Below are 72089 nucleotides of genomic sequence, written 5' to 3'. Positions count from 1 at the left end.
AAAAAGATTCCTGGACAAACAAAAACTAAAAGGAATGGCAAACACCAAACCAGCCCTATAATAAATATTGAAAGAAGTCCTCCAAGCAAGGAGAGAGCCTAAGTAACAGACCAGAATGGAAGAGAAACAATATAAAGTAACAGTCACCATACAGGCAATACAATGGTACTAAACTCATATCTTTCCATAGTTACCCTAAATGTAAATGGGCTAAGTGCCCCAATCAAAAGACTCATGGTATCAGAATGAATTAAAAAATAATAGACCTAATGATATGCTGTCTGCAAGAAACTCGTTTTAGACCAAAGACAACTCCAGATTTAAGGTAAGGAGGTGGAAAACAATTTGCCATGCTAATGGGCATCAAAAGAAGGCTGGGGTGGCGATCCTTAAAACAGATAAATCCGATTCTAAGCCAAAGACTATAGTAAGAGATGTAGAAGAGCACCGTATCATACTTAAAGGGTCCCTCCAACAAGAAGATCTAAAAATTTTAAATATCTATGTCCCTGACATGGGAGCAACCAATTATATAAGTCAATTAGTAACAAAATCAAAGTTGACAATAATACAAAAATAGTAGGGGTCTTCAACACACCCCTCACTGAAATAGAGAGACCATCCAAGCAAAAGATTGAAAACAAAATAAAGCTTTAAAATGACATACTGGACCAGATGGACATCACAGATGTACTCAGAACAATCCTTCCCAAAGCAACAGAGTACACATTCTTCTCTGGTATGCATGCAACATTCTCAGAATAGATCACATTCTGGGTCACAAGTCAGCTCTCAGCCAGTACCAAAAGACTGGGATCATTTCCTGCATATTTTCAGACCACAATACTTTGAAACTAGAACTCAACCAGAAGAGCAAAGCTGGAAACATCTCAAATACATGGAGGTTAAGGGGCATCGAACTAAAGAATGAATGGGCCAACCAGGAAATTAAAGAAGAATCGAAAAAAATCATGGAAACAAATAAAAATGAAAACACAACTGTTCAAATCTTTAGATGTAACAAAGAAGGTCCTGAGAAGAAAGTATATACCAATACAAGCCTTTCTCAAGAAACAAGAAAGGTCTCAAGTACACAACCTAACCCTACACCTAAAAGAGCAGGGGAAAGAATAGAAAATAAGGCCAATACCCAGCAGGAGAAGAGGAATAATAAAGCTCAGAGCAGAAATCAATGAAATAGAAACCAAAAGAACAGTAAAACAAATTAATGAAACTAGGAGCTGGCTCTTTGAAATAATTAATAAGATTGGTAAGGCCTTGGCCAGAATTATCCAAAAGAAAAGAGAAAGGACCCAAATCAATGAACTCATGAATGAAAGAGGAGAGATCACAACCAACACCAAAGAAATACAAACAGCTATAAGATCATATTATGAACAACTATACTCTGGCAAATTTGAACATCTGGAAAAAATGGAGTCTTTCCTTGAGACATAAAGTACTACCAAAACTGAACCAGAAAGAAATAGAAAACCTAAATATAACCATAACCAGTAAGGAGACTTAAGCAGTCACCAAAAATCTCCCAAAGAACAAGAGCCCAAGGCTAGATGGCTTCCCAGGAGAATTCTACCAAACATTTAAAGAAGAATTAATACCTATTCTCCTGAAACTCTTCCAAATAATAGCAATGGAAGGAAAAATTCCAATCTCATATTTTGAGGCCAGCATAAGTTTGACCCCAAAACCAGACAAAGAGCTCATCAAAAAGGAGAATTATAGACCAATATCCTTGATAAACACTGATGCAAAAATTCTCACTAAAATACTAGTCAGTAGGATTCAACAGTACATTAAAAGGATTTTTTTTTTCACCACGACCAAGTGGGATTTATTCCTGGACTGCAAGGTTGGTTCAACATCTACAAATCAGTGTGATACAATACATTAATAAATTGAAAAAGAAACATACGATACTCTCAATAGATGCAAAAAAAAAAAAAAAAAACAAAAACAAAAAGGACTTGAGAAAGTACAGCATCCCTTCTTGACCAAAACTCTTCACAGTGTAGGGATAAAGGGTACATAGCTCAATATCATAAAAGCCATCTGTGAAAAACCCAAAGCAAACCTCATTCTCAATGGGGAAAAACTGTGAGCTTTTCTCCTAAGGTCAAGAACACGGCAGGGATGTCCCTTATCACCACTGCTATTCAACATAGTACTAAAAGTCTCAGTCTCAGCAAGCAGACAACAACAACAACAAAAAAAAATTAAAGGCATCCGGATTGGCAAAGAAGAAGTGAAATTATTACTGTTTGCAGATGATATGATGCTTTATGTGGAAAACCCAAAAGACTCCACTCCAAAACTGCTAGAACTCATACAAAATTTCAGTAATGTGTCAGGATATAAAATCCATGCTTTGGGAGAGTGCCCAAGGAAAGACAAATTTTGAGTGTGGGCCCCTCTCCAAGGCTGGAGTTCACACCTCACTGAAGAAGGTATAAGAGAGCCTACTGGATGACAAAGAAGTTTGCTGGTTTGTGGCTGCCAGAGGTGGTTTACACAACCATATCTGGTCTACAGTTGCAGGGTAAGCAAGAAACAACACTCTGAAACACATCAGTGTGAACAAGCCACAGGTAATGGCCAGTATGTGGTAGTATAGTAAGAATAGCGGTGCTTATGGAGCTGGAGGCCTGGAGCTAAAAATGCCCTGTGCATAGAATCAGCAGGGCCTTTATTTTGGGAGGTTGCAGCACTGGGAGAACTGCAAAAGAGTAAGTTTTTTTGGAGGGGGGCAGAGGATCAGGAAATCAGATGGAATTAAGGGCGCAAGTAGTTTGGGTGATACCAAACCTGGTATGATGTACCAATGGATGTACCTATGAAGAGGGCCACAGAAAGCTGATCCCCAGGCCACATTAGTATTGCACATTTGATGTAGACAATTGTTCTTGGCTGACGTCTGGAGCCAAGAACTGAGGATAGTTTCATAGCCACACCCCTAAGAACCAGAAATCACAGGCACTACTTCCTTCAATGCCCCTCCAGTGTCTTCTACTGAGAGAGTATAAAATTGTGTTCACTTTGAAGGAGAGATACTTAAAAATATTCATCTATTATCAGAGAGTATGCTTTGAGGGGCTAACTTAGAGAAGAGAGGCAATACATTAATAATTGGCTTCTTGTCCTTTATCAGTTTACGGGGTTCACTTCTATTCATAGTATGCATTGATAGTAGGCACCCCAACTGCCAGTGTTATTGTTAACTCACCTAGGGAATAGTATCATCCTGTTATTTCTTTGGTAAATTAATGATTAAAGCATCAGGACTGGCCTTTGCAGGAGCTTTAACATACTGCTTAGGAATCCTTGGTGGACCTAGGATTCTCTGACCAGAACTGAGTTGTTTATTATTGTTGTTGTTGTTGTTATTCTTTTCAGTTAGCCACTGTGTAGTACATTAGTTTTTGATGTAGTGTTCAATGATTCATTAGTTGTCTATAACACCCAGGGCTGAGTTTTGCTGCAAAACCCAGACTCTGACACAAGGGGTTGTCTTAGGGCTAGGGCAGAGACACTGTGTATCCTGCATTCTAGTCCTATCCTGGGTTTATCTCCTCTACCTTTAAGGAAAACCTTGGCGTATGGTGAGGTTGCCTCTCACACCATTGTGTTGTTCTTGAGAATAGAGTACTTTATACCTTAAATGCTGCTCTACATTCCTGGTAGCTGCACCTAAACTAAACAGAGAAAGAAGTTGCTTAGATTTCATTTAAAACCATGCCCAACAGAGCCCTGCCCATGAAGAAACGGGGCTGAAAAGTCCTGTGTTAGTCTAACAAAGTGTACATGTGCACTATTGTTGTCAGTTTGAGTGATTTAATTGTACTTTCCTCAACTGTACTTCTCTCTTTGTTTTTAGGCTCCAAAATGGACAAAAATTGATGGGAGAAATGGCATATATATATATATATATTCCATTCTTAAGGGGCAAGCAATCCATTCTTTAGTGATTAAACTTGTAACTTATATTAAGAAAGAGAGGCATTTTAATTAAGAAAAAAAAATTTCTTTTTCAGTGTGCCCATATTCAATAGATAGACTAAGATACCACTTAATTAGACAAAAAATACTTGAATAGTTGCTCATCCTTGCACTGCTATACTCTCTTTTTGGTACTACCAATGTATAAAGCATATTCACCTCTTGTGTTCAGAAACCACAGAAAAAAAATAGCCTGCAGCCTTTCATTCTCACATAGGACTAGATGGGTTTCTTATCCCAGGCATCCTGAGAGCTTATTCATGAGGACCTGTGTATGAATGGGGAGATTGTCCTTTAAATGCTGGTTGGAGTTGCTTCCTGGTCCACCTGTCTTCGCTACCACCCTGGCAATGGTGAGATACAAATGTGAAATCTGAAACTTGTTCACTAACAGGAGGAAAAACTTTCTAGGCTTGCCACTTGGGAAGCTGTAACCACTGGACAACCAAGCAGGCACTGTGACTTGCTAGATATCATGGAGAATCAGTTTTTGTGGAAATAGACACCTCCAATCTGTCTTTTTGAGGGTAGTATTTTGAAGGTAGGCTGTGTAGCTGTGGTGTCTCTCCCTGCAGGAAGGAGAATTTTGGGATCCCCCATGAGGCATGGGCTGGGAGGGTCCCACCAAGGGTTTCATCCTCCTAGTGACAACAGGAGTGACCCCATGTCCTGTCGCTCCTCAATTCAAGCAAAAAATCAGAAGTGGAGAAAGTAGGAAACATAAAGAGCACAAACATGAAATCTTATTTGTGCCCCTCATCTCAACCTGTCATGCTCTGGCAGAAGATACAGAGCAAGTTTAGGAGTTACTGAAAATTCAAGTAGTTGTTTCTCACTGGTCCAAATGAGGAAAAAGGGGATGGGGAATGGGGTAAAATCTGTTCTTATACGTGGCTACCATTTGCACTTTGGGCAAACCTGACAACTACTGCACCACAGAAACCTTCCCCATACCTTTCACCTACATTCAGTCAGAATGTAATACAGTTTCTGAGGATACCTGAGCTCCATCACATTAAGCTCCAGTTTTCCCTCAAAAATTTCACAAGAGTGAGGTTTTTCTTTCCCTTTCTGTTTCTCTTTTCTACAAATACCCCGAACCACACTCAGGGATATCATGGCCACCGTAAGACTTCACCCAGGCCCTGTTTTGCTGCCATCCACAAACTTGGCACCTTCTGACTAGCTCAGGGGAATGGAATTTCAAAAGAGGAACTGGCTGGGACAATCCTCTCCCTAGAGAGTGCTCTAAACAGTATTTCTCTGAGACCATAAATTAAACAAGGGACTAATGAACTAAGCCATCCTCTGGAAGGGTGTACTGTATGCCAGCAAAACCTGTTGCAGGGAATACTTTCCCTGTTATTAGTTCAGCAGGGAAATTTGCAGGACCTGTTCCCCTGCCCTTCTGGTCTGATGGAGATCAAACCTCTTCATGTCCTAAAGACAGTTCAACTTTTCAGAAAGATATATGCTACATTTCACTTGTTTGTTTGTTTGTTTGTTTGTTTGTTTGTTTTATCAGTGTGATCTGGTGAAAATAGAAACCACTACCTATCCACATTTTTTTTTTATTTACATATCTTTTTTTCATTTCAGTGTTGCCCTCACCCACTTCCTATCTCCTATAGAAGTGTGGTCTTCAGGGCACTCACTTGGACCTGGGCTTTGGCCCTGATATATCTGTACTTTTAACTCTGAACTCAGACTCATTACAGAACACAGAGCCTGGAGTAAAAAGAGGTTCACAAGGCAGATGGCTACTATAGTCAGAAGAAAGCCTTTATACTGCAGTTTTCACATTATTTATCCCGCATAGGCAAATACAAGGTTCTTGTTTCAAAGCCCAGTGGACTCATATGGTCATTTTTCTTCTGCAGCATTTCCCAAAGTCTCTAGTCCCCAGCTCGGGAGACCACTAAAGTTCCCAGGTATCTGCTGCATTTGGCCTCAACCCATCTTGCCTAAGACTCATTTTTCCAAGAAAACGTATTTTCTCCAAGGTCTACTAAGGGCTGTTATACAAACTTGGAGTGGAACCTTGAAGGATAAAGAAGTATTAAGTAAAAGAAGAATGGTGGACAGGAATTCTTTGGGATTTTTTGGTAATGGAACAGTCTAAACCACTTAGCATATTTGAGTACTTGACTCATCAAGTGGTATTTGCAATCCTCATTGCTTTTTCATTTTACCAACAATAAGTAACTAGTCCAGACCCTTCCTTAAATATTACAATTCTGACACATAATTATGCTCACAAGTGGTTCACATCAGAAACAGACAAGTTCCTGGTCTATCAAAATGAAAATCAGGGCCTTGCTTGAGATGCATATTATTAATTTCAAAAAAAGTACATTTATATCATATGAAGAAGAAGTTGGAAAATATGACAAAGAATACAGAAAACAATAACACGTTAAAATAAAGAAATAGAAAAAATGTATTGAAGATTTTGATTTATTATTAACTTAAAATAAAAGCTAATTGGTTAAAAAATTGTTAAAAACCTTGCAGGCCTTATTGCTTAAGGATTCTTTGACTCCAAACATATTTTTCCTACTTAATTTAAAAAAAAAAAAATCTGTATGTAAAGGTTCCTGGGTGGTTCAGTTGGTTAAGTGTTTGCTTTCAGCCCAGGTCATGATCCCAGAGTCCTGGGACAGAGCCTGGCATCCTGCTCCTTGTTCTGCAGGAAGTCTATTTCTCCCTCTCCCTCTGCCCCTCCCCTGCTCATGTTTTCCCTATCACTCTCTCACATGCCCTCTCTTTCTCAAATAAATAAATAAAGCTTTTAAATAAAATTTAAAAGTCCATATGTATATACTCATGAAGGCACATATCACCTCAGAATAGTGACCATATTCACCACTTCTAAAAGTTTGTTCCCTTGTGTATTGCTTTCCTACCGATCTCTATCCCTACCTCTGGACAACCACCAATCTTCTCTCTCTCATTATAGATTAGTTTGCATTTTATTGAATTTGTTTAAATGGAATGATACACTATATTTTCTTTTTTTGTCTTTTTAAATTCAGCATAATTATTTGAGATTTATTCATGTTGTTATCTGATGTAATAGTATATTTATTGTGTTATTGTATTGTGTTTCATCATGTGGTTATTTTTTTCCAGTTTTTCCCTATTACACATAAAGATGCTATTAATATTCATGTGCAAGTCATTGTGCAGACATAATGCATTTTATTTTTCTTAGATAAAAACTTAAGAGCAGCAGTATGATAACTGTGTATTTAACATTTTAAGAAACTGTCGAACTGGAGGGGCATGGAAAGATGGCAGAGGAGTAGGGGACCCTATTTCAACCAGTCCCTTGAATTGAGCTGCATATCTACCAGACCACTCTGAACACTCACAAAATCAGCATGAAATGTAAGAAGATATATCAAGATGTATATCTATTTCTGGCAGCTTGTTTTGAGGTATGAAGCAGGGAGCTGTGATTCTGTGGGCAGATATTGGAAGATAAATAGAAAGACAAAGGGATCCACCATAAGCACTGGTGCCAGGAAAGTGAAATAACATAGGAGTACAAAAGCAAACCCCGGTGGGGACGAGGCACAGACTCGCAGGTCAGTAGCAGCAAGGAAAAGATTTCAGGGTAGCACCCCACCAACTGAAACCTGGAGATCTAGGGGCACACGTGTGAATAGGGGCTGGTTGGCAGTTTTAGAAGCACAAGGGGAAGAGACATTCCTAGACCTGGAGCCAAGGGCTGGGAGGGCTGCTGTGAGGTATACCAACCAGGACACTGTGGTTTTTAGTAGCATAGACAAAAACGAAGTCAGTGTGGCCTGGAGGGCTTTCTGGAGAACAGATTGTGTTCTCTCTGTTCTGAGAAAGAAGTTTGGATAAGGTCACATCTGCTCTGACTCTCAAAAGAAACTCGGAAAGCCACCAGAGAAAGCCACCAGAGAACAAAAGCCCTCCAAAACCGGTTTTCACTGAGCGCATCCCCCACCACAGCTGGCATGGCAACTCTACCCAAACAGGGTTGCCTGAGTAACAGTGTAGCAGGCTCCTCCTCCAGAAGAGAGACTGAAAGGACAAGAGTCCAACAACCCTAAGGTCCCTATAAAACAGGTGCATCTCGCTTGGATTGTGGTCCATAATTTGGACTCTGTACATTTCCTCAACCACCGCTCAAGAGAATGACTAGAAAGTTGAACAACCAACACAAGAAAAATTAAGAGACTGACCTCCACCACAGAATTAATGGATATAGATATAGCAAGATGTTGGAAATAGACTTCAGGGTAACTGTCATACAGACAATAGCTAAATTGGAGAAAACCATTAGTGGCAACATGGATTCTCTAAGGGCAGAAGTGAGGGCCGATCTGGAAGAATGTAAAAATGCTATCAATAAGATCCAATCTAATCTAGATACTCTAACAGCTAGCATAAATGAGGCAGAAGATTGAATTAGCGATCTAGAAGACAAACCAATAGAAATGAAGGATCAGGAGGACACCTAGACTAAACAGCTTAGAATCCGTAAAAACAGAATTAGAGAAATAAAGGATGCCATGAAACATTCCAATGTGAGAATTATTGGGATCCCTGAAAGAGCAGAGAGAGAGAGTGAGAGAAAGGACTAGAAGACACATTTAAGCAAATTGTAGCTGAGAACTCCCCTAATCTGGCGAATGAAATAAATATCCGAGTCCTAGAGGAAGAGAGGACACCCCCCCAAGATCAAGGAGAACAGATTGACACCCAGACTTGTAATAGTGAAAGTTGCAAATTTTAAAACCAGGGAAACTATCCAAAGGGCATCTAGGGGGGAAGAGATTCCTTCTGTACAGAGGGAGGAACATCCAAATAATTTCAGAATTGTAAACAGAAACCTGGCAAGTCAGAAAGGGCTGGGAAGACAGATTCAGTGTACTAAATGAGAAGAACATGTGTACCAATATATTTTATCTGGCATAGCTGTCATTTAAAATGGATGGAGAGGTAAAGAGCTTCCAAGACCAGCAAAAACTGAAAGAATATGTGACCACTAAGCCATCCCTATCTTTCAATAGTTACTCTAAACAAGAGCAGCCTAAATGCTCCCATAAAACAGCACAGGGATGCATACAGTATCCATTCTTGTGCTGTCTACAAGAGAATCATTTTGAACCTGAAGATACATCCAGACTGAAAGTGAAGGGATGGAGAAATATCATTCATGCCAATGGAATTCAAAAGAAAGCTGGGGTAGCGATTCTCATATCAGACAAATTAGATTTTAAGCTAAAGACTGTGGTCAGAGATACAGAAGGACACTACATCATTCTCAAAGGGCCTATCCAACAAGAAGATCTAACAGTTGTAAAAATTTATCTCCCAACATGGGAGCAGCCAACCACATAAGCCAACTGTTAATCCAAATAAAGAGACATATTGATAAGAATATGTTATGAGTAGGGGATCTCAGCATGCCCCTCTCAGCAATAGACAGATTATCTCAGCAGAAAATCAACAAAGAAACAAGAGCTTTGAATGACCCCCATGGATATATATAGAACATTTCACCCTAAAACAACAAATACTCATTCTTCTTGAGTGCATATGGAATCCTCTCTAGAACAGACCACATACTGGGTCATAAATCAGGTATCAGCCCATACCAAAAGACTGAGATTATTTCCTCCATATTCTCAGACTACAGTGCTTTGAAACTGGACCTCAACCACAAGAAAAAGTTTGGAAGGAATTCAAACACTCGGAAGTTAAAGTCCACCCTGCTCAAGAATGTTTGGGTCAACCAGGAAATCAAAGAAGAACTTAAACAATGCATGAAAACCAATGAGAATAAATACACCTCTGTCCAAAATCTATGGGATGTGACAAAGGCAGCCCTAGGGGGAAAATATATAGCCATCAAAACCTCACTTAAAAAAAAAACCTAGAAAACTCCCAAATACACAAACTCTCTTTATACCTTAAAGTCCTGGGCAATGAACAACAAATTAAGCCTAACTCACGCATGAGAAGGGAAATAATTATGATTAGAGATCAAAGAATTCGAAACCAAAAGTACAGTAGAACACCTCAATGAAACTAGAAGCTAGTTCATTGAACGAATTAATAAGATCAATAAATCACTGGCCAGACTTATCCAACAGGAAATAGAAAGGACCCAAATTAACAAAATTATGAATGAAAGGAGAGATAACAAATAACACCAAGGAAATAGAAACAATTATCAGAAATTATTATCAACTAATGTATGCCAGTAAATTAAGCAACCTGGAAGAAATGGATGTCTTCTCAGAAACTTTTATAAACTGGGGAAGGAGGGACAAGAAAGCATAGAAATAGGAGACCCTGTTTCAACTGGTCCCCTATAGTGAGCTAAATCTCTACCAGAACACTCTAAGCACCCATGAAATCAACCTTAGATGTAAGACTATACACTTCTGGATCTCTTTGGGGGCAGAAGACATCAGTGGAGAGGTAAAGCAGAGTGGGGATGCTGGGACTGATATTGGAAGATGAGCAGAAGGGAGAGGGAGCTACCAGAAGTGACCCATTGCAAAGTAATATCCCAATACAAAAGTGCCCTGTGGGTGGGGATCCGAATTAACTTGAAGTCTGGTTGAAGACACTCAACTCAAAAAGAGCAAATGAGCTTAAGGGGTAATTGGTGGAATCAGGCAGTCATGGGCATGGGCCTAAACCCATGCATGAGAGCTTCTGCTGTGGTTGCCAGCCACCACTCTCTAGGTCCACGGCCTTCTGTGCTCTGCACACCCTTCACAACCAAGGCTGTGAGTGCACTCCCCCCAATGCCTGAGAGAGGTTGGTATGGATGCCGGTGGTGCTCTTTAGGACCTCGGCTTTCTGCCACTGGCCGAGGGTCTGGATGCTCCTAGCCCATGCCTGGGAGGACATGGCACTATCTCTGGTTGGGATCCATTGGTGGCAGCAGCCTTCTGCTACCTGCACAACCGCGAGGTCAGAGCATACCCTGCTTGGGCCTGGACCCCAGACAGCAGTCCTGGCAAAGACGACGAATGGAAGCGGGCTCCCTAGGCCAATATCAGTCACAGTTTTAGTGGCACGGAGGTGCAGAGATGAACAGGTGCCTTGGGGGACCACTGAGACAGTGGCTGGGAGTGCACCACCTGTGGGAGTTTCTGCTGTTCAGTGGAGTTTGTAGAGGGGGAGTCTGTGGGTTCTGTACCATCCAGAAGGGAGCAGACTGAGGATTCTCTCTAAGGCAGAGGTCAAGGTGCAGTTTGATTTCAACTAAACCTCTGAAAAGCACCTCAAAGCCCCAAGAACAAAGGCCTCCAAAGAACAAAAGTCTGAAAAACCAACTTCCACAGAACCCAGCCCCTCAGTAGGGGGAAGGACTACTCAACCCAAGCAAGACTGGTGGGAAAAAAATGCAGCAGGCCCCTCCCCTAGAGAGCAATCCAAAAGAATAAGAAAGCAACCACCACAGGGTCCCCATAAAACTGTAAAACCCAATAACAAAGGAAAACAATATATTAAGCTCCCAGTATTGTGCTAAATCATGTATATTTCGTAGATACAACTTTTTTTTCTATACCACGAATATTTATTTATTTATTTATTTATTTTTATTATGATTTTTTATTTTTTATAAACATATATTTTTACCCCCAGGGGTACAGGTCTGTGAATTACCAGGTTTACACACTTCACAGCACTCACCAAAGCATATACCCTCCCCAATGTCCATAACCCCACCCCCTTCTCGCAAACCCCCTCCCCCAGGAACCCTCAGTTTGTTTTGTGAGATCAAGAGTCACTTATGGTTTGTCTCCCTCCCAATCCCATCTTGTTTCATTTCTTCTTCTCCTACCCACTTAAGCCCCCATGTTGCATCACTACTTCCTCATATCAGGGAGATCATATGATAGTTGTCTTTCTCTGCTTGCCTTATTTCGCTAAGCAGGATATGTTCTAGTTCCATCCATGTTGTCGCAAAAGGCAAGATTTCATTTCTTTTGATGGCTGCATAGTATTCCATTGTGTATATATACCACCTCTTCTTTATCCATTCATCTATTGATGGACATCTAGGTTCTTTCCATAGTTTGGCTATCGTGGACATTGCTGCTATAAAATTCGGGTGCATATGCCCCTTCGGATCACGACGTTTGTATCTTTAGGGTAAATACCCCGTAGTGCAATTGCTGGGTCATAGGGTAGTTCTATTTTCAACATTTTGAGGAACTTCCATGCTGTTTTCCAGAGTGGCTGCACCAGCTTGCATTCCCACCAACAGTGTAGGAGGGTTCCCCTTTCTCCGCATCTTTGCCAGCATCTGTCATTTCCTGACATATTGATTTTAGCCATTCTGACTGGTGTGAGGTGATATCACATTGTGGTTTTGATTTGTATTTCCCTGATGCCGAGTGATATGGAGCACTACTTCATGTGTCTGTTGGCCATCTGGATGTCTTCTTTGCAGAAATGTCTGTTCATGTCCTCTGCCCATTTCTTGATTGGATTATTTGTTCTTTGGGTATTGAGTTTGCTAAGTTCTTTATAGATTCTGGACACTAGTCCTTTATCTGATATGTCGTTTGCAAATATCTTCTCCCAATCTGTCAGTTGTCTCTTGATTTTGTTAACTGTTTCCTTTGCTGTGCAAAAGCTTTTGATCTTGATGAAATCCCAATAGCTCGTTTTTTTTTAAATTTTTTATTTATTTATTTGACAGAGAGAGATCACAAGTAGGCAGAGAGGCAGGCAGAGAGAGAGAGAGAGGAGGAAGCAGGCTCCCTGCTGAGCAGAGAGCCTGATGCGGGACTCGATCCCAGGACCCTGAGATCATGACCTGAGCCGAAGGCAGTGGCTTAACCCACTGAGCCACCCAGGCGCCCGCCAATAGCTCATTTTTGCCCTTGCGTCCCTTGCCTTTGGCATTGTTCCTGGGAAGATGTTGCTATGGCTGAGGTCGAAGAGGTTTCTGCCTGTGTTCTCCTCAAGAATTTTGACGGATTCCTTTCTCACATTGAGGTCCTTCATCCATTTTCAGTCTATTTTTGTGTGTGGTTGTAAGGAAATGGTCCAATTTCATTTTTCTGCATGTGGCTGTCCAATTTTCCCAGCACCATTTATTGAAGAGGCTGTCTTTTTTCCATTGGACATTCTTTCCTGCTTTGTCGAAGATTAGTTGACTATAGAGTTGAGGGTCTATTTCTGGGCTCTCTATTCTGTTCCATTGATCTATGTGTCTGTTTTTGTGCCAGTACCATGCTGTGTCGATGATGACAGCTTTGTAATAGAGCTTGAAGTCCAGAATTGTGATGCCACCAACGTTGGCTTTCTTTTTCAATATCCCTTTGGCTATTCGAGGTCTTTTCTGGTTCCATATAAATTTTAGAATTATTTGTTCCATTTCCTTGAAAAAGATGGATGGTACTTTGATAGGAATTGCATTAAATTTGTAGATTGCTTTAGGTAGCATAGACATTTTCACAATATTTATTCTTCCTATCCAGGAGCATGGAATAGTTTTCAATTTCTTTGTGTCTTCCTCCATTTCTTGCATGAGTACTTTATAGTTTTCTGAGTATAGATTCTGTGCCTCTTTGGTTAGGTTTATTCTAGGTATCTTATGGTTTGGGGTGCAATTGTAAATGGGATTGACCCCTTAATTTCTCTTTCTTCTGTCTTGCTGTTGGTGTAGAGAAATAAAACTGATTTCTGTGCATTGATTTTATATCCTGACACTTTACTGAATTCCTGTATAAGTTCTAGCAGTTTTGGAGTCGAGTCTTTTGGGTTTTCCACATATAGTATCATATCATCTGCAAAGAGTGATAATTGGACTTCTTCTTTGCCGATTTGGATGCCTTTAATTTCCTTTTGTTTTCTGATTGCTGAGGCTAGGACCTCTAGTACTATGTTGAATAGCAGTGGTGATAATGGACATCCCTGCCGTGTTCCTGACATTAGCGGAAAAGCTTTCAGTTTTTCTCCATTGAGATGATATTTGCAGTGGGTTTTTCATAGATGGCTTTGATGATATTGAGGTATGTGCCCTCTATCCCTACACTTTGAAGAGTTTTGATCAGGGAGGAATGCTGTACTTTGTCAAATGCTTTTTCAGCATCTATTGAGAGTATCATATGGTTCTTGTTCTTTCTTTTATTGATGTGTTGTGTCACATTGACTGATTTGCAGATGTTGATCCAACCTTGCAGCCCTGGAATAAATCCTATAGGGTCGTGGTGAATAATCCTTTTAATGTACTGTTGAATCCTATTGGCTAGTATTTTGGTGAGAATGTTCGCATCTGTGTTCATCAAGGATATTGGTCTATAGCTCTCTTTTTTGATGGGCTCCTTGTCTGGTTTTGGGATCAAGGTGATGCTGGCCTCATAAAATGAGTTTGGAAGTTTTCCTTCCATTTCTATTTTTTGGAACAGTTTCAGGAGAATAGGAATTAGTTCTTCTTTAAATGTTTGGTAGAATTCCCCCGGGAAGCCGTCTGGCCCTGGGCTTTGGTTTGTTTGGAGATTTTTAATGACTGTTTCAATCTCCTTACTGGTTATGGGTCTGTTCAGGCTTTCTATTTCTTCCTGGTTCAGTTGTGGTAGTTTATATGTTTCTAGGAATGCATTCATTTCTTCCAGATTGTCAAATTTGTTGGCGTAGAGTTGCTCATAGTATGTTCTTATAATAGTTTGTATTTCCTTGGTGTTAGTTGTGATCTCTCCTCTTTCATTCATGATTTTATTTATTTGGGTCCTTTCTCTTTTCTTTTTGTTAAGTCTGGCCAGAGGTTTATCAATTTTATTAGTTCTTTCAAAGAACCAGCTCCTAGTTTCGTTGTATTGCTCTATTGTCCTTTTGCTTTCTATTTCATTGATTTCTGCTCTGATCTTTATGATTTCTCTTCTGCTTCTGGGCTTAGGGTTTCTTTCTTGTTCTTTCTCTAGCTCCTTTAGGTGTAGGGTTAGGTTGTGTAACTGAGACATTTCTTGTTTCTTGAGAAAGGCTTGTACCGCTATATATTTTCCTCTCAGGACTGCCTTTGTTGTGTCCCACAGATTTTGAACCGTTGTATTTTCATTATCATTTGTTTCCATGATTTTTTTCAATTCTTCTTTACTTTCCCGGGTGACCCATTCGTTCTTTAGAAGGATGCTGTTTAGTCTCCATATATTTGGGATGTCTCCAAACTTCCTTTTGTGGTTGAGTTCTAGCTTTAGAGCATTGTGGTCTGAAAATATGCAGGGAATGATGCCAATCTTTTGATACCGGTTGAGTCCTGATTTAGGACCAAGGATGTGATCTATTCTGGAGAATGTTCCATGTGCACTAGAGAAAAATGTGTATTCTGTTGCTTTGGGATGAAATGTTCTGAATATATCTGTGATGTCCATCTGGTCCAGGGTGTCGTTTAAGGCCTTTATTTCCTTGCTGATCTTTTGCTTGGATGACCTGTCCATATCAGTGAGGGGAGTGTTAACGTCCCCAACTATTATTGTATTATTGTTGATGTGTTTCTTTGATTTTGTTATTAATTGGTTTATATAGTTGGCTGCTCCCACGTTGGGGGCATAGATATGTAAAATTGTTAGATCTTCTTGTTGGACAGACCCTTTGAGTATGATATAGTGTCCTTCCTCATTTCTTATTATAGTCTTTGGCTTAAAATCTAATTGATCTGATATAAGGATTGCCACTCCTGCTTTCTTCTGATGTCCATTAGCATGGTAAATTCTTTTCCACCCCCTCACTTTAAATCTGGAGGTCTCTTCGGGCTTAAAATGAGTTTCTTGGACGCAACATATAGATGGGTTTTGTCTTTTTATCCATTCTGATACGCAGTGTCTTTTGACAGGGTCATTTAGCCCATTCACATTCAGGGTAGCTACTGGACCACGAGGGGAGAATTCAAGAGATAAGTGACACCATAAGACGAAACATTAGAAACATTAGGTCCCTAGCCTGTAAGGTGACTGTTACTGTATATGGTCTCTGTTTCTTTCTGATCTACCACTTGTAGGCTCTCTCTTTGCTTAGAGGACCCCTTTCAAGATTTCCTGTAGAGCTGGTTTTGTGTTTGCAAATTCTTTCAGTTTTTGTTTGTCCTGGAAACTTTTAATCTCTCCTGCTATTTTCAATGATAGCCTAGCTGGATATAGTATTCTTGGCTGCATGTTTTTCTCGTTTAGTGCTCTGAAAATATCATGCCAGCTCTTTCTGGCCTGCCAGGTCTCTGTGGATAAGTCAGCTGCCAATCTAATATTTTTACCATTGTATGTTACAGACTTCTTTTCCCGGGCTGCTTTCAGGATTTTCTCTTTGTCACTGAGACTTGTAAATTTTACTATTAGGTGACGGGGTGTGGGCCTATTCTTATTGATTTTGAGCGGCATTCTCTGAACCTCCTAAATTTTGATGCTCGTTCCCTTTGCCATGTTGGGGAAATTCTCCCCAATAATTCTCTCCAGTATAACTTCTCCTCCCCTCTCTCTTTCTTCTCCTTCTGCAATCCCAATTATTCTAATGTTTCATCTTATGGTGTCACTTATCTCTTGAATTCTCCCCTCGTGGTCCAGTAGCTGTTTGTCCCTCTTTTGCTCAGCTTCTTTATTCTCTGTCATTTGGTCTTCTATATCACTAATTCTTTCTTTTGCCTCATTTATTCTAGCAGTGAGAGCCTCCATTTTTGATTGCACCTCATTAATACCTTTTTTTGATTTCAACTTGGTTAGATTTTAGTTCTTTTATTTCTCCAGAAAGGGCTTTTATATCTCTCGTGAGGGTTTCTCTAATATCTTCCATGCCTTTTTCGAGCCCGTCTAGAACCTTGAGAATTGTCATTCTGAACTCTAGATCTGACATATTACCAATGTCTGTATTGATTAGGTCCCTAGCCTTAGGTACTGCCTCTTGTTCTTTTTTTTTGTGATGAATTTTTCTGTCTTGTCATTTTGTCCAGATAAGAGTATATGAAGGAGCAAGGAAAATACTAAAACGGTGCCTACAACCCCAGGAAAATATGCTTTAACCATATTAGAAGAGATCCCAAATCGTGAGGGGGTAGAAAGGGGATAAAAAGAGGTTCAAAAAGGAAGAAAGAAAAAAAAAAGAAAAAAAAAGAAAAGAATTTTAAAAAAGAAAGCAAATAAAAAAAATATAAAAAAGAAAAAATATATATATTCGATAAACTAGTTAAAAAACGTTAAAAAAGAAAAAGGTAAAAGTTAAAAAAAAATTTTACCAGTAGGCGAGAAAAAACAACAAAAAATGAAAAAGAAAAAATCAAATTAACTGCAAGACTAAAAAAAATCACAGGGAAAAAGCCTTGAGTTCCATGCTTTGCTTTCTCCTCCTCTGGAATTCTGCTGCTCTCCTTGGTATTGAAACCATACTCCTTGGTATGTGAACTTTGTCTCCGCTGGATTTCTTGTTGATCTTCCGGGGGTGGGGCCTGTTGTAGTGATTTTCAAGTGTCTTTGCCCCAGGCGGAATTGCACCGCCCTTAACAGGGGCCGGGGTGAGTAATCCGCTTGGGTTTGCTTTCAGGAGCTTTTGTTCCCTGACTGCTTTCTGTAGAGTTCCAGAGGTGGGGAATACAAATGGCGGCCTCCTGGTCTCTGGCCCAGAGGAGCCTAGAGCCTAGGGCCCCACTCCTCAGTGCGCCCTCAGAGAACAGCGCCCAGTTACTCACGTCTGCCTGACCTTCGGCCACGCTCCGAGCTCACCGAGCCTGCGACTGGTTCAAGTTAACACCGAGCTGTGAGCTTACTGTCAGCTCTGTCTCTGTAGCCGGCTTTCCCATTCCAATACCCACAAGCTCTGCGACACTCAGACACACCCGATCCTTCTGTGACACTGCGGGACCTGAGGCCACGCTGACCCCGCGTGGGCTTCGCCCCGGTTTAGCCTCTGGAGCGATGTCCCTCAGCGGAACAGACTTTTAAAAGTCCTGATTTTGTGCGCGGTTGCTCCTCCGCTTGCCGGGAGCCGGCCCATCCTCCCGGGGTCTATCTTCCCGTCACTTTGGATTCACTTCTCCGCCGGTCCTACCTTTCAGAAAGTGGTTGTTTTTCTGTTTCCAGTATTGCTGTTGTTCTTCTCTTCGATCTGCCGATGGATTTTCAGGTGTTTGCAAACTTTAGATAAGCTATCTAGCTGATCTCCGGCTAGCTGAAGTTGTCTCAGCCTGCTACTTCTCCGCCAACGTGACTCCTCCTCCCATAGATACAACTTTTAAAAAATTCAGGTGTGGTGCATAAACAATGCATTCTGGAACACTGAAAAGAAATTTATAAAAAAAACTAATAAAAATTAAATAAAATTCATTCTCACAATTCTTGTTCTTTTTAATTTTTTAACCTACTAACCATTACAACTAGAGGTTTAATGCAGCATATTACATAACAACTTTTTAACTTGAACTTTTTTCATACATATACCTGTGTTTTTCTTCTTTTCTATTCTTTTAATATACATATAGATATAAGCTTCAAGGTAACCCTCTTTCCTGAATCAATGCTACCCTTATATATAAACCAGTTTTGATCTCCTGTTATCTCTGCAAAGTTGAGTCCTTTAACAAAGATATCAATATAGACCCAGGAGGGACCAAAATAAGCTTCCTCACCCACACTGAGGACTTATAACCACCCTCCCATCTCTTTCTTCTGTCAGTGTTTCTTTGTATTGGTTTTTGTTCTGGTATTATATAAATCTTATACTTGAGGTTCATTTTGGCTGGGTCCTTTTGTTTGTTTGTTTCCTTGACATTTACTTTTGCCACTCTTTTAATTGTCAGTTTTTATCTATCTTATAAATCTTACTTTTGAGGCTCATTCTGGCTGGGTTTTCTCTTTTCCCTATCACCTTTTCTCTCTCTCTCTCTCTCTGTTTTCTTTTTTCTTTCTTCTTGATGGTGACTTCTGATTGTTTCAAACGTTCCAGGGTGCAAGTTGCCTGGATTGTGGTTGATACATTCAGCTGTACATCCCTTCAACCACCTCTCACCAAAATGACTATGAAGAGGAACATGCAACAGAGGAAAAATTCAGACACTGTGCCCTCTGCCACAGAACTATTGGATATGGACATAAGCAATATGTCAGAAGCGGAATTCAGAGTAACAACTACCCAGGCAATGGCTCGTTTGGAGAAAACTACTAGTGACGACATAGAACCTATAAGGGCAGAAGTGAGAGATGACCTGGCAGAAGTTAAAAATGCTATCAATGAGATCTAATCTAATCTATATACTCTAAGAGCTAGCAGAAAGCCCTTTGAGTAACTGAGGCAGAAGATAGAATTAGTGATCTAGAGGACAGAATGAGAGAGAAAACGGATCAGGAGGAAGCATGGAACAAACAGCTTAGAAGCCATGAAAACAGAACTAGGGAAATGAATGATGCCATGAAACATTCCAACGTCAGTTATTAGGATCCCTGAGGGGATGGAAAAACAGAGAAGACTAGAAGATAGGGTTGAGAAAATTCTGCATGAAAATTTACCCAATCTGGAGTATACAACAAACATTCGAATTAGAGGCAGCAAGAATACCCACCAAGATAAACAAATCTAGAAAGACCCCAAGGCAACTAATTGTGAAACTCATGAATCATAATTTTGGACAAGGGCTTCTGAGGGCAGCTATGGGGAAGAGATTCCTTATGTACACAGAAAGGTCCATCAGAATAACCTCTGATCTGTCCACAGAAACCTGGCCAGCCAGAAAGGGCTGTCAAAACATATTCAAATGAGAAGAACACGTTGCCAAGAATACTTTATTCAGCAAGGCTGACATTCAAAATGGATGGACAGATAAAGAACTTCCGAGACCAGCAAGGTTGAGAAGAGTATGTGACCACTAAGCTTGCACTACAAGTAATATTAAGAGGGGGGTATATAAAAGAAGAATGAACCCAAGAGTGACATTGAACAGAAATTTATAAAGAGAATAAATTTGGAACCTAAAGATAAATCCAGACGGAAAGTGAAGCATCTTTCATGCCAACAGGCCTCAAAAGAAAGCTGGGGTAGCAATTTTCATATCAGAAAAATTAGATTTTAAACTAAATTCCATAGTCAGAGATAAAGGAGACTACATCTTTCTTAAAGGGTCTATCCATCAGGAAGATCTAAAATTTGTAAATATTTTGCCCCCCAATATGGGAGCAGCCAACTACATAGCCAACACTTAAAAAAAAATCTTATTGCTATGAATACATTAACAGTAGGGGATGATAACACACCACTCTCAGTAATAGACATATCATCCTAGCAGAATATCAATAAAAAAAACCAAGAGCTGAGAATTACCCTTTAGACCAGATGGATCTCATAGATATATACTGAACATGCCACACTAAAACAACAGAAGGGGCATCTGGGTGGCTCAGTGGGTTAAAACCTCTGCCTTTGGCTCAAGACATGATCCCAGGGTCCTTGGATCGAGCACCGCATAGGGCTTTCTGCTCAGCAGGGAGCCTGCTTCCCCCAACTTCTCTCTACCTGCCTCTCAGCCTACTTGTGATCTCTCTCTGTTACGTAAATAAATACAATCTTAAAAAAAAAAACAACAACAGAATAATCATTCTTCTCAAGGGCATATGGAATCTTCTCCAGAATAGACCACGTACTGGGACACAAACCAGGGCTCAACTGATACCAAAAGATTGTGATTGTTCCCTGCATATTCTCAGACTACAATGTTTTGAAACTGGAACTCAACCACAAGAAAAAGGTTGGAAGGGATTTAAACACTTGGAAGCTAAAGATCACCCTGCTTAAGGATGTCTGGATCAACCAGAAAATCAAAGAAGAACTTAAACAATTCATGAAGTCAATGAGAATGAAAACACATCAGTCCAAAAACCTATGGGATATGGAAAAGTCTGTCCTAAGAGGGAAATACATAGCCACCCAAGCCCCACTAAAAGAAACTGAAAAATCCCAAATGTACTGGAAAACAAACAACAAAGTCAGCCAAACCCATGCACCAGAAGGGAAATAATCAAGACTGGAACAGAGATCAATGATATAGAAACTACAGATACATTAGAACACACCAACTAAACTACAAGGTGGCTCTTTGAAAGAATCAATAAGATTATTAAAGCATTGGTCAAACTAATCCACAAGAAAAGAGAGAGGACCTAAGTAATAAAATTATGAATGAAAATGGGACATCACGAGTAACACCAAGGAATTGGAAACAATCATCTGAAATTATTATCAACAGTGGTATGCCAATAAGTTAAGCAACCTAGAAGAAATACATGCATTTCTGGAAACGTACAAACTTCCAAGACTGAATCACGAAGAAACTGACAACCTGAATAGTCCAATATATAGCAACGAGATTGAAGCAGTGATCAAAAACGGCCCAAAAAGCAAGAGCCCAGGATCTGCAAATTCCCTGTGGAATTCTCTCAAACATTTAAAGAACAACATGATCTTCTTAAAGCATTTGAAAAGATACGGTATCCATTCCTGATTAAAACAATTCAAAGTATAGGGATAGAGGGAACATTCCTCAACATCATAAGATCTATCTACTATCTATGAAAAACCCACAGTGAATATCATTCTCAATGGGGAATAGCTGAGAGCCTCCCCTTTGAGATCAGGAACACAACAATGATGACCAATTTTGCCACTGTTGTCCAATGTGATATTAGAAGTCCTACCAACAGCAATAGAAAACAAACAGAGCTAAAAGGTATTCAAATTGTCAAGGAATAAGTCAAAATCTCTCTCTTCACGGATGAGATGATACTTTTTACGGAAAACCCAAAAGACTCCACCCCCAAACTACTAGAACTCATGCAGCAATTCAGTAATGTGGAGGGATAAAAATCAATGCACAAAAATCAGTTGCTTTGTTACACACTAACAAGGAAAATACAGAAAAGGGAATTAGAGGATCAATTCCATTTACTATAGCACTAGGAACCATAGGATACTTGGGAATAAACCTAACCAAAGAGGTAAAGGATCTTTGCTCGAGAAACTACAGAACATTCATGAAAGAAATTGAAGAAGACACAAAAAGGTGGAAGACTATTCCATGCTCATGGATCAGAAGAATAAACATTGTTAAAATGTCTATACTGTCCAGAGAAATCTATACTTTCAGTTCCATCCCAGTCAAAATTCCACTGGGATTTTTCAAAGAGCTGAAACAAATATTCCTAAAATTTGTACGGAACAAGAAAAATCCAAGAATTGCTAAGGAAGTGTTCAAAAAGTAAAACAAAACTGGGTGAATCATGTTGCCTGATTTAAACTTCTACCACAAAGCTGTGATCACCAAGACAGCATGGGACTGGCAGAAAAACAGACACATAAACCAGTGGAACATAGGAGAGAGCCCAGATATGGACCCTCAACTCTATGGTCAAATAATCTTCGACAAAGTAGTAAAAAAATATCTAGTGAAAAAAAGGCAGTCCTTTCAATAAATGGTGTTGGAAAATTGGACAGCTATATGTAGAAGAATGAAACTCCAACATTCTTTTTACACCAAACTCAAAGATAAACTCAAAATATATAAAAGACCTTAACGTGAGGCCGGAATCTATCAAAATCCTAGAGGAGAACATAGGCAGTAAACTTTTCGACATCGGCCACGGCAGCTTTTTTCAAGACATGTCTCCAAAGGCAAAGGAAACAAAAGTGAAAATGATCTTTTGGGATTTCATGAAGATCAAAATCTTCTGCACAGCAAAGGAAGCAGTCAAGAAAACTAAGTGGTAACCCACAGAATGGGAGGAGATATTCACAAATGACTCTACAGACAAAGGGCTGATATCCAGGATCTATAAAGAACTTCTCAACTCAACACTCAAAAAACAGATAATCATGTCAAAAATGGGAAGAAAACATGAACAGACACTTCTCCAAAGAAGACATGCAAATGGCTAACAGACACATGAAAAAATGTCCATCACCATTAGCCATCAGGGAGATTCAAATCAAACACACATTGAGATACTACCTTACACCAATTAGAATGGTTAAAATTAACAAGACAGTGAATAACAAATGTTGGTCAGTATGTGGAGAAAGGGGAACCCTCTTGCACTGTTCGTGGGAATGCAAGTTGGTGCAGCTGCTTTGGAAAACAATGTGGGGATTCCTTAAGAAATTAAAAATAGAGCTGTCCTATGACCCTGCAATTGCACCTCCAAGTATTTACTCTAAAGATACAGACATAGTGAAAAGAAGGTCCACATGTCCCCCAATGCTCATATTGGTTATTATGCAAAAGCTGGTACATACAGTATCCATGACACATATGGATACATAAGTTGGGTATTCTTTCTTTCTGATGGAGACATAATACTCCATTGTATATATGGACCATATCTTCTTTATCCATTCATCTGTTGAAGGGCATCATGGTTCTTTCCACAGTTTGGTGAACATTGACCCTGAATGCCAAGGAAATTTTGAAAAAGAAAACAAATCTGAGGGTGTCATGTTGTCTGATTTCAAGCTATATTACAAAACCGTAATCACCAAGACAGCATGGTACTGGCACCAAAACAAGGCTCAATTCTATGATCAAATAATCATTGACAAAATAGGAAAAAAAATATCCAATGGGGAAAAGATATTCTCTTCAATAGTGCTTTTTCAGTGCTGCTGGGAAAACTAGACAGCTACATACAGAAGAATGAAACCTGACCATTCTCTTGCACCATACAGAAAGAGAAACTCTAAATGGATGAAAGACTTCAATGTGAGACAGGAATCCATCAAAATCTTAGAGGAGAACTTAGGAAGTAATATCTTCGACATCAGCCACAGCAAATTTTTTCGACATGTCTCCAAAGGCAAGGGGAACAGAAGTGAAAATGAACTCTTCGGACATCCTCAAGATAGGTAGCTTCTGCACAACAAAGGAAACCGTGAACAAAACAAAGAGGCAACCCACGGAATGGGAGAAGATATTCATAATTGACATTACAGATAAAGGGCTGATATCCAAGATCTGTGAAGAACTTCTCAAACTCAATATCCAGGAAAAACAAATCATGAAGTAAACACATGGGCAGAGGATATAAACAGACATTTCTCCAATGAAGATATACAAATAGTAAAAGACACATGAAAAAATATTCGTCTTCATTAGCCGTCAGGGAAATTCAAGTCAAAACCACTTTGAGATAACACCTTACACCAGTTAGAATGGGAAACATTGTCAAGGCAAGACACTACAAATGTTGGAGTAGTTGTGGAGGAAAGGTAACCCTCTTACAGTTTTGGCGGGAATGCAAGCTGGTGCAGCCACTTCAGAAAACAATGTGGAGGTTGCTCAGAAAATTAAAAACATAGATAGCTACCATATGACCTAGCAATTGCACTACTGGGTATTTATATCAAAGATACAGATGTAGGGAAAAGAAGGGCCATTTGCAGCCCGAAGTTTATAGCAGCAGTTTTCACAATATCCAAACTGTGGAAAGAGCTGAAATCACCTTCAACAGACGAATGGATAAACAAGTTGTGATCCATATATACAATGGAATATTACTCAGGCATTAGAAAGGGTGAACACCTAACGTTTTTGTTTTTTTTTTTTTTTGACACACAGAGAGAGAGATCACAAGCAGGCAGAGGTGGGCGAGGGGAAGCAGACTTCCCACTCAGCAGAGAGCCTGATGCAGGGCTTGATCCCAGGACCCTGAGATCACGACCCAAGCTGAAGGCAAATGCTCAACCCACTGAGCCACCCAGGTGCCCCTGAACACCTAACTTTTGCATCAACATGGATAGGACTGGTGGAGATTATGCTGAGTGAAATAAGTCAAGCAGAGAGTCCATTATCATATGGTTTCAGTTACTTGTGGAAGATAAAGAATAGCATGGAGGGCATTAGGAGAAGAAAGGGGGAAATGAAGATGGGAAAATCAGAGTGGGAAATGAACCATGAGAGCCCATGGACTTTAAGAACAAACTGAGGTTTTTAGACAATACGAGATTGGGTGGGTGAGTTAGCTTGGTGATGGGTATTAAGGCGGGCACAGATTGCATGGAGCACTTTGTGTAATTCACAAAGAACGAATCTTGGAATACTATACCAAAAACTAATGATGTACTGTATGGTGACTAACATAACATAATAAAAACAAAATGAAACAAAACAAAACCAACAAACACACAAAAAAATGAATCACTATGTTTGTATCCTTTGGATAAATTCCTAGTAGTGCATTTGTGGGTTTTAGGGTAGCTCTATTTTTAACTCTTTGAGGAAACTCCATATTGTTTTTCAGAATGAATACAACCAGTTTCCATTCCCACCAATGTGTAAGAGTGCTCTCATTTTTAGTCATCCTTTCCTACATCTTTTTGTTTACTAAGTTGTTAATTTTAGCCATTCTGAGGAGAATTGTAGATTAATATCCCTGATAAGCATAGATGCAAACTTTTCACCAAGAAACTAGCTAGTAGGATCCAGCAGTACTTTAAAATAATTACTCACCACAACCAAGTGGGATTTATTCCTGGGCTGCAAGGATTGTTCAACATCCTCAAATCAATCAATGTGATACACCAAATTAATAAAAGAAAAGAAAGGAACCATATAATCTTCTTGCTGGATGCATAAAAAGCTTTTGACAAATACAGCATCTTTTCTTTTTTTTTTAATTTTATTTATTTGACAGAGAGAGATCACAAGTAGGCAGAGAGGCAGGCAGAGAGAGAGAGAGGAGGATGTGGGCTCCCTGCTGAGCAGAGATCCCAATGCGGGACTCAATCCCAGGACCCTGAGATCATGACCTGAGCCAAAGACAGTGGCTTAACCCACTGAGCCACCCAGGCACCCCTACAGCATCTTTTCTTGATGAAAACTTTCTGCACTGTAGAGATAGAGAGAATATGCCTCAATATCATAAAAGCCATATACATAAAACCTACATTTAATATCATCCTCAATGAAGAAAAACAGATTTTCCCCTAAGGTCTGGAACATGACAGGGATTTTCTCTCTCATCACTGTTGTTCAACATGATATTGATGTCCTAGCCTCAGGAATCCAACAACAAAAAGAAATAGAATGCATCCAAATCCACAAAGAAAAGGCAGCCATTCACTCATTGTTGTTGACATGATGCTCTATGTTGAGAACCCAAAAGTCTCCAGCAAAACATTGCTATAACTGATACAGGAAGTCACAGAATACAAAATGAATGCAAAGAAGTCAGTTTCATTTCATTAAACTAACAATGAGTAATAAGAAAGAGAAACCAAGGAAATTACTCCACTTAAAAGTGCACATGAAACCATAAGATACCTAGGAAAAACCTAACTGAACAGGTAAAGGGCCTGTACTCTGAGAACTATAGACCACTTACAAAAGAAATTGAGGAAGATACAAAAATGATAAAATATTCCATGTTCATCGATTGGAAGAACAACTATTGTTAAAATGTCTATGCTGGAGCACCTAGTTGCTCAGTCATTAAGCGTCTGCCTCCAGCTCAAGTCATGATCTCAGGGTCCTGGGATCAAGCTCTGCGTTGCACTCCCCACTCAGTGGGGAGCCTTATTCTCTCTCTCCCTCTGCCTGCTGCTCCCCCTACTTGTGCTTGGTCTCTTTGTCAAAGAAAGAAAGAAAGAAAGAAAGAAAGAAAGAAAGAAAGAAAGAAAGAAAGAAAGAAAGAAAGAAAGAAACAGATAAATAAATTTTAAAAGACCTTTAAAAATTTGTCTTTGCTACCCAAGGCAATCTACACATTCAGTGTAATCCCTATAAAAATAACACCAGCATTTTTCATAGAGCTAGAACAAACAGCAATCCTGAAATTTGTATGGACCTACAGAAGATCCACAATAGCCAAAGTAATGTTGAGAAAGAAAACCAAAGCTGGAGGCATCACAATCCCAGACTTAAAGATGTATTGAAATCTGTAATCATCAGAAGAGTATGGTAGTTGCAGAAAAACATGTATAGATCAATGGAATAGAAACGGACCCTCAAGCCTATGGTCAACTCATCTCTGACAAAGTAGATAAGAATATCCAGTGGAAAGAAGACAGTCACTTCAATGAGTGGTGTTGGGAAACCTGGACAGCCGCAAGTAGAAGAATGTAGCTGGACCACTTTATTATGCCAAACACAAAAATAAATTCAAAACGGATGAAAGAACTAACTGTGAGACAGGAATCTGTCAAAATCCTTGAGGAGAACACAGGACGCAACATCTTTGACCTTGGCCAGAACAACGTTTTGCTAGACACATCTCCAAAGGCAAGAAAAACAAAAGCAAAAATGAAGTTTTGGAACTTCATCATGGGTTTTCTGTGTATGGTATTACATCATGTGCAAATAGTGAGTATTTTTCTTCTTCTGACCAATTTGAATAGGTTTTCCTTTTTTTTTTTTTTTCCTCCTCCTTGTGTGACTCCTGCAGCTAGGACTTCCAGAGCTATGTTGAATAAAAATGATGTGAAATAACCAAGATGCCCTTCAACAGATGAATGGATAAAGAAGATGTAGTCCATATATACTATGGAGTACTATGCCTCCATCAGAAAGGATGAATACCCAACTTTTGTATCAACATGGACGGAATTGGAAGAGATTATGCAGAACAAAATAAGTCAAGCAGAGAGAGTCAATTATCATATGGTTTCACTTATTTGTGGGACATAAAAAATAACATGGAGGACATGGGGAGATGGAGAGGAGGAGGGAGTTGGAGAAATTGAAGGGGGAGAAGAACCATGAGAGACTGTGGACTCTGCAGGACTAACTGAGGGTTTTGGAGGGGAGGGGGTCAGGAGGTTGGATAAGCCTGGTGGTGGGTATCGTGGAGGGCACGTGTTGCATGGAGCACTGGGTGTGGTGCATAAACAATGAATTCTGGAACACTGAAAAGAAATTTAAAAAAATAAAAATTAAAAAAAAAAAAACAATGATATTGGCATCAGGCTCTTTTCCCCCTAAACTTTTATTTAAATTCTAGTTAGTTAACATTTCGTGTGATATTGGTTTCAGGAGTAGAATTTAGTGATTCATCACTTGCATATATCAATCACAATAACAAGTGCCTCCTTAATATCAATCACCCATTTAGCCCATTCTGTACCTACCTATCTCCACAACCCTCAGTTTCTTCTCTATTGTTAAGAGTCTCATGGTTGGCTTCCCTCTCTCTGTTTTTTCTTCCTGTATATTTATGTTTTGTTTCCTAAATTCCATATATGAATGAAATTGTGTGATATCTGTCTTTCTTTGACTGGCCTATATCTCTTAGGATAATACACTCTCGCTCCATCCACATCATTCTATTCATTAGTGAAAATGGAGACTTTGAACAAAATCTCCTACTGTTGTTGAATTGTCTGTTTCTTTATTCTATTCTTCAAATTTTGCTTCATCTATTTTCAGGTTTTGTTATTGCAGTTTGCAATATTTGCATATATAGTTATATTGTTGTCTTCTCGACAGATTGCCACTTTGTCAGATAAATTATCTTTTTGGCAACAGGTTTTGTTTTAATGTCTATTTTGTCTTATGCTGGTATATATTGTCTTATGCTGGCCAGTTCTATTTTGATTATTGCTTGCATTATTTTCCATCTTTTTATTTTCAATATGTTAGGCTTTTGTTAATCTAAAGTGTATCTCTTATAAACAAAGTAGAGTTAGATTATGTTTCATGTTTCTTCTACCAAACTCTCTCTTTTGCTTGGGGAATATTTCATTCATTTACATTAATGTAATTACAAATATGGTAAAGTTCATGTCCGTCATTTTGCTACTTTGTTTTCTAAGAGTTTTATGGTTTTTTGCCTATACTCTTTCATTCCTACTTTCTTTTATATTAATATATATTTTTCTACAATACCATTTTAAACAACAAAAAAAGTGATGAGTGGATATGCTTGCCTAATAGGTATTAAGTTGTGCTTTAATATTCAGTAGAATTCACCTGAAAATCCATTTGGTTTTGTACTTTTAGCTCTTGGGAGTTACAGAAACAGTGCTGTTACCAGAAAATTTTTGTTTGATTTTTTTTTTTACTTCTTCTTGATTCAATCTTGTGAGATTTAATATTTCTGGAAATTTATTGTTTTGCTTTAGTTTAGTTTAATTTGTTTACATACAGTTTTTCATGTAGTATTATAATCCTTTGTATTTCCATCACGTTTGTTATTTCCCCCATTTCCTCTCTGGTTTTATTTATTTGGGCTCTCTCTCTCTCTCTCTCTCTCTCTCTCTTTTTTCTTAATGAGTCTGACTCAGAATCTATTCAAAGCACCAATTGTCAATTTCATTCATCAGTTCCCCCTTTTGGAGTCTATTACATTTATGTTTACTCTAATATTTATTATTTTCTTCTACTATCTTTGGGCTGTGTTTATTCCTCTTTTTCTATTACCTTCAGAGGAAAATTTAATTGCTTATATGAGATTTTTCTTGTTTCTTGATTGTTCTGTTTTGCTATAAACTTTCCACCTTGACTCTTCTTGCTATGTCCCAGATATTTTGAACTGATATGTTTTCATTTCCTTTTGCTTCTGTATATTTTAAAATCTTCTCTTCATTTTTAAATTGACCTATTAGTTGTTTAGGAGCAGAATGCTTTGTTTCCATTTTTCTTTTTTTTCTTTCAGTTTTCTTCTCACAATTAACTTCTAGTTTCATATCATTTTGGTTAGAAAATATGTTTGATATGATTTCAATCTTCTTAAATTTATTAATGCTTACTTTATGGCTAAACATGTGACCTATCATGGGCAGTTTTCCATATGTACTTGAAAATAATGTCTGTTCTATTTTGGGGTTGAATGTTCTTAGATCCTTTAAGGCATGGTTTCTTTATTTTCTGTCTGTATGATCTATCCACTGATGTAATTTTAGTGTTAAAGTTCTCCACTATTATTATATTACTGTCAATTTCTGCTTTTATGTCAATAAATGTTTGCTTTCTGTATGTATGTGTTTCTATGTTAGGTTCATAGATATTTACAACTGTCATAACTTCTTTCATAATTGATCCTGTTATCATTATGTAATGCTCTCTTTGGACCTTTCTATAGTATTTATGAATGTATATATGTATGTATGTATGTATGTATGTATGTATGTATTTGCTATAGTCTTTGTTTAGTTTTTTATTGTGTTATGTAAGTCACCATAAAATACACTATTAGTTTTTCATGTAGTGTTCCAAGATTCATTGTTTATGTATAATACCTAGTTCTTCATTCAGTGAATGTCCTCCTTAATGTCCCAACACCAAGGTCACCCATATCCCAACCTCCATCCCCTCTAAAACATTTAGTTTGTATGTTGGAGTTCACAGCCTCGCATAGTTCATCTCCAACTCTGATTTCCAACTCCTTCAATTTTTCCCTTCATTCTCCTAATGTCCTCCATGTTCTTCCTTATGTGCCAAAAGTAAGTGAAACTGAATGATAAAGGACTTTCTCTGCTTGACACAGTTCACTCAGCACAATCTTCCCCAGTCCCATCTATGTTGATGCAAAAGTTACCCAACTTCATCCTTTCTCATGGCTGACTAATATTCCATTGTATATACACACCATATCTTTATCCATTCATCTGTTGAAGGGCATCTTGGCTCTTACCAAACTTTGTCTATTGTAGACATTGCTACTATGAACATTAGGGTACATATGGCCCTTCTTTTCACTACATTTGTATCAATGGGGTAAATAGTGGTAGTGCAATTGCCAGTTTGTAGTGTAGCTCTATTTTTAATTTTTTGAGGAATCTCCACATTGTTTTCCAAAGTGGTTGTACCACCTTCCATTAGCACCAAAAGTGTAAGAGGGTTCCCCTAGCTCCACATCCTCTCCAACATTTGTTATTTCCTGCCTTATTAATCTTTACCATTATAACTCGTGTAAGGTGGTATCTCAATGTTTTTTTTTTTATTTCTTTTCAGCATAACAGTATTCATTGTTTTTCACCATACACAGTGCTCCATGCAATACGTGCCCTCTCTAATGCCCACCACCTGGTTCCCCCAGCCTCCCACACCCCAACCCTTCAAACACTCAGATTGTTTTTCAGAGTCCATAGTCTCTCATGGTTCACCTCCCCTTCCAATTTCCCTCAACTCCCTTCACCTCTCCATCTCCCCTTGTCCTCAATACTATTTGTTATGCTCCACAAATAAGTGAAACCATATGATAATTATCAATGTGTTTTTTATTTGAGTTTCCCTGATAGCTAATGAGAATGAACATTTTTTCATGTGTCTGCTAGCCATTTGTATGTCTTCACTGGAGAAGTGACTGTTCATGTCTTCCGCCCATTTTTTGACTTATCAGTTTTTTGGGGTGTTGAGTTTGAGAAGTTCTTTATAAATCTTGGATATCAGCCCTTTGTCTGTAGTGTCATTTCTGAGTATCTTCTCCCATTCCGTGGGTTGTCTCTTTGTTTTGTTGATGGTTTCCTTTGTTGTGTAGAAGCTATTTATCTTGACAAAGTCCCAGAAGTTCATTTTTGCTTTCATTTCCCTTGCCTTTGGAGATGTGTCTTGAAATAAGTTGCTGTGCCCAGTGTCAAAGAGGTTATTGCTTATGTTCTCTTCTAGGATTTTGATGGATTCCTATCTCACATTGAGGTCTTTCATCCACATCGTGTTTATCTTTGTTTATGGTGTAAGAGACTGGTCAAGTTTCCTTCTTCTGTATGTAGCTGTTCAATTTTCCCAGCATCGTTTATTGAAGAGATTATCTTTACCACTGGATATTTTTTCCTGCTTTGTCCAAGATTATTTGACCATAGAGTTGAGGGTCCATGTCTGGGCTCTCTGCTCTGTTCCATTGGTCTATGTGTCTGTTTCTGCGCCAGTACCACACTGTCATGGTGATCACAGCATTGTACTAAAGCTGGAAATCATGCAAGGTGATGCCTTTAGCTTTGTTTTTCTTTTTCAGCATTTCCTTGGCAATTTGGTTTTTTTTCTGGTTTCATACAAATTGTAGGATTGTTTATACTGGCACTTTAAAAAATACCAGGGGTATTTTGATTGGGATGATGTTGAAAGTGTAGATTTGTGATCTCAAAGGGAAGACTGTCAGCTTTCCCCCATTGACAATGATATTACTGTGGGTTTTTCATAGATAGATTTTATGAAGTTGAGCAATCTTCCCTCTATCCTTATACTTTGAAGCATTTTAATCAGGAATGGATGTTGTATTTTGTCAAATGCCTTTTCTGCATCAATTGAGAGGACCATGAGGTTCTTATCTCTTCACTTATTGATTCATTCTATCACACTGATTGACTTGTGAGTGTTGAATCAGACTTGCATCCCAGGGATAAATCCTACCTGGTCATGGTGGATAATCTTTTTAATGTACTGTTGGATGCTACTAGCTAGGATCTTGTTGAGAATATTGGCATCCATATCCATCAGGAGTATTGGTCTGAAATTCTCCTTTTTGATGGGGTCGTAGCCTGCTTGGGGGATCAACATAATGCTGGTTTCATAGAAAACGTCTGGAAGTTTCCCTTATGTTTCTAGTTTTAAAAACAGCTTCAGAAGAATAGGTATTATCTCTTGTTTGAGTGCATGATTGAATTCCTCAGGGAATCTGTCAGGTCCTGGACTCTTGTTTCTTGGGAAGTTTTTGATCACTGCTTCAATCTTGTTACAGATATTGGTCTATTCAGGTTGTCAATTTCTTCCTGTTTCAGTCTTGGAAGTTCACAGGTTTCCAGGAATGCATCTTTTTCTTTTTTGTTTTTTTCCCTAGGCATTTTAACTTATTGGCATGTAACTGTTGATAATAATTTCTTTTTTTAAATTAATCTATTTATTTTCAGAAAAACAGTATTCATTATTTTTTCACCACACCCAGTGTTCCATGCAATCCGTGCCCTCTATAATACCCACCACCTGGTACCCAGACCTCCCACCCCCCGCCCCTTCAAAACCCTCAGATTGTTTTTTAGAGTCTATAATAATTTCTGATAATTGTTCTTATTTTCGTAGTCTTAGTCATAAGCTCTCCTTTCTATTTCATACTTTAAATAATTTGGGTCCTCTATCTTTTCTATTGGATTAGTTTGGCCAGTGGTTTTGTTGTTGTTGTTGTTGTTGTTTGCTTTTTTAAATCTTATTGATCCTTTCAAAGAATGAGCTTCTCATTTCGTTGACACGTTCTACTATATCTCTAGTTTATAACTCGTTGATCTCTGCTCTAAACTTGATTATTTCACTTCTTGTGCATGGGGTTGGCTTATCATGTTATTGATTTTCCAGTTCTTTTTGGTGTAAAGAGAACTAGCATATTTGGGATTTTTCAATTTTTTTTTTTTTTTTGAGTGAGGCTTGGATAGCTATGTATTTTCTCCTTAGGACCACCTTTGCCATATTCTTTAGGACCACCTTTGCCATATCCCATAGGTTTTGGATGGATGTGTCTTCATTCTCACTAGTTTCCATAAATTGTTTAAGCTCTTCTTTGATTTCCTGCTTAATACAGACATTCTTAAGCAGGGCGGTCTTTAGCTTCCAGATGTTTGAATTCCTTCCAAACTTTTTCTGTGGTTGAGTTCCAGGTTCAAAGCATTGTAGTCTGAGAATATGCAGGCAAAAATCTCAGTCTTTCCATATAGGTTGTGCCCTGATTTGTGTCCCAGTATGTGGTCTATTCTGGAGAAGATTCCATATGTGCTTGAGGAGAATGAGTATTCTGTTGTTTTAGTGTGGAATGTTCAGTATATATCTATGAGGTCCATCTGGTCCAAAGGGTAATTCAAAGCTCTTGTTTCTTTATTGATTTTCTGCTTGGATGATCTGCCTATAAATGAAAGTGGCATATTAATATGCCCTACAATTAATGTATTCATATCAATGACTCTTTATTTTGATTAACAGTTGGCTTGTGTAGTTGGCTGTGCCCATACTGGGGACAGAGATATTTACAATTTCTAGATATTCTTGTTGGATAGACCATTTAAGAATGCTGTAGTGTCCTTCTGTATCTCTGACTACAGTCTTTGATTTAAAATGTAATTTGTCTAATATGAGAATCACTACCTAGCTTACTTTTGCATTCCATTGGCATGAAAGATGGTTCTCCATTCCCTTCACTTTCGATCTGGATGTTTCCTTGGGTTCAAAATGATTCTCTTGTAGACAGCATAAAAATGGGTCCTGTCTTTTTATCCAATCTGCTACTCTGTGCCATTTTATGGGACCATTTAGGCTATTCATTCTGAGAGTGATTACTGAAAGATATATGTTTATTGTCATCATGTTGCCCGTGAGGACCTTGATTCTATAGTTTATCTCTATAAATTTCTGATGCATATCACTCTTTGGATCTTTCTTCTTTTATAGGAACTCCCCCTCCTTAATATTTCTTGCAGTACCAGATTGGTGGTCACATTTTTTTTTAATTATTTTTATTTTAAGCATAACAGTATTCATTATTTTTGCACGACACCCAGTGCTCCATGCAATCCGTGCCCTCTATAATACCCACCATCTGTACCCCGACCTCCCACCTCCTGCCCCTTCAAAACCCTCAGATTGTTTTTCAGAGTCCATAGTCTCTCATGGTTCACCTCCCCTTCCAATTTCCCCCAACTCCCTTATCCTCTATATCTCCCCCTGTCCTCCATGCTATTTGTTATGCTCCACAAATAAGTGAAACCATATGGTAATGGACTCTCTCTGCTTGACTGATTTCACTCAGCATAATCTTTTCCAGTCCCATCCATCTTGCTACAAAAGCTGGGTATTCATCCTTTCTGATGGAGGCATAAAACCCCATAGTGTATATGGACCACATCTACCTTATCCATTCTTCTGTTGAAGGGCATCTTGGTTATTTCCACAGTTTGACGACCTTGGACATTGCTGCTATAAACATTGGGGTACAGATGACCCTTCTTTTCACGACATCTGTATCTTTGGGGTAAGTACCCAAGAGTGCAATGGCAAGGTCATAGGGAAGTTCTATTTTTAATTTCTTGAGGAATCTCCACACTGTTCTCCAAAGAGGCTGCACCAACGTGCATTCCCACCAACAGTGAAAGAGGGTTCCCCTTTCTTCACATCCCCTCCAACACATGTTGTTTCCTGTCTTGCTAAATTTGGCCATTCTAACTGGTGTAAGGTGATATCTCAATATGGTTTTAATTCGAATCTCCCTGATGGGGGGTGATGATGAATATTTTTTCATGTGTCTGATAGTCATTTGTATGTCTTCATTGGAGAAGTGTCTGTTCATATCTTCTGCCCATTTTTTGATATGCTTATCTGTTTTGTGTGTGTTGAGTTTGAGGAGTTCAATATAGATCCTGGATATCAACCTTTTGTCTGTACTGTCATTTGCAAATATCTTCTCCCATTCCGTGGGTTGCCTCTTTGTTTTGCTGACTGTTTCTTTTGCTGTGCAGAAGCTTTTGATTTTGATGAAGTCCCAAAAGTTCATCTTCGCTTTTGTTTCCTTTGCCTTTGGAGACATATCTTGAAAGAAGTTGCTGAGGCTGATATCGAAGAGATTACTGCCTATGTTCTCCTCCAGGATTCTGATGGATTCCTGTCTCACATTGTGGTCGTTTATCCATTTTGAGTTTATCTTTGTGTACGGTGTAAGAGAATGGTTGAGTTTCATTCTTCTACATATAGCTGTCCAGTTTTCCCAGCACCATTTATTGAAGAGGCTGTCTTTTTTCCACTGGATATTTTTTCCTGTTTTTTGGTATATTATTTGACTATAGAGTTGAGGGTCTATATCTGAGCTCTCTACTCTGTTCCACTGGTCTATGTGTCTGTTTTAATGCCAGAAACATGCTGTCTTGGTGATCACAGCTTTGTAGTAAAGCTTGAAATCAGGTAACTTGATGACCCCGTTTTATTTTTGTTTTTCAACATTTCCTTAGTGATTCGGGGTTTCTTCTGATTCCATACAAATTTTAGGATTATTTGCTCTAGCTCTTTGAAGAATACCGGTGGAATTTTGATCGGAATAGCATTAATAGTATAGATTGCTCTAGGCAGTATAGACATTTTAGCAATGTTTATTCTTCTGATCCAAGATCATGGAATGGTCTTCCATCTTTTTTGTGTCTCCTTCAATTTCTTTCATGAGTGTTCTGTAGTTCCTCGAGTACAGATCCTTTACCTCTTTTGGTTAGTAAGCTAAGCAACCTAGATGAAATGGATGCATTCCTGGAAAACTATAAACTCCCAAAATTGAACCAGGAGGAAAGTGACAACCTGAATAGACCAAAATCTAGTAACGAGATTGAAGCAGTGATCAACAACCTCCCAAAAAACAAGAGCCCAGGACCTGATAGATTCCCTGGGGAATTCTACCAAACTTTCAAAGAAGAAATAACACCTATTCTCCTGAAGTTGTTTCAAAAACATTGAAGCAGAAGGAAAACTTCCTGACTCTTTCTATGAAGCCAGCATTACCCTGATCTCCAAACCAGGCAAAGACCCTACCAAAGAGAATTTCAGACCTATATCCCTGATGAATATGGATGCTAAGATTCTCAACAAGATCCTAGCAAACAGGATCCATTAAAAAGATTATCCACCGTGACCAGGTAGGATTCATCCCTGGGCTACAAGGATGGTTCAACATTCGCAAATCAATCAATGTGATAAAACAAATTAATAGGAGAAGAGAGAAGAACCACATGGTCCTCTCAATTGATGCAGAAAAAGCATTTGACAAAATCCAGCATCCATTCCTGATTAAAATGCTTCAAAGTATAGGTATAGAAGGAACATTCTTGAACTTCATGAAATCTATCTATGAAAGATCCGCAGCAACTATCATGCTCAATGGGCAAAAGCTTGCAGCCTTCCCATTGAGATCAGGAACACGACAAGGATGCCCACTCTCACCACTCTTGTTCAACATAGTATTAGAAGTCCTAGCAAGAGCAACCAGACAACAAAGAGAAATAAATGTATCCAAATTGGTAATAAAGAAGTCAAACTCACTCTCTTTGCAGATGACATGATTCTTTATATGGAAAACCCAAAAGACTCCACCCCCAAACTACTAGAACTCATACAACAATTCAGCAACGTGGCAGGATACAAAGTCAATGTACAGAAATCAGTGGCTTTCTTATACCCTAACAATGAAAATACAGAAAGGGAAATTAGAGAATTAATTTCATTTACTATAGCACGAAGAAACATAAGGTCACATATTCTTTTAATCTTTGCCATTCTTGGAGGCTTTTTATCTCTCCATCCATTCTGAATGTGTCAGCCTTGCTGAATAAAGTATTATTCCTGCATGATCTTCTAATTTTGTGCCCTGTATATGTCTTGTCAGCCCTTTCTGGCTTGCCATTTTTCTGGTAGGACTTGCCAGCCATGATATTATTCTGATATTCCTCCCTCTGTACATAAGGAATCACTTACCCCAACTTCCCTTAAGACAATTTCTCTCAATTTGTTATTCCTGAATTTCACAGTCACATGTTTGATGGTCTTTCTGCCCTTGTTGATCTTGGGATGGGAAGTGTCCTCTCTGCTGTAGGATATGAATACTTGTTTTATTCCCTAGATTAGGGAAATTCTCATCTAGGGTTTACTCAACTATATCTTCTAGTCCTCTTTCTCTTCACCCTGTCAGTGTTCCCAGTAATTCTGACATTGGAATGTTTTATGGCACCATTTTTTTCTCTAACTCTTGTTTTCATGGCTTCTAAGCTGTTTGTTTCATGCCTCCTTCTGATCCTTCTTTTATATCATTTTGTCTTATAGATCATTAATTCGATCTTCTGCCTCATTAACCCTTGCTGTTAGAGTATTTATATTAGATTATCTTTAATTTCATTGATAGCTTTTTTAAGTTCTGCCAGATCATCTCTCACTTCTGCCCTTAGAGAATCTATGTTGTCACTAATGGTTTTCTCCAACCTAGCTATTTTCTGCACAATAGTTACCCTGAATTCTATTTCTGACATCATGGTTATGTCCACATCCATTAGTTCTGTGGCAGAAGACACAGTCTCTGAATTTTTCCTTTCTTGGGGGGTTCCTCCTCCTAGTCATTCTGACAAGAGGTAGTTGTGTGGATATATAGCTGAATATATAACCACGATCCAGACAATTTATACCCTGGCAAGTTTTGGAGCAATCAGAAGGCACCTTCAAATGAAAGAAAAAAGAAACGGCCAAAATGAGCCCTAAGTGTAAGATTTATAAAGTATAAAAACAAGAGCGAACAACAAAAAACCCAACAAAAGAAAAGAAAAAAAAAGAGAAAATCCTATCTAAAATGAACCCCAAGAATAAGATTTATACAGTACCAACAACAGAGAGAGAGAGAGAGAGAGAGAAGGATTGACAAAAGAAAAGGAAAACTAATGCACAGGAGGGGGTAATAGGAAGTTCTATAATCCCTCAATTTGGGTGAGGAAGGGTATTTCATTGCTTCCTGGGTGTGTCTTATTATCTTTGTTAAATGACTCAACTTTCCAGCAATACAGGGAAATTAGAACAAGGATATATGGAGATATAGTATTGAATAGTAAAAAAAGGACCACATTGAATCTTATATCTATATATTTAAAAGAAGGAAAATAAGTATATGTATGAAAAACGTTCAAGTTAAAAAATTTACTCTGGAATATATTGTATTATGCATCTAGTTGAAATAGTAAATATGGAAAAAATAAAAGAACAAGAATTATGAAAATGAATTTAAAAAAGAGAAACACATTGTTTCTAAGAAATATACAGACTGTGAGGCAATACTGGAGCTCAGTATATTTTTTCCCCCTGGTATTGGTGTTTTCCAGTTGTATGGGGACCCTGTCATTGTCATCCTCTTGTTTTTTTCTGACTTATTTTCTGGGGGAGGGCCCTCCTGCATGGTTTTTCAGTCAGTACTGTTTGGGTGGAGTTGCTCTGCCCACTATCAAGGGGCTGGGCTCAATGGAAACCGGGTTTTGAGGCTTTTGTTCTCTGGAGGTGTTTGTCCTCTGGTGACTTTTTGCACCTTTTCAGAGGGTCAGAGCAAAGTAAACTGTCTGCACCCAGACCTCTGCTCAGAGAGAATTCACAGTCTGCTCCCCTCTGAATAGTCCAGAATACACAGACTGCCCTTCTCTACTATCTCTGTGGAGCACTGCAGCCTCCTACAGGTGGTGCACACCCCCATCCATGGTCTCAGTTGTTACCCGAGACCCCTGTTTGTCTCTGTACCCCTCTTCCACCAAAACCATGAGCAATTCTGGTCCAAGAGAGCCTGGTTCCAGCTGCTGTCATTCCCGGGACAACTGACTCAAGTCCATGCCAGCCACTTTCAGTGCCAGCAGCAGTGGAGGCAGCAGAGGTGACTGTGGTGGCTGCAAAAGCTGTCATCCCCGGGGGCCACCAACTGGAGCCTGCACTGTGCCTGCTCAGATGTAGGTGGACACTGGCTGTGGGCACATGTCAGCTGTGGCCATCCTGGGACTGTGGGCTTTGGTCCATGGCTGCAGCTTCCCAGTCCCACCAATTGTCCCTTTGTTCTGTTTGAGTGCTGTTATCAATCTCCTCCCATCTTGTAGCCACCACTCTTTAAGCTATTCCTGGTCCCTAAGTACAGGGCACTTTCACATTGGGGTATTACTTTCTAATGATTTACTTCTGGTGGCTCCCTCCTTCTATATACTGTCTGATATCTGTCCACACACTCTCAATTCATCTGTCTTCCTCTGCCTTCATAGATATCCAGAAGTGTGTAATCTTACATCTCTGGCTGATTTCATGGGTGTTCAGAGTGTGCTGGTAGGTATCTAGCTCAATTCAGGGAGCAGTTGAAATAGTCTCTTACTCCTCCGTCATCTTGCCTCTCCTCCCTCTTATTTATTTATTTATTTATTTATTTATTTATAATAGAGGGAGAGGGAGAGAGAGCAAGAGAGGTGCAGTGGGAGAAGAGAGGGAATATCAAGCAGGCTTCATGTCTATCATGGAGTCCAACGTGGGTTTTGTTTCCACAACCCTGAGACTATGATTTGATCCAAAATAAAGACCCAGACGTTTATCCAATGGAGACACCCAGGCACCACTAAAATTTGTTTTATTTTATTTATTTTTTTTCTATATAAAAGGCAAATGTATTTATTTTTATTAAAATAAATTAGCAAACATAAGTATATCATTCGTTTTTGATGTCGTGTTCAATAACTCATTAGTTGCATATAACACCCAGTGCTCATCACTTCACGTGTCTTCCTTAATGACCATCACCCAGACCACATTCCTCCACCTACCTCACTTTCCACAACTGTCAGTTTGTTTCCCAAAATCAAGAGTTTCTTATGGTTTGTCTCCCTTTCTGATTTCTTTCCATTCACTTTTCCCTCCATTCTACTTCATAGAATGCACTATTTATTACATACCACATATGAGTGAAACCATTTGATAATTGTCTTCCTCTGATTGACCTATTTCACTTAGCATAATACTCTCCATGTTGTTGTAAATGGCAGGCATTCATCCTTTCAGATAACTGAGTAATAGTCCATTGTGTATATGATCCATATCTTCTTTATCCATTCATCCACTGAAGGACATCTTGGTTCCTTCCAAAGTTTGCTATTGTGGACATTGCTGCTATGAACATTCGGGCACAGGTGACCCTTCTTTTCACTTCTTCTGTATCTTGGTGGTAAATACCCCATAGTGAAATTACTGGGTCATAGGATCACTCTATTTTTAACTTCTTGAGAAACCTTCATAATGTTTTCCAGACTGACTATATCAGCTTACATCCCCACCAACTGTGTAAAAGGGTTCCCCTTTTTCCACATCCTCGCCAACATTTGCTATTCCCTGTCTTGTAAATTTCCATCATTCTAACTGGTGTAAGGTGATATCTCACTATATTTTTTTATATTTTTAAAGATTTTATTTTAATTCCACTTAGTTAATGTATAGTATAATAGTAGTTTCAAGTATACAGTGTAGCAATTCAACACTTGCATGCAACACTTGGGGTTTATTACAAGTAATCACTATATTTTTTATTTGTATTTTTTTATGCCAAGTTGCATGGAGCATTTTTTCATGTGTCTGTTGGAAATTTTTATGTCTTCTTTGGATAAGTGTCTGTTCATGTCTTCTGCCCATTTATTGACTGGTTTATTGTTTTTTTAGGTGTTGAGTTTGAGAAGTTCTTTATAGATCTTGGAAATGTTTTATGATTGCTTTGATGGTGAAGTTAAGATGGTAGAGAATTAAGGGGAACTAGGGCTTTCCTTGTCCTTCAGCACAGCTGTATTGATGTCAGATCACTTGGAACACTCAGGAAATCCATCTGACAATTGGAAGATTGGAGGTTGGAGGGAGACAATGTGACAGGTTCAACAAGTATCAGGATATAAAATCAATGCACAGATACTATTTGGATTTTTATACACAATAGGACAGAAGAAAGAGAAATTAAAGAGTCTATCCCATTTACAGTTGCACCCAAAACAATAAGATACCTAATAATAAACCTAACTAAAGAGGGAAAGAAAACTATAAAGTACTCATGAAAGCAATTGAGGAAGACACAAAGAAATGGGTTAGAAGAACATATATTCTGAAAATTTCTATACTACCTAAAGCAAACTGCACATTTAATTCAATCCCTATCAAAATACTATCAACTCTTTACAAAGAAATGTAGTGAATAATCCTCAAATGTGTATGGAAATAGACAATACCCCAAATAGCCAGAGGAATGTTGAAAAAGAAAATGAAAGTTGGCAGCATCACAATTCCAGACTTCTAGTTCTATTACAAAGCTGTAATCATCAAGATAATATGGTACTGGCACAAAAACAAACACATAGATCATTCGAAGAGAATAGAAAGCCCAGAAATGGTCCCTCAACTCTATGGCCAACTAATCTTCAACAAAGCAGGAAAGAATATCCCATGGCCAAAAGACAGTCTCTTCAACAAATGGTTTTGGGAAATTGGACAGCCTCATGCAGAAGAATAAAACTGGACCATTTCCTTATACCACACACAAGACTAGACACAAAATGGAGAAAGACCTCAATGTGTTATAGGAATCCATCAAAATCCTTGAGAAGGACACAGGTAGTAACCTCTTAGACCTCAGCTGCAGCCACTTCTTCCTAGAAACAGTAACAAAGGCAAGGGAAGCAAGAAGAAAAATGAACTATTGGGACTTCATCAAGATCAAAATCTTTGGCACAGCAATGGAAACAGTCAGCGATTCCAAACGACAACTGACAGAATGAAAATGACATATGAGATAAAGGGCTAGTATTAAAATCTATAAAGAACTTACCAAACTCAACACCCAAAGAACAAATAATTCCATCAGGAAATGGGCAGAAGACATGAACAGGCATTTCTGCTAAGAAGACTTCCAAATGTCCAATGAACACATGAAAACGTGCTCATCATCACTCGGTTTCAGGAAAATGCAAATCAAAACCGCAGTGAGATACAACCTCCCACCAGGCAGAATTGCTAAAATTAACCAGTCAGGAAATGACAGATGTTGTCAAGGATGTGGAGAAAGGGGAACCCTCCTACACTCTTGGTGGGAATGCAAGCTGATGTAGCCACTCTGGAAAACAGTATGGAGTTGAAAATAGAACTACCCTATGACCCAGCAATCATGCTACTGGGTATTTACCCTAAAGATACAAATGTAGTGATCCTAAGGGGCACGTGCGCCCAGATGTTTATAGCACTAATATCCACAATAGACAAACTGTAGAAAGAACCTAGATGTCCATTAACAGAATAATTGATAAAGTAGATGTCACACACACACACACACACACACACACACACACGGGAATACTGTGCAGTCATCAAAATAAACAAAATCTTGACATTTGCAATGATGTGGGTGGAACTAGAGGGAATTATGCTAAGTGAATTAAGTCAATCAGAGAAAGGCAATTATCATATGATCTCTCTGAAAGGAATTTCAGAGGCAGGGTGGGGGGTTGTGGGAGGGGTAGTGTGGGAAAAATGAAACAAAATGGGACCAGGAAGAGAGACAAACCATAAGAGACTCTTAATCTCACAAAGCAAACTGAGGGTTGCCAGGGGGTGGAAGGAAGAGATAAGGTGCCTGGATTATGGACATTGGGGTGTATATGTGTTATGGTGAATACTTTGAATTGTGTAAGACTGATGATTCACAGACCTGTACCCCTGAAGCGAATAATACATTATATGTTAATAAAAATAAAAAAAAAAAACAATAAGAAAAAGAAATTCTAAAAGTAATCCATTGGATTGAAATCAAAGGATTCTAGGGGCACCTGGGTGGCTCAGTGGGTTAAGCCTCTGCCTTTGGCTGGGGCCATAATCTCAGGGACCTGGGATCAAGCCCCACATCAGGCTCTCTGCTTGACAGGGAGCCTGCTTCCCCCTGTCTCTCTGCCTACCTCTCTGCCTACTTGTGATCTCTCTCTCTGTCAAATAAATAAATAAAATCTTTAAAAATATAAAAAGGATTCTAGATTCTCATGGCCATGTAAAGATGAAAAGATCTCTGGTAAAGGCAGAAAAAATCCAGTAATTTGTAATTTGGGTTTATATATTAAATTTTTATCATCTAAAGGATTTAAAAGACAAATGTATAAAAATAAGTATAAATTTATGCTAATGTAATTAATAATAATAATATAAGTTTAGGAGGATTGAACTATAAAGTAGTAGAGGTTTGTTTGCAAGTGAAGTTAAGTTGGGCTTAATTAAAAATATACTATTGATCAAAAAATATAATATTGTTCTATTTTTTTAATAGAAGGTTGTTTTATAATATCTCTGGTAACCATAAAGCTTATAGCAAAGATAAAGATCTAATAAAAAGAAGGGGCACATGCACCCCAATGTTCATTGCAGCAATGCCCACAATAAACATACTTTGGAAGAAAGAGAGATGCCTTACAACAGATGAATGGATAAAGAAGATGTGGTTCATATATACAATGGAATATTACTCAGCCATCAGAAAGGATGAATACTGATGATTTGCATCGACAAGAATGAAACTGGAGGGATTATGCTCAGTGAAATAAGCCAATCAGAGAAAGACTGTTATAATATGCACTCCAATGGAGAACATACTGAATAGTTCACCAGGGAAGGGAGAGAAATTGAATGAGAACAAATCAGAGAGGGAGAAAAACCACAAGAAACTCAGGATGCCAAGAAACAAACTGAGGGTTACAGAAGAGAGGGGTATGGGGGGATTGGTTAACTGGGTGATGGGCATTAAGGAGGACACATGCTGGGATGAGCACTGGCGTTATATGCACCTGTTGAATCAATGAACACTACAATAAAATTTATGATGTACTTACTATAGGCTGGCTAACTGAACCTAACAAAACTTACTAAATAAGTAAGCTAATAAATAAAAATTTTAAAGCATCTATATACATATATAGCATACATATGTACATATATACAAATAACATATATATGCATGTATATATACATATCTAAGTAATAAATAAATGAAGCATAAAGCATATATATGTATAATATGCACATGCATGTACATATATACATATAACATATATACATTTATGTACATATATGTGCATATATATAGCAAAAGGATCAAATTATGTCAAAATAAAAAGCTAATAAAACACAAATAAAGGAAGTAATGGAGAGAATGAAAGACAAAGATAGAAGACATAGAGAAAAAATAACAAAATGGCAAAGGTGAGTTCTCTATCTATAAATACATTTAATATAAGTGGATAATACTTCCCAATCAAGTGGCAAAGATAGTTGGAATGGGAAAAACAATGATTCTACAATATCTTCCTATATAAGACACTTTGTTTTTCTTTTTATGTTATGTTTTTTTTTATTAATTTTTTATTTTTTATAAACATATATTTTTATCCCCAGGGGTACAGGTCTGTGAATCACCAGGTTTACACACTTCACAGCACTCACCCAAGCACATACCCTCCCCAATGTCCATAATCCCACCCCCTTCTCCCAAACCCCCTCCCCCCAGCAATCCTCAGTTTGTTTTGTGAGATTAAGAGTCACTTTTGGTTTCTCTCCCTCCAATCCCATCTTGTTTCATTGATTCTTCTCGTACCCACTTAAGCCCCCATGTTGCATCACCACTTCCTCATATCAGGGAGATCATATGACAGTTGTCTTTCTCTGTTTGACTTATTTCGCTAAGCATGATACGCTCTAGTTCCATCCATGTTGTCGCAAATGGCAAGATTTCATTTCTTTTGATGGCTGCATAGTATTCCATTGTGTATATATACCACATCTTCTGGATCCATTCATCTGTTGATGGACATCTAGGTTCTTTACATAGTTTGGCTATTGTGGACATTGCTGCTATAAACATTCGGGTGCATGTGTCCCTTTGGAACACTACGTTTGTATCTTTAGGGTAAATACCCAATAGTGCAATTGCTGGGTCATAGGGCAGTTCTATTTTCAACATTTTGAGGAACCTCCATGTTGTTTTCCAGAGTGGCTGCACCAGCTTGCATTCCCACCAACAGTGTAGGAGCGTTCCCCTTTCTCCACATCCTCGCCAACATCTGTCATTTCCTGACTTGTTTATTTTAGCCATTCTGACTGGTGTGAGGTGATATCTCATTGTAGTTTTGATTTGTATTTCCCTGATGCCGAGTGATATGGAGCACTTTTCATGTGTCTGTTGGCCATCTGGATGTCTTCTTTGCAGAAATGTCTGCTCATGTCCTCTGCCCATTTCTTGATTGGATTATTTGTTCTCTGGGTGTTGAGTTTGCTAAGTTCTTTATATATTCTGGACACTAGTCCTTTATCTGATATGTCGTTTGCAAATACCTTCTCCCATTCTGTTAGTTGTCTTTTGATTTTGTTAACTGTTTCCTTTGCTTTGCAAAAGCTTTTAATCTTGATGAAGTCCCAATAGTTCATTTTTTCCCTTGCTTCCCTTGCCTTAGGCGTTGTTCCAAGGAAGATGTTGCTGCAGCAGAGGTCGAAGAGATTGCTGCCTATGTTGTCCTCAAGGATTTTGATGGATTCCTTTCGCACATTGAGGTCCTTCATCCATTTTGAGTCTATTTTTGTGTGTGGTGTAAGGAAATGGTCCAATTTCATTTTTCTGCATGTGGCTGTCCAATTTTCCCAGCACCATTTATTGAAGAGGCTGTCTTTTTTCCATTGGACATTCTTTCCTGCTTTGTCGAAGATTAGTTGACTATAGAGTTGAGGGTCTATTTCTGGGCTCTCTAATTTGTTCCCTTGATCTATGTGTCTATTTTTGTGCCAGTACCATGCTGTCTTGATGATGACAGCTTTGTAATAGAGCTTGAAGTCCGGAATTGTGATGCCACCAACGTTGGCTTTCTTTTTCAATATCCCTTTGGCTATTCGAGGTCTTTTCTGGTTCCATATAAATTTTAGCATTATTTGTTCCATTTCTTTGAAAAAGATGGATGGTACTTTGATAGGAATTGTGTTAAATGTGTAGATTGCTTTAGGTAGCATAGACATTTTCACAATATTTATTCAGGAGCATGGAACATTTTTCCATTTCTTTGTGTCTTCCTCCATTTCTTTCATGAGTACATTATAGTTTTCTGAGTATAGATTCTGTGTCTCTTTGGTTAGGTTTATTCCTAGGTATCTTATGGTTTTGGGTGCAATTGTAAATGGGATTGACTCCTTAATTTCTCTTTCTTCTGTCTTGCTGTTGGTGTAGAGAAATGCAACTGATTTCTGTGCATTGATTTTATATCTGACACTTTACTGAATTCCTGTATAAGTTCTAGCAGTTTTGGAGTGGAGTCTTTTGGGTTTTCCACATATAGTATCATATCATCTGCGAAGAGTGATAATTGGACTTCTTCTTTGCCAATTTGGATGCCTTGTATTTCCTTTTGTTGTCTGATTGCTGAGGCTAGGACCTCTAGTACTATGTTGAATAGCAGTGGTGATAATGGACATCCCTGCCGTGTTCCTGACCTTAGCGGAAAAGCTTTCAGTTTTTCTCCATTGAGAATGATATTTGCGGTGGGTTTTTCATATATGGCTTTGATGATATTGAGGTATGTGCCCTCTATCCCTATACTTTGAAGAGTTTTGATCAGGAAGGGATGCTGTACTTTGTCAAATGCTTTGTCAGCATCTATTGAGAGTATCATATGGTTCTTGTTCTTTCTTTTATTGATGTGTTGTATCACATTGACTGATTTGCGGATGTTGAACCAACCTTGCAGCCCTGGAATAAATCCCACTTGGTCGTGGTGAATAATCCTTTTAATGTACTGTTGAATCCTATTGGCTAGTATTTTGGTGAGAATGTTCGCATCTGTGTTCATCAAAGATATTGGTCTATAGCTCTCTTTTTTGGTGGGATCCTTGTCTGGTTTTGGGATCAAGGTGATGCTGGCCTCATAAAATGAGTTTGGAAGTTTTCCTTCCATTTCTATTTTTTGGAACAGTTTCAGGAGAATAGGGATTAGTTCTTCTTTAAATGTTTCGTAGAATTCCCCCGGGAAGCCATCTGGCCCTGGGCTTTTGTTTGTTTGGAGATTTTTAATGACTGTTTCAATCTCCTTACTGGTTATGGGTCTGTTCAGGCTTTCTATTTCTTCCTGGGTCAGTTGTGGTAGTTTATATGTTTCTAGGAATGCATCCATTTCTTCCAGATTGTCAAATTTATTGCCGTAGAGTTGCTTATAGTATGTTCTTATAATAGTTTGTATTTCTTTGGTGTTAGTTGTGATCTCTCCTCTTTCATTCATGATTTTATTTATTTGGGTCCTTTCTCTTTTCTTTTTGATAAGTTGGGCCAGGGGATTATCAATTTTATTAATTCTTTCAAAGAACCAGCTCCTAGTTTTGTTGATTTGTTCTATTTTTTTTTTGGTTTCTATTTCATTGATTTCTGCTCTGATATTTATGATTTCTCTTCTCCTTCTGGGCTTAGGGTTTCTTTCTTGTTCTTTCTCTAGCTCCTTTAGGTGTAGGGTTAGGTTGTGTACCTGAGACCTTTCTTGTTTCTTGAGAAAGGCTTGTACCGCTATATATTTTCCTCTCAGGACTGCCTTTGTTGTGTCCCAGAGATTTTGAACCGTTGTATTTTCATTATCATTTGCTTCCATGATTTTTTTCAATTCTTCTTTAATTTCCCGGTTGACCCGGTCATTCTTTAGAAGGATGCTGTTTAGTCTACATGTATTTGGGTTCTTTTCAAACTTCCTTTTGTGGTTGATTTCTAGCTTTAGAGCATTGTGGTCTGAAAATATGCAGGGAATGATACCAATCTTTTGATACTGGTTGAGTCCTGATTTAGGACCGAGGATGTGATCTATTCTGGAGAATGTTCCATGTGCACTAGAGAAGAATGTGTATTCTGTTGCTTAGGGATGAAATCTTCTGAATATATCTGTGATGTCCATCTGGTCCAGTGGGTGTTTAAGGCCTTTATTTCCTTGCTGATCTTTTGCTTGGATGATCTGTCCATTTCAGTGAGGGGAGTGTTAAAGTCCCCTACTATTATTGTATTATTGTTGATGTGTTTTTTTGATTTTGTTATTAATTGGTTTATATAGTTGGCTGCTCCCACGTTGGGGGCATAGATATTTAAAATTGTTAAATCGTCTTGTTGGACAGACTCTTTGAGTATGATATAGTGTCCTTCCTCATCTCTAATTATAGTCTTTGGCTCAAAATCTAATTGATCTGATATAAGGATTGCCACTCCTGCTTTCTTCTGATGTTCATTAGCATCGTAAATTCTTTTCCACCTCCTCACTTTAAATCTGGAGGTGTCTTTGGGCTTAAAATGAGTTTCTTGGAGGCAACATATAGATGGATTTTGTTTTTTTTTATCCATTCTGATACCCTGTGTCTTTTGACAGGGGCATTTAGCCCATTCACATTCAGGGTAACTATTGAGAGATATGAATTTAGTGCCATTGTATTGCCTGTAGGGTGACTGTTACTGTATATGGTCTCTGTTCCTTTCTTATCTACCACTTGTAGGCTCTCTCTTTGCTTAGAAGACCCCTTTCAAGATTTCCTGTACAGCTGGTTTGGTGCTTGCAAATTCTTTCAGTTTTTGTTTGTCCTGGAAGCTTTTAATCTCTCCTTCTATTTTCAATGATAGCCTAGCTGGATATAGTATTCTTTGCTCCATCTTTTTCTCGTTTAGTTTTCTGAATATATCATGCCAACTCTTTCTGGCCTGCCAGGTCTCTGTGGATAAGTCAGCCGCCAATCTAATATTTTTACCATTGTATGTTACAGACTTCTTTTCCTGGGCTGCTTTCAGGATTCTCTCTTTGTCACTGAGACTTGTAAATTTTACTATTAGGTGACGGGGTGTGGGCCTATTCTTATTGATTTTGAGGGGCGTTCTCTGAACCTCCTGAATTTTGATGCTTGTTCCCTTTGGCAATTTGGGGAAATTCTCCCCAATAATTTTCTCCAGTATACCTTCTCTTCCCCTCTCTCTTTCTTCTTCTTCTGGAATGCCAATTATTCTAATGTTGTTTCATCTATGGTGTCACTTATCTCTCAAATTCTCCCCTCATGGTCCAGTATCTGTTTGTCCCTCTTTTGCTCAGCTTCTTTATTCTCTGTCATTTGGTCTTCTATATCACTAACTCTTTCTTCTGCCTCATTTATCCTAGCAGTGAGAGCCTCCATTTTTTTTTTAAGAATTTATTTATTTATTTGACAGAGACAGATCACAAGTAGGCAGAGAGGCAGGCAGAGAGAGAGGAGGAAGCAGGCTCCCTGCTGAGCAGAGAGCCCGATGCAGGACTCGATCCCAGGACCCTGGGATCATGACCTGAGTCGAAGGCAGTGGCTTAACCCACTAAGCCAGTCAGGCGCCCCGAGAGCCTCCATTTTTTATTGTACCTCATTAATAGCTTTTTTGATTTCAACTTGGTTAGATTTTAGTTCTTTTATTTCTCCAGAAATGGCTTTTATATCTCTCGAGAGGGTTTCTCTAATATCTTCCATGCCTTTTTCGAGCCCGGCTAGAACCTTGATAATTGTCATTCTGAACTCTAGATCTGACATATTACCAATGTCTGTCTTGATTAGGTCCCTAGCCTTCGGTACCTCCTCTTGATCTTTTTTTTTGTGTTGAATTTTTACGTCTTGTCATTTTGTCCAGATAAGGGTATATGAAGGGGCAAGTAAAATACTAAAAGGTTGGCAACAACCCCTGGAAAATATGCTTTAACCAAATTAGTAGAGATCCAAAATCGTGAGGGGGGAGAAAGGGGATAAAAAGAGGTTCAAAAAGGAAGAAAGAAAGAAAAAAAAAGAAAAGATAAGAATTAAAAAAAAGAAAACACCTAAGAAAAATGTAAAAAAGAAAAAAATATATATATTAGATAAACTAGTAAAAAATCGTTAAAAAAGAAAAAGGTAACAGTTAAAAAAAAAATTTTACCTGAAGGCGAGAAAAAAAAACAACAAAGAATGAAAAAGAAAAAAATTAATTAACTGCAAGACTAAAAAAAAAATCACATGGAAAAAGCCATGAGTTCCGTGCTTGGCTTTCTCCTCCTCTGGAATTCTGCTGCTCTCCTTGGTATTGCAACTGCACTCCTTGGTAGGTGAAGTTGGTCTCGGCTGGATTTCTTGTTGATCTTATGGGGGAGGGGCCTGTTGTAGTGATTCTCAAGTGTCTTTGCCCCAGGCGGAAATACACCGCCCTTACCCGGGGCCGGGCTGAGTAATCCGCTCGGGTTTGCTTTCAGGAGCTTTTGTTCCCTGAGCGCTTTCCGTAGAGTTCCGGAGGACGGGAATACAAATGGCGGCCTCCTGGTCTCTGGCCCGGAGGAGCCGAGAGCCCAGGGCCACACTCCTCAGTGCGCCCTCAGAGAACAGCGCCCAGTTACTCCCGTCTGCCTGACCTCCAGGCACTCTCCGAGCTCACCGAGCCTGCGACCGGTTCAAGGTAACACCGAGCTGCGAGCTTACTGTCGTCTCTGTCTCTGTAGCCGGCTTTCCCGTTCCAATACCCGCAAGCTCTGCGACACTCAGACACCCCCAATCCTTCTGTGGCCCTGCGGGACCTGAGGCCACGCTGACCCCGCGTGGGCTTCGCTCCGGTTTAGCCTTTGGAGCGATGTCCCTCAGCGGAACAGACTTTTAAAAGTCCTGATTTTGTGTGCCGTTGCTCCGCCGCTTGCCGGGTTCCGGCCCCTCCCCCCGGGGTCTGTCTTCCCGTCGCTTTGGATTCACTTCTCTGCCGGTCCTACCTTTCAGAAAGTGGTTGTTTTTCTGTTTCCAGAATTGCTGTTCTTCTTCTCTTCGATCTGCCGATGGATTTTCAGGTGTTTGCAATCTTTAGATAAGCTATCTAGCTGATCTCCGGCTAGCTGAAGCAGTCTCAGTTTGCTACTTCTCCGCCATCTTGACTCCTCCCCCCTTTTTATGTTATGTTAAACACCATACAGTACATCATTATTTTTTGATGCAGTGTTCCATAATTCACTGTTTGCAAATAACACTTAGCAGTCCATGCAATACATGCCCGCCTTAATACCCATCACTGGGCTAACCCATTGCCCACCCCCGCCAAAACCCTCAGTTTCTTTTTCAGAGTCCATACCTCTCATGGTTTTTCTCTCCCTCCAATTCCCCATACCCTTCAGTTTTCATTCCTTCTTCTAATGTTCTCCATTCTACTCCTTTTGTTTCACAAACAAGTGAAACTGTAAAACTGATGTTCTCCGCTTGACCTATTTCACTTAGCATAAGCTCTTCCAATCCCTTCGATGTTGATACAATACCTGGATATTCATCCTTTCTGATGCCTCATTGATATTCCATTGTATATATGGACCACATCTTCTTTATCCATGCATCTGTTGAAGGGTATCTCGGCTCTTTCCACAGTTTGGCACTGGGGTACATGTAGCCATCCTTCTTTTCACTACATCTGTATCTTTGGGGGTAAATACAGTAGTGAAAATGCTGGGTCATAAGGTAGCTCTATTCTTAGCTTTTTGAGGAACCTCCACACTGTTTTCCAAAGTGGCTGCACCAACTTGAATTTCCCACCAACAGTGTAAGACGGATCCCCTTTCTCCACAGCCTCTTCAACATTTGTTGTTTCTTGCCTTGTTAATTTTTGTCATTCTAAGTGATGTAAGGTGGTATCTTAATATGATTTTGATTCGAATTTCCCTGATGCCTAATGAGGATGAACATTTTCCATATGTCTTTTTTGAAAAAGTGTCTGTTAATGTGTTTTGCCCATTTTTTTTACTGGATTATTTGTTTTTTAGGTGCTGAGTTTGAGCAGTTCTTTATAGCTATTGGATATTAGCCCTTTGTCTGTAGTGTCATTTGTGAATATCTTCTCCCATTCCATGGGTTGCTTCTTTATTTTGTTGACTGTTGCCTTTTCTGTGCAGAAGATTTTTGTCTTGATGAAGTCCCAAAAGTTCATTTTCACTTTCCTCTCTTTTGCTTTTAGAGACATGTCTTGAAAGAAGTTGCTGTGGCGGATGTCAAATAAGTTACTGCCTATGTTCTTCTCTAGGATTTTGATGGATTCCTGTCACACTTTGAGGTCTTTCATCCATTTTGAGTTTATCTTTGTGTATGGTATAAGAGAATGGTCTAGTTTCATTCTTCTGTATATAGTTGTCCAATTTTCTGAGCATCATTTGTTGTAGAGACTGTCTTTTTTTCCATTGGATATTTTTCTTTAAATGCTTTGTAGATTCCCCTGAGAAGCAATGGCCCTATAGTTTTTCTTTGGGGGAGGTTTTTGATTACTGCTTCAATTTCCTTGTTGGTTATGGGTCTGTTCAGATTGTCTATTTCTTCCTGTTTCAGAGGTATTTTGCAGTTTCCAGGAAGGCATCCATTTTTTCCACATTGTTTAATTTGTTGGTGTATATTTTCTGGTAATAATTTCTATTAATTGTTCTATATCCTTGGTGTTAGTCATGATTTCTCCCCTTTCATTCATGATTTTAGTAATTTAGGTCTTTTCTCTTTTCTTTTAGATAAGTCTGACCAGTGGTTTATCGATCTTACTAATTCTTTCAAAGAACCACCTTTTAGATTCGTTGATCTGTCCTAATGTTTTTCTGGTTCCTATTTCATTCATCTCTGCTCTAATCTCTATTAATTCTTTTCTTATGCTTGATATACGTTTTGTTTGCTGTTCTTTCTCCAGCTCCTTCAGGTGTAGGAGTAGCTTGTACATTTGGAATTTTTCTAATTTTTTGAGAGAGGCTTGGATGGCTATGTATTTCCCCCTTTTGGACCCACTTTGCTGTATCCCATAGGTTTTGGAATTATGTGTTTCCATTCTTATTGGTTTCAATGAATTGATTATGTTCTTCTTTAATTTCCTAGTTGATTCAAACAATATTTGGCTGGAGGTTCTTTAACTTCCAAGTATTTGAATTCCTTCCATTTTTTTTTTCTTACAGTAGAGTACCACTTTCAAGGAATTGTGGTCTGATACCATGCAGGGAATAATCTCAATCTTTTGGTATCAATTGAGACCTGACTTGTGACCCAGTATTGGTATGTTTTGGAGAAAGTTCCCTTCATGGAGAATGAGTATTCTTTTTTTTAAGGTGGAATGTTCTGTATATATGTATAAAGTCCAACTGGTCCAATGTGTTGTTCAAGGCTCTTATTTCTTTGTTGATCTTCTGTTTAGATGATCTGTCCAGTGCTAAGAGTGAAGTGTTAAAGTCTTCTACTATTGGTGTATTACTGTGGATATGATTCTTTATTTTGGTTAACATTTGGTTTATATAGTTGGCTGCTCCCATGCCGGGAGGAAAATATTTACAATTGTCAAATTTTCACGTTGGATAGGACCTTTAAGAATAAAATAGTGTTCATCTGGATCTGTTAATACATTCTTTGGTTTAAATTTTAGTTTGTCTCTTATAAGAACTGGTACCACAGCTTCCTTTTGAGTCTGTTGGCATGCAAAATGGTTCTCCATCCCCTCACTTGCAGTCTGGAGGTGTCTTTTTTCTCTTTGCTAAAGAACACTACTTCCCAAAGTTACAGGGAAATTAAAACTGAAAAATTATAATTTCGAAAAAGGACAAGTTAAAAAGTTATATGCAATATGTTTTATTAAACATCAAGTTGAAATGATATGTAGGTAAAAAGAAAAAAAAAACAGAAGAAACATGAAAAAGAATTTTATTTAAAATAATTGTATCTAAGAAATACACAAACTGTAAGGCAACCCCAGGGGCTTAATATACAATTTTCCCCTGATTTAGGAGTTCATAGTTTTATGGAGACTCTCAAGTTGTCATCCTCTTGTTCTTCCAGCTTGTCTTCTGGGGGAGGGGCCTGCCATCTTGTTTTTCAGGCAACCCTGCTTGGGGTTAGAGTTGCCCTCCTATCAAGTAGCTGAACTCCATGGAAACCAGCTTTTTGGGCTTTCATTCTCTTGCAGCTTTTGTTCTCTAGTGGCTTTTCATGCCTTTTTGGAGGGCAAGGGCAAAGGAACATGTCTGCAACCAGACCTCTCTCCCAAAGGAAAAAAGCCATAGTCTGCTCCACTCTGAATCCTCCAGAGTACACAGTCTCCCCTGCTGTGAACACTGTTGCAAACTGCAGTCTCCTAGAAGTGGTGTACACCCCCAGTGATCCTCTCAGCAGTAGAACCAATCCCCTGCTTTCCTCTGCCCCACTGTGCCTCCAAAACTATGAGTGATTCCTGGTCTGGATGTGTGCAGGTGCCCACAACAGCAGTGACTGACCCCTGGGTCCATGGGCCTGGGTCCACGGGCCCAGGTCCACACCAGGTCCTCTTGGGCATGGGTTTGGATGGTAACAACAGCTATGGCTGGCTGCTGTGGTCCCCAGGCTCAGGTCTGTGCCTGCGGCCACCTGGGTCCTGAGGGTTGCCCCTGAATACCCTGGATTCTGTTTGAGTGTTGTTATTGGGTCCTTCCCATCTGGATTTTCACTGATCCCCATGCTATTTCTGGTCCCCATCACAGCTATTTCACCATGGTATTACTTTCCAGTGGCTAGCTTCTGGGGGCTCCCTCCCTTTTTGTTTATCTGTCCAGGCAATCACAACTCAGTCCTCTGTACCTCTCAACTGATGATAATCTGATGCCGTAGAGATCCAGATGTTCAGAGTGGCTTGGTAGATATTTAACTAAATTCAGGGGACCAGTTGAAATGGAGTCCCTCACTTCTACATCATCTTGCCCTTGGACATACTCTATTTAAACCAAAACTGAAACAAGACTTGAAGGAAGGCACTGTATCATAATAAAAGGAAAATTCAACAAGAATATCTAACATTGTAAACATTGATGCCTCCAACATGGAAGCACCCAGATATATAAAATGATTAATAACAAACATATGGAAAACCATTGATAATTATACAATAATGTCGGGAGACATAAACAGTCCACTTAAATCAATGGACAGATCATGTAAACAGAAAATCAACAAGGAAACTATGAGTTTGAATGGAAGATTGGACCAGATGGACTTAACAGATATATTCAGAGCATTTCATCCTAAAACAACAGAATACACTTTGGTTTCAAGTGCACATGGGACATTCTTCAGAATCGATCACATAATAAGTCACAAACTGGACCTCAACAAGACAAAAGGATTGAAATCCTACCATGCATATTTTCTGACCACAATGCTATGAAACTTGAAGTTGTCCACCCCCCCCCAAAAAAAAGAAAGAAAGAACATAAGAAAGTTAAATAACATGTTACAAAACAATTAATGGGCCTACCAGGAAATCAAAGAAAAAAATTTTTAAAAAATTGATACAAATGAAATTGAATATACAATTTTAGAAAAACTTTGGGATGTAGAAAAAGAGGTCTTGGTGGTATGAACATAATAATACAGGCCTACCTCAAAAAACAAGAAAAATCTCAAATAAACAACCTATTTTTACACCTACAGGAGCTAGAAACCAAATAAAAAATGAAGCCAGCAGAAGGGAAATAAAGCTGAGAATAGAATTAAATAATATGGAAACTAAAAAATAAATATGAATATATAAACATATAAAATAAAATAAAAGAACGAATTTTAAAAAGTAGAAAAGATCAATGAAACCAGGATCTGGTTCTTTGAAAAATTAATAAAATTGATAAAAACCTACTCAGACTTATCAAAAAGAAAATATACCCAAATGAATAAAATCACAAATGAGAGAGATAAAATAACATCTGACATCACAGAAATACAAACAAGTGTAGGAAAATATTATGAAAATCTTCATGGCAACAAATTGTACAATCTGGAAAAATGGATAAATTCCTAGAAACATATAAACTACCAAAAATGAAACAGGAAGAAACAGAAAACTTGAACAGACCAATAACCAGCAAAGAAACTGAATCAGTAATCTAAAGTCTCCCAACAAAGTTATCAAAACTCAGGTGGCTTCAGAGATAAATTCTACCAAATATTTAAAGGGATGTTAATACCTATTCTTCTCAAACTATTTAAAAAATTGAATATAAGGAAAACTTCCAAATTCATTCTATACAGCCAGCATTAATCTGACACAAAAACCAAATAAAAACACCACAAAAAGAACCACAGTCCAATATCTCTGATGAACTAAGATGCATAAATCCTCAAAAAATATTTAGCAAAGAGAATTCAAAAATAGATTTTAAAAAATAATTCACCTTAATCAACTGGATTTATTCCTGGATAGCAAGTTTGCTTCACTATTCACTAATCAAACAATATGATACACCAGATTAATAAAAGAAAGTATAAGCAACACATGATCTTCTGAATAGATGCAGAAAGAGCATTTCACAAAGTACAACATCTATTCATGATTAAAAAAAAAAAAAAACTTTAGCAAAGTAGGAATACAGGGAACATGTCTCATCATAATAAAGGACAGATACAAAAAACACACACTTAATATAAACCTCAAAGGTAAAAACTGATCACACTTCCTCCATGGTCAGAATAAGGCAGAGATGTCCACTCTCACCACTTCTATTTAACATAATACTGCAAGACCTAGGCAAAGCCGTCAGAAAACACACAGAACCAAATGCACCAATGAGCAAGGAAGAAATCAAATTGTCACCTTTTGTAGAAGACATGATACTATATATAGAAAACCCAAAAGACTCCACCAAAAGAATTCTTAGGACTTACACATAAATTCAGTAAAGTCATAGAATACAAAATTCAATGTACAGCAGTCTGCTTCATTTCCATGTACCAATAATGAAGCAGCAGAATGAGAATTTAAGGAATCAGTTTAATTTACAGTGGCACCAAAGACATATGATAAGTAGGAACACACCAAACCAAAGAATTAAAAGATCTGTACTCTGAAAACTATAGAAAACTTATGGATGCCTGGGTGGCTCAGTTGGTTAAGCATTTGCCTTCAGCTCAGGTCATGATCTCAGGGTCCTGGAATCAAGTCCAAAATCAGGTTCTCTGCTCATCATGGAGCCTGCTTCTCCCTCTCCTTGTCCCCCTGCTTCAGTGTGCTCTCTCTCTCTCTCTCTCTCTCTCTGTAGAATAAATGACATTTTAATTTTTTTATTTACTTATTTTTAAATATACATTTTACTTATTTGAGTTAGAGACAGAGAGCACAAGTGGAGGGGAGTGGGAAAAGCAGGCTCTACACTGAGCAAAGAGCCCAATGTGGAACTTAATCCCAGAACTCTGAGATCATGACCTGAGCCAAAGGCAGACACTTAACCAACTGAGCCACTCAGGTGCCCCCCAAAAATAATTTTTTTAAATGAAAAAAGGAACACTTATGAAAAAAATTGAAAATGAGGAGAAAAAATGGAAAAGCCTTCAAAGATGATGAAATACCACCTCACACCAATTAGAATGACTTAAATAAACGAGGTGAGAAGAAACAGGTGTTGGCAAAGATGTGGAAAAAGGGACCGGTATTTTTCAAAGAACTGGAAAAAGTAATCCTAAAATTTGTATGGAATCAGAAGAGACCCCAAATTGCTAAGGAAATGTTGAAAAACAAAAATAAAACTGGCGGCATCACGTTACCTGATTTCAAGCTTTACTACAAAGCTGTGATCACCAAGACAGCATGGTACTGGCATAAAAACAGACACATTTGACCAGTGGAACAGAGTAGAGAGCCCAGATATGGACCCTCAAGTCTAGGGTCAAATAATCTTCCACAAAGCAGGAAAAAATATCCAGTGGAAAAAAGTCTCTTCAATAAATGGTGATGGGAAAACTGGACAGCTATATCCAGAAGAATGAAACTTGACCATTCTCTTACACCATACACAAAGATAAACTCGAAGTGGATAAAAGACCTCAATGTGAGACAGGAAAACAACAGAATCCCAGAGGAGAACATAGGCAGTAACCTCTTCGATATCAGCCACAACAGCTTCTTTCAAGATATGTCCCCTAAGGCAAAGGAAACAAAACCGAAAATGAACTTTTGGGATGCCACCAAGATGAAAAGCTTCTGCAAAGCAAAGGGAAAAGTCAAGAAAACAAAGAGGCAACCCACGGAATGGGAGAAGATATTTGCAAATGACAGTACAGACAAAAGGTTGATATCTAGGATCTATAAAGAACTTCCAAACTCAACACACACAAAACAGATAATCATGTCAAAAAATGGGCAGAAGACATGAACAGACACTTCTACAACGAAGACATACAAATGGCTATCAGACACATGAAAAAATGTTCATCATCACTAGCCATCAGGGAGATTCAAATTAAAACCACATTGAGATCTTGATGAAATCCCAATAGTTTATTTTTGCCCTTGCTTCCCTTGCCTTTGGCGTTGTTCCTAGGAAGATGTTGCTGCGGCTGAGGTCGAAGAGGTTGCTGCCTGTGTTCTCCTCAAGGATTTTGATGGATTCCTTTCGCACATTGAGGTCCTTCATCCATTTTGAGTCTATTTTTGTGTGTGGTGTAAGGAAATGGTCCAATTTCATTTTTCTGCATGTGGCTGTCCAATTTTCCCAGCACCATTTATTGAAAAGGCTGTCTTTTTTCCATTGGACATTCTTTCCTGCTTTGTCGAAGATTAGTTGACTGTTGAGTTGAAGGTCTATTTCTGGGCTCTCTATTCTGTTCCATTGATCTATGTGTCTGTTTTTGTGCCAGTACCATGCTGTCTTGATGATGACAGCTTTGTAATAGAGCAAAGGAAACAGTTAACAAAATCAAAAGACAACTGACAGAATGGGAGAATATATTTGCAAACGACATATCAGATAAAGGACTAGTGTCCAGAATCTATAAAGAACTTAGCAAACTCAACACCCAAAGAACAAATAATCCAATCAAGAAATCGGCAGAGGACATGAACAGACATTTCTGCAAAGAAGACATCCATATGGCCAACAGACACATGAAAAATTGCTCCATATCACTCGGCATCAGGGAAATACAAATCAAAACCACAATGAGATATCACCTCACACCAGTCAGAATGGCTAAAATAAACAAACAAGTAAGAAAATGACAGATGCTGGTGAGGATGCGGAGAAAGGGGAACCCTCCTACACTGTTGGTGGGAATGCAAGCTGGTGCAGCCACTCTGGAGTTTCCTCAAAATGTTGAAAATAGAACTGCCCTATGACCCAGCAATTGCACTATTGGGTATTTACCATAAAGATACAAACGTAGTGATCCAAAGGGGCACATGCACCCGAATGTTTATAGCAGCAATGTCCACAATAGCCAAACTATGGAAAGAACCTAGATGTCCATCAACAGATGAATGGATCAAGAAGATGTGGTATATATACACAATGGAATACTATGCAGCCATCAAAAGAAATGAAATCTTGCCTTTTGCGACAACATGGATGGAACTAGAGCGTATCATGCTTAGCGAAATAAGTCAAGCGGAGAAAGACAACTATCATATGATCTCCCTGATATAAGGAAGTGTTGATGCAACATGTGGGCTTAAGGGTAGGAGAAGAATAAATGAAACAAGATGGGATTGGGAGGGAGACAAACCATAAGTGACACTTAATCTCACAAAACAAACTGAGGGTTGCTGGGGGGAGGGGGTTTGGGAGAAGGGGGTGGGATTATGGACATTGGGGAGGGTATGTGCTTTGGTGAGTGCTGTGAAGTGTGTAAACCTGGTGATTCACAGACCTGTACCCCTGGGGATAAAAATATATGTTTATAAAAAATAAAAAATTAAATAATAAAAAGCACCTAAAAAAAAAAAAGAAAGAAAGAAAGAAAAAGCATAAAAATTGGGAAGGGGGATATATGTTTTGTTTGCAGGTGTACTCCAAGGGTACAACTATAAAGGTTTTCACACTTCATATATTCTTTCAAACAACACTTTTATATCGTCAATAAAACATATGCTTACTTAATAAAAAAAAAAACACATTGAGATATCACCTTACACCAATTAGAATGGCCAAAATTAGCAAGACAGGAAACAGCTTGTGTTAGAGGGGATGTGGAGAAAGGGGAACCCTCTTACACTGTTGGTCGGAATGCAAGTTGGTGCATCCTCTTTGGAGAACAGTGTGGAGATTCCTCAAGAAATTAAAAATAGAACTTCCCTATGACCCTGCCTTTGCACTCCTGGGTATTTACCCCAAAGATACAGATGTATTGAAAAGAAGGGCCATCTGTACCCCAATGTTTATAGCAGCCATGGCCATGGTCGCCAAACTGTGGAAAGAACCAAGATGCCCTTCAAGGACGAATGGATATGGAAGATGTGGTCCATATACACTATGGAGTATTATGCCTCCATCAAAAAGGACGAATACCCAACTTTTGAAGCAGCATGGATGGGACTGGAAGAGATTATGCTGAGTGAAATAAGTCAAACAGAGAGAGCCAATTATCATATGGTTTCACTTATTTGTGGAGCATAACAAATAACATGGAAGACATAGGGAGATGGAGAGGAGAAGGGTGTTGAGGGAAATTGGAAGAGGAGGTGAACCATGAGAGACTATGGACTCTGAAAAACAACCTGAGGGCTTTGAAGAGGTGAGGGGTGGGAGTTGGGGGAGCCAGGTCGTGGGTATTATGGAGGGCACGTATTGCATGGAGCACTGGGTGTGGTGCAAAAATAATGAATATTGTTATGCTGAAAATAAAAATAAAGACTTAGTATGAAACAAAATATGTAAAATATCTCCTTAATACTTTTAATATTGATTGGCTGTTGAAATAATAATACTTTGGATAAGGTAGATTAATAAAGTCTGTTATTAAAATTAAAAAAAAACCAATGAATTCTGTTGCTCTGGAAAGAATTTAAAAAAAAAGTAAAAAAGATATGGAAAAAGGGGAACTCTCTTGCCTTGTTGGTGGGAATGCAAACTCATGGACCCACTCTCAAAAACATGATGGAGATTCCTCAAAAAGTTAAAAATAGAACTACCCTATGATCCAACAATTTCGCTGCTAGGTATTTAGCTAAAGGATGGAAAAATACTAACTCAAGGAATACATGCAGTCCAATATTTATGGCAGGCTTGTCAACAATAGCCAAATTATGGCAAGATCCCATATGATCAACAACTGATGAATGAATGAAGATGATCTCTCCACCCTCTTCCCCTCCCTCTCCCTCTCTGTCTTTCATATATGTATTTATATATATTTATATTCTCAGTAATATTTTCAGTAATATCCATTTTATTTTTTATTAATTAATTTATTTTCAGTATAACAGTATTCATTATTTTTTCACCACACCCAGTGCTCCATGCAATCCGTGCCCTCTATAATACCCACCACCTGATACCCCAACATCCCAACCCCCGCCACTTCAAACCCCTCAGGTTGTTTTTCAGAGTCCATAGTCTCTCATGATTCACCTCCCCTTCCAATTTACCACAACTCCCTTCTACTCTCTAGCTCCCCATGTCTTTCATGCTATTTGTTATGCTCCAAAATAAGTGAAACCATATGATAATTGACTCTCTCTGCTTGACTTATTTCACTCAGCATAATCTCTTCCAGTCCCGGCCATATTGCTTCAAAAGTTGGGTATTTATCCTTTCTGATGGAGGCATAATACTCCATAGTGTATATGGACCACATTTTCCTTATCCATTCGTTCATTGAAGGGCATCTTGGTTCTTTACATAGTTTGGCGACCGTGGCCATTGCTGCTATAAACATTGGGGTACAGATGGCCTTCTTTTTACAACATCTGTATCTTTGGGGTAAATACCCAGGAGTGCAAAGGCAGAGTCATAGGGAAGTTCTATTTTTAATTTCTTGAGGAATCTCCACACTGTTCTTCAAAGTGGCTGCACCAACTTGCATTCCCACCAACAGTGTAAGAGGGTTCCCCTTTCTCCATATCCCCTCCAACACATGTTGTTTCCTTTCTTGTTAATTTTGGCCATTATAACTGGTGTAAGGTGATATCTCAATGTGGTTTTAATTTGAATCTCCCTGATGGCTAGTGATGATGAACATTTTTTCATGTGTCTGATAGCCATTTGTATGTCTTCATTGGAAAAGTGTCTATTCATATCTTCTGCCCATTTTTTGATATGATTGCCTGTTTTGTGTGTGTTGAGTTTGAGGAGTTCATTATAGATCCTGGATATCAACCTTTTGTCTGTACTGTCATTTGTAAATATCTTCTCGCATTCTGTGGGTTGCCTCTTTGTTTTGTTGACTGTTTCCTTTGCTTTGCAGAAGCTTTTGATTTTGATGAAGTCCCAAAAGTTTATTTTTGCTTTTGTTTCCTTTGCTTTTGGAGACATATCTTGAATAAAGTTGCTGTAGCTGATATCTAAGAGATTACTGCGTATGTTCTCCTCTAGGATTCTGATGGATTCCTGTCTCACGTTGAGTTTGTTCATCCATTTTGAGTTTATCTTTGTGTACAGTGTAAGAGAATGGTCTAGTTTCATTCTTCTACATATAGCTGTCCTGTTTTCCCAGCACCATTTACTGAAGGCACTGTCTTTTTTCCACTGTATATTTTTTCCTGTTTTGTCGAAGATTAATTGACCATAGAGTTGATGGTATATATATGGAATGCAAAAATAAAATGGAATATTACTGAGCCATAAAGAAGAATGAAATCTTGCTATTTTACGGATACAGATGGAGCTATAGAGTATGTGCTCAATAAAACAGCTCATTCAGAGAAAGACAAATAGTATACTATTACACTCATATGTAGAATTTTAGAAATAAAACAAATGATTATAACAGGTAAAAAAAGAGAGGTAAACCAGAAAACAGATTCTTAACCACAGAGAACAAACTGATGGTTACCAGAGTGAGAGTGAAGGAGGGTGGGTGTGGTGATTTAAATGGGTCATGGGGATTAAAGAGTACACTTACTATGATGAAGTAAAATAAAATAAAATGAGAAAATATTTTATAGCCTAAGAAACAGTACTTCAAGATGTTAAGTCTTTGTGATGGACACATGTGTGATTTAGCACAATTGTGTAAAACTAAGGGGGTGGAGGGCACCACCCTCCAAGCCCGCCATGGGGCTATGCCACAGGAGCCACAGCCCAAACCCCTAAAGAAGTGCAACATAAGCCATCCCCAGCATCTATAAGCAGGGTCTCTCCTTTGGCTCTCCATCCCAACAACATGGTCCCCAGAGATTTGGGGTTGTGAAGGAGATCCAAAAGCTTCAGAAGTGCACAAACCTGTTGTTAAGGAAGGGCCCGTTTCACCACCTGGTGTGCTCAATGTCATTCCATATGCCCCACATGTAAGTGAAACCATATGATAATTGACTTTCTCTGCTTGACTTATTTCACTCTTCCAGTCCTCTCCATGCTGATACAAAAGGTGGATATTACCCTTTCTGAGGGAAGCATAATACTCCATAGTGTATATGGTCTATAGTATATATGTATAGTTTATATACATGTAGTATATATGGACCATATCTTCTTTATCCATTCTTCTGTTGAAGGGCATCTTGGCTCTTTCTGCAGTTTGGCAATTCTGACCATTGCTGCTGTGAACACTGGCGTACAGATGGCCATTCTTTTGATGACATCTGTACCCTTGGGGTAAATACCCAGTAGTGTAATTGCAAGGTTATAGGGTAGCTCTATTTTTAATTTCTTTTTTTAAGATTTTATTTATTTATTTTACAGAAAGGGAGAGAGAGAGAAAGAGAGAGGAAAAATTGCAAGTAGGCAGGGAGGCAGGCAGAGAGAGGGGGAAGCAGGTTCTCTGCTGAGCAGAGACCCCAATACAGGGCTTCATCCCAGGACCCTGAAACCATGACATGACACGAAGGCACAGGCTCAACCCAATGAGCCACCCAGGCGCCCCGTATTTTTAATTTCTTAAGGAATCTCCACACTGTTTTCCAAAGTAGCTGCACCAATTTATATTTCCACCAACAGTATAAAAGGTGTTCTTTCTCCACATCCTCTCCAGCACTTGTTGTTTACTGTCTTATTAATTTTGGCCATTCTAACTGGTATAAGGTGGTCACTCACTGTGGTTTTGATTTGAATCTCCCTGATGACTAGTGATGATGAACATTTTTTCATGTGTATGATAGCCATTTGTATGCATTCTTATGTGTTCTTTGGAGAAGTGTCTGTTCATATCTTCTGCCCATTTTCTGACATGATTATGTTTTGGGGTGGTTGAGTTTGAGAAGTTTTTTATACATGTTTGGTATCAGCCCTTTGTCTGTAGCGTCATTTGCAAATATCGTCTCCCATTCAGTGGGCTGCCTCTCTGTTTTGTTGACTGTTTCCTTTGCTGTGCAGCTTTTCATCTTGAAGAGTCCTCAAATTTCATTTTGCTTTTGTTTCCTTTGCCTTTGGAGATATGTCTTGGAAGACATTGCTATGGCTAATGTTGAAAAGGTTACTGCCTATATTCTCCTCCAGGATTTGGTAGATTTTTGTCTCATGTTGAGGTCTTTCATCCATAAAATAGAAAATCTTTTAAGTTTTGATGTTCTTGTTCCCTTTAGTAAATTCCTATCAAAATCATTCAGAAATGACAGCTTACTTAATTTATTTTATTCTTATTTATAAATCATAGAAGTTGTATCATAATTTATACTTTATAAATTTACATTCCAGGATTTTACGGTGCCTTTTCAATGTTTTTACAGGTGTCTTTATAAGTTCCTTGTCAAGAGATAATAAAATAAGAATAATTCCTTAATGAAAAAATGTAAAGCAGAGTTACAGTATATAGAATTATTACATTTTTTGTGTGTTAATGTTAGGTTCTTCATTTGTATACTACTTTGCAAACAACCACCACTTAAACAAGAGAATTGAGGGATTTTTTTTCCTTCAGTGGAGTAGAGTAAGAGTGGATAAAAAACTTGTCCTTCTGTTGTAACTGAAAGCAGTTTAAGAGATGTCCAGAGAAATGGGAAGTGCAACAAAAAGACTTTAAGATTTTTTGTGTGATGTATATAATTAGTGAGGGTGTACTTCTGACAATGATATGTCAGTCAACCAAGTTCTGAGACAATCTGAAGATTAAGACAAAGTTTTACTGTTGAATAAACTTTAACCTTTTGTAAAAACATCAAGTCCTATTGAAGCAGAGATTCAAATAAAACTTACCTATATTAGGGGTGCCTGGGTGGCTCAGTGTGTTAAAGCCTCTGCCTTCGGCTCCGGTCGTGATCCCAGGGTTCTGGGATTGAGCCCCACATCGGGCCCTCTGCTCGGCAGGGAGCCTGCCTCTCTCTCTGCCTGCTTGTGATCTCTGTATGTCAAATAAACAAATAAAATCTTAAAAAAAAAAAACCTTACCTATATTAAAAAAACAAACTCTCTTCCTCCAACTACAGGGTTACTGTTAAAATCTGCACGTTTGTGCAATGTGACACTGACTTGGACAAAGTGTTCCAAGTGTGTGCATATGAAATCCTTGACATTATTGTATGTGATGACCTCTTTCTTTTCCCTGTGGGTAAAACTAAAAGTGTTTCCAGCCATATGAATGAGAGAAATAGAGGTTTTCCAGTTTCTGGGGGAAACCCAGGCTGAAGTCATGTGTAGAAATGAGGATGAAAGACAGATGTGATTGTTTTTAAGTGTCTACTTTTATGCATTTCAAAGTTCCTGTAATTTCTGATTTTGTTTCCATAAAACACTAAATTATCTTTTTAAAAAATTCATTTTTTAGTTTTAAAAAATACCCTACTATTATTTTATTACTATCAATTACTTCCTTTATGTTTAGTAATAGTTTTTATGTATTTGGATCTCCCGATTTTGGGTGCATTAGTATTTATAATTGTTATATCCCCTTTTTGGATTATCTCCTTCATGATAAGATAAGGTCTGTGGTGTCTTGTTAAAATATTTGTTTTAAAGTTTATTACGTCTGACAAAGTATTTTTACCCTAGTTTTCTTTTCAGTTCCACTGACATGATAAATATTTTTTCGTCCCTTCTCTTTGAAACTCCATTTGTGTATTTAGGTCTGAAATTAGTCTATTGTAGACAGCACATAGATGTGTCTATTTTTTTTCTCTCCTTTTTGACACAGTATGTCTTTTGTTTGGAATGTCGGTTCCAATTACATTCAAAGTAATTGCTGATAGAACATATTTATTGCCATTTTGTTACTTTGTTACTTTTATGGTCATTTTTGTAGTTCTCTGTCCCTTTCTTCTCTTACTCTTTTCTCATAATGAGTTGTCTTTCTTTAATCATATGGTTAGATTCGTTTCTCTTTAATGTTCACATATCTACTACTGAATTTTGATTGGTCATTATCATTTGATTTGTACAAAAAAATCTTCTGCATATACCAGTCTATATGGAGTTGATGGTCACTTAAGTTTGTACCTAATACTTACTCCTCTGTTCCCCACAATTTAGGCCAAAGGTGTCATACATTACATGCTTTTATTTTGTGAGTACCTTGACAGATTTCTTTACAGATAGATGTCTTATGACTGCTTTCTAGCTTCCTAAATTTTTGAACTCTTAATTTTGGACTTTCATTTCTACTCAAAGAGACCCCTTTAAGATTTCTTTTTTTTTTCATCAGTATGATGAATTTTAAGCATTGATGTTTATAGCATATTATCCACAACATAAAGTTTTTAGATAGATGTACAATGCATTTCAAGAAGCACAAATGATCATATCTTCTGCCCATTTTTTGATATGATTGTTTGATTTGTGTGTGTTGAGTTTGAGGAGTTTTTTATAGATTCTGGATATCAGCCTTTTGTCTGTACTGTCATTTGCAAATATCTTCTTCCATTCCATCGGTTGCCTCTTTGTTTTCTTTACTGTTTCCTTTGCCATGCAGAAGCTTTTGATCTTGGTGAAGTCCCAAAAGTTCATTTTCGGTTTTGTTTCCTTTGCCTTAGGGGACGTAACTTGAAAGAAGTTGCTGTGGCTGATATCGAAGAGGTTACTGCCTATGTTCTCCTCTAGGATTCTGATGGATTACTGTCTCACGTTGAGGTCTTTTATCCATTTCGAGTTAATCTTTGCATACGCTGTAAGATAATGGTTGAGTTTCATTCTTCTACGTATAGCTGTCCAGTTTTCCCAGCACCATTTATTGAAGAGACTGTCTTTTTTCCACAGTATATTTTTTCCTGTTTTGTCAAAGATTATTTGACCATAGAGTTGAGGGTTCATATCTGGGCTCTCTACTCTGTTCCACTGGTCTATGTGTCTGTTTTTTTTTGCCAGTACCATGCTGTCTTGGTGATCACAGCTTTGAAGTAAAGCTTGAAATCAGGCAACGTGATGCCCTCAGTATTATTTTGTTTTTCAAAATTTCCTTAGAAATTCGGGGTCTCTCCTGATTCCATACAAATTTTAGGATTACTTGCTCAAGCTCTTTGAAAAATACCAGTGGAATTTTGATCCAAATGGCATTAAAAATATAGATTGCTCTAGGCATTATAGACATTTTAACAATATGAACAGACACTTTTCCAATGAAGACATACAAATGGCTATCAGACACATGAAAAATTGTTCATCATCACTATCAGGGAGATTCAAATTAAAACCACATTGACATACCACATTACACCAGTTAGAATGGCCAAAATTAGCAAGACAGGAAACAACATGTGTTGGAGAGAATGTGGAGAAAGGGGAACCCTCTTACACTGTTGGTGGGAATGCAAGTTGGTGCAACCTCTTTGGAGAACAGTGTGGAGATTCCTCAAGAAATTAAAATTAGAGCTTTCCTATGACCCTGCAATTGCACTCCTGGGTATTTACCCCAAAGATACAGATGTAGTGAAGAGAAGGGCCATCTGTACCCGAATGTTTATAGCAGCCATGGCCACACTCGCCAAACTGTGGAAAGAATCAAGATGCCCTTCAATGGAAGAATGGATAAGGAAGATGTGGTCCATATACACTATGGAGTATTATGCTTCCATCAGAAAGGATGAATACCCAACTTTTGTAGCAACATGGACGGGACTGGAAGAGATTCTGCTGAGTGAAATAAGTAAAGCAGAGAGAGTCAATTATGATACAGTTTCACTTATTTGTGGAGCACAACAAATAGCATGCAGGACAAGGGGAAATGGAGAGGAGAAGGGAGTTGAGGGAAATTGGAAGGGGAGGTGAACCATGAGAGACTCTGGACTCTGAAAAAGGTGGGAGGTTGGGGGAACCATGTGGTGGGTATTATAGAGGGCACAGATTGCATGGAGCACTGGATGTGGTGCAAAAACAATGAATACTGTTACACTGAAAAAAAATAAAAAATTTTAAAAAATAAAATAAATAAAATAAACTAGCCATTAGAAGCAAAAAAATAAATAAAAGAAGCACACCTGACAATTATGCTTTGATGAAATATTTTTACCTATTAAATATTTTTATATTTATATGAAATATTTTTACCTCGTAAAAATATTTTTGATATTTATATATAAAATATATATTACATATGTATTTTACATATATAAAATTTATATTTTATATTTTATATATATTTTTATATTTTATATCATATGAAATATATTTACCTAGTAAAAAATATTTTTACTAAGTACTTGCATGCAAATGCTTGAACACAGTGATTTCTTGGGTCCCATAATCAAATGCATTATCTGAAATAATCTCATAATTTTCTTTTATTGTGATACGTTATTCACCATAAAATACCTCATTAGTTTTGATACAGTGTTCCCAGATTCATTGTTTATGTATAACACCCAGCGCTCCATGCATTCCATGCCCTCCTTAATACCCAGGGGAGGCTTACCCCTCCCTCCACCCCTTTCCCCTCTCAAATCCTCAGTTTGTTTCTCAAAGTCCACAGTCTCTTGTGGTTCATCTCCCGCTCTGATTTCCCCCAATTCACTTTTCCTTTTTCTCCTAATGTCCTCCATGTTATTCCTTATGTTCTACAAGTAAATGAAACCATATGATAATTGACCTTCTCTGCTTGTCTTATTTCACTCAGCATAATCTCCAGTCCAACCATGTTGATGGAAAAGTTTCATAATTTTCACATTAAATGACATTAAATTATGTTGCATTAAATGACAAGAACACATCAAATAAGTACTGGTTATTAAACCATAAAAAGACATCAAATATGAGATTATTTAAGGATGGGATCTTGTTAAATATTTTGGAATCCATGTTCATTAGCGATATTAGTCTGTAATTCTCCTTTTTGATGGAGTCTTTGCCTGGTTCTGGGATTGAGGTGATACGGGTTCAGAACAAGTTTGAAAATCTTCTTTCTCTTTCTATTTTTTGGAACAGTTTCAGAAGAATAAGTATTATTTCTTCTTTAAATATTTGGAAGAATTCCACTGGGAAGCCATCTGATCCTGGGCTCTTCTTTTATGGGAGATTTTCGATTACTGTTTCGATATCCTTGCTGGTTTTGGATCTATTTACATTGTCTATTTCTTCCTGTGTCAGTCTTGGTAATTTATGTTTCCAGAAAGGCATTAATTTCTTCCAGGTTGCTTAATTTCTTGGCATATAGTTGCTGGTAACAATTTCTAAGGGTTGTTTTTATTTCCTTGGTGTTAGTCGTGATGTCTTGCCTTTCATTCATGATTTTATTAATTTGGGTTCTCTCTCTCTCTCTCTCTCTCCCTTCCTCCCTGCCTCCCTCGGATAAATCTGGCCAGAGGTTTATTAATCTTATTAATTCTTTCAACAAACCAGCTTCTATTTGTATAAATTTGTTCTACCATTTTTTTCTGGTTTATATTTTGTTGATCTCTGCTCTGATCTCTATTCTTTCTCTTCTTTTGTTTGGTTTAAGTTTTATTTGCTATTCTTTCTCCAGCTCCTTTAGATGTAAGTTTAGCTTGTACATTTGGATTTTTCTACTTTTTTTGTGTGAGGCCTGGATAGCTATGTATTTCCCCTTTAGGACCACCTTTGTGATATCCTATAGGTTTTGGAGTGATATGTTTTTGTTCTCATTGATTTCCATAAATTGATTAAGTTCTTTAATTTCCTGGTTGACCAAATCATTCCTTAGCAAGATGCTCTTTTGCTTCCACTTGTTCGAATTCCTTCCAATTTTTTCTTGTCACTGAGTTCCAGTTTCAAAGCATTGTGGTCTGAAAACTTATCAGTCTTTTGGTATTGGCTGAAACCTGATTTGTGACACAGTATGTGATCTATTCTGGAGAGAGTTCCATGTGATTTCAAGAAGGAGTATTCTGTTGTTTAAGGGTGGAATGTTCTGTATATATCTATGAAGTCCATCTGGTCCAATGTGTCATTCAAAGCTTTTATTTCTTTGTTCATCTTCTGCTTAGATGATCTGTCTATTGCTAAGAGTGGTGTGTTGAGGTCTCACACGATTAAAGTTTTATTATCAATACAATTCTTTATTTTAGTTATCAGTTGGCTTATGTAGTTGGCTGCTCCCATGTTTGGACATAGATGTTTACAGCTGTTAACTCTTCTCATTGGACAGACTGTTAAAGCATAATATAGTGTCCCTCTGTGTATCTTACTACAGTCTTTAGCTTAAAATCTATTTTGTCTGATATGAGAATTACTATCCCAGCTTTCTTTTGAGATCCATTGGCATGAAAAATATTTCTCCATCTTCTCACTTTCAGTCTGGATATATCTTTAGGTTCAAAACAAGTCTCTTATAGATAGCATATGGATGGATCATACCTTTTTATCCAATTTGCAAACTTGTGCCATTTCATGGGATCATTTAGCCTGTTTACATCAAGGGTGACTATTGAAAGATGATTTTAGTGCCATCATGTTCCCTGTGAAGTCCATGTTTCTACAGATTGTCTCTTACTTTCTGGTCAGTATTACTCTTGGGGTCTTCTTCTTTTTCTTTTTTTAAAGATTTCATTTATTTATTTGACAGACAGATCACAAGTAGGCAGAGAGGCAGGCAGAGAAAGAGGAAGAAAAGCAGGCTCCCTGCCGAGCAGAGAGCCCAATGTGGGGCTTGATCCCAGGCCCCTAGGATCATGACCTGAGCTGAAGGCAGAGGCTTTACCCCACTGAGACAACAAGGTGCCCCAGAGTTTTCTTCTTTTATAGAATCTCCCTTAGTATTTCTTGCAAGACTGGCTTGGTGGCCACATAATCTTTCAGTTTCTGCTGGTTCTGGAAGCTCTTTTTCTCCCTATCCATTCTGAAGGATAGCCTTGCTGGATGAAATATCCTTGCTGCATGTTCTTCTCCTTTAGTATGCTGAATATGTCTTGCCAGCCCTTTCCGGCTTGTCATGTCTCTGTGGACAGGTCTGACATTATTCAAATGTTCCTCCCCCCTCTTCCTTCTATCTGCTTTCAGGACTGCTTCCTTGGTTCTAAGATTTCAAGTTTTACTATTATATGTTGTGGTGTGGGTCTATTATCAATCTTGGTAGGGATCCTCTCTGCCTTTTGGGCACCAATGTATGTTTCCTTCCCCAGATTAGGGAAGTTCTCAGCTGTAGTTTGCTCAGATATATCTTCTAGACCTCTCTCTGGCCGCCCTTTCAGGGATCCCAATAATTCTGACATTGGAACATTTCCTGGCATTATTACTCTCTCTCTCAATCTGCTCTCTTGGGCTTTTAGTTCTTTTTCCCAGGCCTTAGCTTCCTTCTTTTCTATCATCTTATCTTCTAGCTTGCTAATTTGTTCTTCTGCCTCATTTATCTTTGCTGTCAGAGTATCTAG

Source organism: Mustela nivalis (assembly GCF_964662115.1).
Source record: "Mustela nivalis genome assembly, chromosome: X".
Taxonomy (NCBI): domain Eukaryota; kingdom Metazoa; phylum Chordata; class Mammalia; order Carnivora; family Mustelidae; genus Mustela; species Mustela nivalis.
The sequence above is the reverse complement of the archived record's forward strand: the minus strand, read 5'-3'. Positions refer to the sequence as shown.